The 72,089-nt window shown below is 39.2% G+C and overlaps 1 protein-coding gene across 2 annotated transcripts; it reads left to right on the forward strand.

Moving 5' to 3' along the window:
• Nucleotides 1-5,706: 5,706 nt before the first annotated feature.
• LOC144580413 (uncharacterized) lies at nucleotides 5,707-52,908 on the forward strand. 2 transcript variants are annotated; one of them, XM_078357043.1, is made up of 5 exons: nucleotides 5,707-5,882; nucleotides 9,780-9,921; nucleotides 14,353-14,420; nucleotides 51,507-51,601; nucleotides 52,707-52,908. In XM_078357043.1, exons 2-5 carry the CDS (start codon nucleotides 9,834-9,836, stop codon nucleotides 52,858-52,860), a joined length of 405 nt encoding a protein of 134 aa, XP_078213169.1. In that variant the 5' UTR covers nucleotides 5,707-5,882; nucleotides 9,780-9,833; the 3' UTR covers nucleotides 52,861-52,908. The 2 variants fall into 2 exon arrangements, with proteins under 2 accessions (XP_078213169.1, XP_078213168.1); XM_078357042.1 differs by having other exon boundaries at nucleotides 5,707-5,878.
• Nucleotides 52,909-72,089: the final 19,181 nt, after the last annotated feature.

A 72,089-nucleotide genomic window follows, 5' to 3' on the forward strand; every position in this document is an offset into this window, starting at 1 on the left:
CACTCACTATAACCTTTTAACCCTTGAAATATATTTACAATAACTCTTTTGAAGTATTTGCCAATTCCAAGACCTTAAACATTTCGTATTCTGTTTCTGTTCATTCCTTTTATTCTTGATTAGAGGTCATATTTTCCTACAAGTCTGGATCTTTCAATATTGTATGTTAAACATTTGGGGTGGTATGTTGTAGAGGTTCTGGGTTATGTTAGCATCTGTTAATTGGTTAATTAGTTTTGTTCTGAAAGACAAATTACTGGCAGCTTCTTTTGAACATGTCAAGCATGGTTGTATTTTTATTAGGGTCAATCTGTTTGGGTTTTGACTTTAGCCATTGAGTGTGGCATTATCCTTACTCCAAAATTGTGTCTTTTTGGAAGTTTCAGCTAAATGCATGAAGGGCTTTTGAATTCTTTCTTCTCTGACTGAACTGGGTCTCAAATGTCTCCCAATACTCTATGACTTGATACCATCATTTGACATTCCATCCCATAGCTGTCACTCTCTGCTAGGTCATGCAGAGTTCTCCCTGTTCATGTATAGCTTAACCTTGAAGTCAAGGCTCAGGGTAAACTACTAATGTAGACTCATGGTGACCTTCCCCCAACCCTTGCACAACTCCCTTTTCTCAGGTACCTTGTCCTGCAAGTCCCAGACACTTCAGCTGCCTTAATACGCATGTCTCTCCCTCAGCTCAGTATGCCTACTGCAGTTGAACTTTTCTTCCTACGCTAGCAGTAGGGAAAATGCCCCCATTCTGAGGACTGTGTCATTTAAGAAGCTCACTTCAAGAGTTTTTCTTCTCTCAAGTTCTGTCTATTATTTAATACCTGCGAACAGTGCATTGTATATTTTGCCCAGTTTCATACTTGCCTACTGCAGAAAGACAAGTCTGATAACAGTTATGCTACCATGGCCAAAAACAGAATCTCTTAACATTTTAAAAAATATAACCACTTTTCTGTATCTCCAAGCTACCATTATTTTTCATTTTTATTGTATAAGCTACTAATTGGTGTATCAGTATTTACTGTTTCCTATTCACTATCTCTCACTCTAGGTAGAAGTCAGAGTGCTATTTATTGAATGCAAGTCTGATTATGCCACCCCATTGCTTAAAACTCTTAGATGCTTCACAGTACTTATAGACTAAAAGTAAAATTTATCAAATGATCTGCATAGTTGTGTTTGAATGCACCATTTCCTGCATCCTCTTAAACAAAGATCACTGTTGATTTCTCTCTGCCCTAGCCTTATCAGATTTGCATATCCAGGGATTTTGCACATTCTAGTCTTTCTCCCTGGAACTCTGTTTTCTTAATGGATTCCTTCAGACTTAATTCAAGGATCACTTTCTAGAAAAGTCTTCCCTGATGTCCTTGACAAAGTCAGATTCTACTAAGATGAGCTTCTGTAGCACCACAAACTTTGATAGGACTTATCATTGCTGCAATTTTACATGGATTTCTATATTTATTTGACTGATTGCTCTCTTACCCACTAAGATGTAAGCTCTATTAGGGAAAGGATCTTACTTGCTATTGCTCCCAGTGCTTGGTGAATGCAAGCACAGAACGAATACTTGCTGAATGAAAGGATTCCTGCAGTGGATCCCTGAACTCTTTGGAAATATATTTACATGTAATTAATACAATTTCTGAACTATAAGGATAAAACAAACAAAAATTGGATTCAATTGAGAGAATTTAGTGAACACTACATAAACAGCTTATGTGGGGTGATAAAGCTCCTTGGCTATGTCTGTGCAAAGTTACACTATACAATCAATGAAAATACAAAATCTCAATTAACTATTTATATATTAGAAACAGCCATATGGTATTCTGTTTTATTTTTCATTCCCTGAATATCTATGGATTTAAGTCAGAAAATATGCAATATAATTTCTGAATCCAGAAATCAAAACAGCCATAATTCATTGGAATAATTTTATTTGATGAAGTATTTTTATGCTTTCCTTAAAAAAATGAGAATGGCCCATTTTTAAAGGCTCCAACTCCTGAAGAATAATCTGGCCTAGTAAAAACAGATACATTTTATTTGCTTGGTATAGATAAGCAACTGTTATTTAGTATCCTGTAAGAATTTAAGCTAGATTTCATATAAAAACATTTTTAAGAAGTGGTGGCCTGTGCTTGTAGTTCTAGCTGCTCAGGAGGCTGTGGCGGGAGGATTGCTTGAGACCAGTAGTTTGAGCCTGTAGTGAGCTATGATCAGGCCATTGCACTCCAGCCTGAGCAACAGAGTGAAGCTCTGCCTCTCTTTGTGTGTGTGTGTATGTGCGTGGGTGCACATATATATGTGTGTATATATATATGTGAAACTGACTAAACTACCGTATTTACCACAATGACGTTGTATTACAAATTATATTGCGTTACAAGAAAGTATACACTTCATGAGACCACACAGATCATCTTTTTCTGAGTCTTACCTTTATTTTGCTTCAAATAGTGCTAAAAATGCAGTCAACTGTAGCATAAAAATTTGTTACTGATATTTTAATTGTAATCTCATTTATATCACAAGACTTGTCTATTAGTCTTTACTGTTGGAATATCCCAGCTATGGAGAATCTTAGGTTTTTAGATTAAAAAATAAAGGAATTTCTCAGCTACATTGTAAATCACTTGAATAAAAAGAACATTCTTCATATATTCACTACATAATTATATGCATATGTATATACTTATATGCATGTGTGTATGTGTGATGTATACCTTATTAACTAGCATGAGCATGTAGTAGAGTGTCAAGTAAATTTGTTGATTGAATGTTGAGGAAAAGCACAGACTCAATATTTTAAGTGTGAACTGCCCATAAAGCAACCAAGACTCTCTTATAACCAAAATAAGATTGGCAGTTATGTGAAGACCTCTGTTGTGGTTTTTGGTATGATTGTCCCTGTAATTATATAACAATAAACAAAGTCAGTTTTTCCTATTGCACTCTCACAGCACAGAACACTTCTTTGACTCAGATGTGTGGGTTTCTTTTCCCTTCACACACCAAGCAATTCAGCAGCTGATTTTTTTAGTGGACACCAGCTAGGTGTCCTCTAATTTAATCCAGTGCTGATGCTGTCTACCTGGAGATAGTATTAGACCTCACAGGTAGAAGGAGCAACCCTACAAAATTGTTCTCCACTTCAGACACCAGTTGTAAGTTTCAAGTTGTGGCCCATGCTTCTGACTCACTGCTATTAATTGTCCCATGATCCCCTCTTTGGTTTCGATTAGTTTGCTAAAGCAGCTCCCCAAACTAAGGGTAACAATTATCTACATTTACTCATTTATTAGAAAGGATATGACAAAGGATACAGATGAACAGCTAAAGAGATGCCGAAAGCCAGGTATGGGAAGGGGAATGGAGCTTCCATGTCCTGTCTCAGGTGCTCCACCCTCAGGAACTTCCCTGTGATCAGCTATCTGGAAGACCCCAGAACTCAGTCCTTTCAGGTTTCTAGGGAAGCTTCATCACCTGGGCATGATTGATTAAGTCACTGGCCATTGGTTTTCCAACCCAACCTTCAGTACTTCTTCCCTCCTCAGAGGTTGGTGGGTGGGATTAAATCACGTGGTTAGTTCCGTTGGCAATTAGTCCCCATTCTGAGGCTATTTTGGTGTCCCCAGACACTAGTCATCTCATTAGCATAGAAAAGACATTTATCACTCTGGAGATTCCAAGGATTTTCTTTAGTTCTGTTAAATAGGAAGTAAAAAGCTACAGTATTCGTGCACTAAATAACATATTTCAGTGTAAGTGAGATTCTGAGCAATTTGTGTAATGCAAACTCTTTCTACCATAAACTAGAAGAGATTGGGGCAGGAGTAGGGAAGGAAAAGGATACAGTAAGAATGAAGGGTGGTATCTTTGTCCATTATTGCTGCTATAACAAAATACCATAGACTGAGTGGCTTATAAACAAGTGACTTTCTGAAGCTTGGAAAGTACAAGATCAAGGTGCCAGCAGATTCCATATCTGGTGAGTGCAGGTTTCTGGTTCATTGATTTCACCTTCTTACTGTGTCCTCACATAGTAGAAGGGGCAAGACAGTCCTCTAGGGTCTCTTGTATAAGGCCATTGGTCCCATTCACGAAGGCTCAACTCTTAGGACCAAATCACTTCCCAAAGGCTCCTCCTCCTAATACCATTACATTGGTGATTAGGTTTCTACATATGGATTTTGGAGGAATAAAAACTTTCAGACCATAGCAGTGTGGAAACGAGGGAAAAAGTATTTTTTTGTTGTTGTTGTGTTCTGTTTTAGCAGAAGTTAGAACCTAGGCACAATACATAAATTCCCTAACTTAATTTTGAAGTCAACTTGATCAAGTAGCTATTGTTACCTTCTGTTTTGAAGACAGGTATAGAAAGAGTAAGTACTATGTCAATTATGAAGAGCTGATAAGGCCAACTTGGAACCCAGGACAAACTTGAAAGAAATCCTGAGATCTTTCCACTATAATTTTAGGAAGATAAGTCTGATTCTTTATTCTAAAATGTCTATAGTTTAATATTTTACCTATGGCATTAGCCATCAAAAGGACACTTCAAATTTCCTAAGTAGGATAATAGTATCCTAAATCTAATAAGATGTGACACAAGATCTAGAAAAAGATGACTCTCTGCTAACTAGGCTGGTAAGATGTTTTCTGTGACAGGCTCAAAAAAAGGACATTCTTGCTCTTTCTCTTAACAGTGTCTGAAGGGGGTCAGCTTCCACCTGGAGGACATGCTGGTGATGAAGGGAACTTGGTGCAAATGATGTGCAGCCTCCTCTGCTCTTGTGGACTTGCCATCTCCCTACTCCCAGAGGGCTCCAGGCTGCCACAGGGACAATCCCAGCTGTCCCCTCTTGTAATCTGCATTTAATTCAAGGTTGGTTTTCTCACATTTATAAAATGCTGCTACGGCTACAAATCAGGCAGACAGTTGTTTTCTAAGCATAGTAAACTGTAAAGTTCATATATACATATGGTTCTGTGCATATATATAAGGTGCATCTATATATACATATAAATTATACATATATAATTTAACTTCAATCTTTATAATTATAATCTTTATCAGTTCATCTTGAAAGATGGAGATCTCTTCTTACAAATATATCTTAGTTACCTGTGTAATATGTGTTTCCTCTCAAGGTTTAGAATCAGGCAGTATTTACCCAATTGGTAGGATTAAAGTAGGTGAAAAAAGTTCTGGGATTTTGTGAACCAGCTGAAAGGTCCTAAGCATGTCACTTCAGTTCTCAGTGTTGTGCCTTTTTCTCTCCCTTAGTTCTGTGAGAGGTAGGAAGTGGTGCCCAGCAGCTTCTTCCCTCCGGCCTCCGACAGCTTGGCAGATGGGAGCATTACAGCTTTTTCACTCCACAGTTCGTCAAGTTCCTGGTTCTTTTTTCACAATCAAGAGGAATGAGGTACATGGAAACTGGAGAGTCAGTAAGGCAGAGTAGAATTTTATTGAGTGACAGAAGGAAAGCTTTCAGTTGCAAAAGGGAACCCGAAAGTGGGTTTCCGTCTATGAGGCTGAGTCCAGGGTTTTTATGAGCTTAGAATGGGTGAATGTGTGCTGATTGGTCCATGAATGCACTTGAATAAGGCACCATTTGATTGGCTAAAAGGGACCATTCCAAAGGAAACAATTGAGAGAGAGTGGGTGAGACAGGAATGGGACTTCTCACTCCCGTCATGGACTCAATCCAGAACTGGCAGCTCAGTTTTCAGGCTTCAGACTGTCCTTGACCTGAAGGTTAAGTTTCACTGGGAAGTCATCCTTGTCTGCCTAGGAACTTGTCTGTCTCCTGTCACTATCACTGGTAGCTTCATCAGGAAAATGCAATTTGATATATGTGTAGGTAACTACTGGGACTTCCTTTGTCCATCCATTTCTATCCTGAGTAAACTCACTGTTAATTGAATATAAATACGTTTTGATATAATCCTAGTAAATCACAATTAAGAAAATAAATATTCCAGTAAAGTCATATAATACAATCTTAAGCCAAATATATGTGCGTGTTTATGTATATGCTTATACACCTGAACATATATACACACACATATTTTGTCAATTATGTATACATGTATAAATTATTTGTTGTTTTGGCTGAAATTCATCATCATTCCCCCACTTTCATTGTATTCAGAAGATTTCTCACCTGGGTTGTGTTCGCAGTTAATGTTGTCTACCTCAGCTCAGTTCCCATGTAGTCTGGAAGTTGCTCATTCTACCCACAGGAGTTGTTTCTTTCAGCCATGGTTTTACAATATAAGACAACCCCCATTACTTCAATTGCTTCAGTCAGAGCAAATTTATTGACATAGATTTGGTCAATGAGGAAAATTGGTTTTGGGAGTAGGCAAAGGATGGGTAAACTGGGGAGGTTTCTGAGGGAGATGTGCTTCAGGACTTCACCAGGCACGTAGAGGAAACTGACCTGAAAACAGAAGAAAATGGATAAAGCAGATTCACAGAGAGGAGAAGCAATACAGATGAAGGATGCGTATTGAAGGTAGCCAGTAACTACTTCCCACCTGTTTCAAAGGCCATCTACATCTGTGCCCTCAGATTCTGCAAAAGACTCATATTCTTATAATCAATTCCATTTTTGCTTAAGTTGGTTTCAGAAGGGTTCTGTTATTTGCAATCAAGCAGTACAAACCAATGTGACCTCCATCTAGCCATATGTGCCCCCAAACCACCAAATGTGTTTAATTTTCTGTCTGCATAGTAAGTACTGTAATCTGCACAACTTAGATCTAATGTACATTCTTTTTGGTCAATATGTACAGCTGCTAAAAGAGTCTTTCAAGGTAACGTGCATTTATAAATCTCTCCCTTCCATTTTCTCCATTAGCTACTGAATTATTACTTTGCAGCAAAACTCTTGGAATGAATTGTGTATACTTGTTGTCTCCAATTAATGTCCTCCATTCTCTATTATACCTACTTGGATCCACTTCTATTCCATGTCTGTAAAGTGCTTTTGTCTTGGTCACTAACGAAGTCCATTGGAAAGTTTGTGGTTGGTGTCGTGTTTTCTTTTACTTGGCCTGGCAGCATTTCACAATGGATCATTTCCTCTTTCACAGATTTTTATGACAGCTTTCAGAACAGCACACTCTTCTAGCTTTTCTCCTACCTCACTCGTCATTCCTCATTCTTCTTTGCTAGTTTCTGCTCTTCTCCCAGTTTCCTTATTGTTAAAGTGGTCCAGGCTCAGTCCTTGGCCTTCTTTTCTTCTTAATCTATCATTGATCTCTTCTAGTCTTATGATGTTAAATACATTTTTATACCAACAACTCCCAAATTTATGTCTCCAGCCACACCTGTCTCCCAACCTCTAAACTTAATTAGTTACTTGATATTTTCAAGTGGATATCTCACTGATAGCCTCAACTCAACATATCCAAAATTGACCATCTGATGTATCCTGCATTACCTGTAATTACACCATCACTGCTGATAACAATTCCATCTTTCTAGTTTCTCAGGTCAAATATCCTGTAGTCATCCTTATTGACAAATATAAATGTGTTTTTTTCACTATGAAGTTTCTCAGCTTGGCTTCTAACTATGTAAAGAATCTGACCCCTTCTTGACACCTCCATCATACCATGGTCTGAACTCCCATCGTTCCTGCCAGGAGGCCTGCAGTGCTTCATAGCTGGTCCTCCTGCCTCCTTCAGTTGAATCTCAAAAAAGAAACTAGAATGTTTCTGTTAAAGTGTACATCAGATGATGTGACACTCGTGCTCAAAACTCTCCTACAGTTCCCTATTTCAACTCAGAGTGAAAGCTACAGTCCACAGAATGGTCGACAAGGTCCTGCTTGATCTAGACCTTTCTCTCCTCTGACTACATCTCTCACTCTGCACGAGTTCACTCTCACTTCAGGACATTTGTGCTGACTGCTTCCTCTTCCTGACCTACCCACCTCCCAGATATCTGCATGGCCAAATCCCTCATGTCCTTCACGTATTTTCTCAAATTCCCTATTCTCAGTGAGATTCTGTTTCTTTCCACTATCTAACATATTATAAATGTACAAATCCATTACACTTATTACTTATTGTTTCCCCCCATGAGAATGTAAGCTCCACAAGGACAGGGACCTTGGTTTCATTTACTGATATAGTCCAATGGCCTAAAACAGTGCCCAGAAAATTGGTGGAAATCAATACATTTATTGTTGAATGTATGAGGATCATGCCTGATGCATCATGAATTCAAGTAACGTTCCCTTAGTCCAACAGATAGTAAATTGAAAAGTTGGGATCCCATTGATATTTGGTTAACATCATGCTTGGAGTAATTTATACAATTCCTAGGGGGAAAAGTACATTAAATAATTTGTTCTTTATCTATTAAACTGCACATAAACTAGTGGAAATAATTCCAATTCTGCTTATTTATGAATTGCCAAGTTTTGTTATAAAAAAAATAATCGTGTGTCAGTACATCACAACTTTGATGTTGGTTCCAGTAATTATATGTTCTCTTTCCATTTGGCACAAACAAACAGAAACAAAACTAAATATAGACAAAAACAAAAGTGTTCAAATGTTGTATATCGGCTTACTTCGGTGTTTCTGGTCTGTATCTGACTTGCAGGCATGGTGGAGTGGCAAGAGGAGGCAATAAGGAGGAAAACGTCTTTGCTCCTAAAACCCATTTAAAGAGTAATACAAGTTAACAAGTTTATTTAAATTTTCTTATATTTTAGAGTCAGGGTTACATGTGCAGGCTTTGGGCTTCACCTGAATTCATCACGCAAATAGTAAGCATAGAACACAGTACGTAGTTTTTCAACCCTTGCCCGCTCTCTCCCCTCTCTAGTAGTCCCCATTATCTATTGTTCCCATGTTTTATGTCCATGTATGCTCAATGTTTAGCTCTCTTATAAGCGAGAACATGCAGTATTTGGCTTTCTGTTTCTGTGTTAATTAAGTTAGGATAATGGCCTTCAGCTGCATCTGTGTTGCTGCAAAGGACATGATTTTGTTCTTTTTTATGGCTGTGTAGTATTCCGTGAATTTTCTTTCTTTCACATTTTCTTCATCTAATCCTCAGTTGATGGGCACCTAGGTTGAATCTATGTCTCTGCTTTTGTGAATAGTGCTGTGACAAGCATAGGAGTGGGCAGGCATCTTTTGGTAAAACAACGTATTTTCCTTTGGATATATACCCAGTAATGGGATTGCTGAGTCAAATGGTAATTTTATGCTTAGATCATTGAGAAATCTCCAAGCTGCTTTTCACAGGGGTTGAATTAATTTACAATTCCACCAACAATGTATATATTGCCTTTTCTTCCCAATGGGGTTTTTGTTGTTGTTTTTTGAGACAGGGTCTTGCTCTGTCACCCAGGCTGGAGTGCAGTGGTGCAGTTACAGTCACTGCAGCTTCAGCTTCCAGGGATCAAGAGATCTTCCCACTTCAGCCTCCCAAGGAGCTGAGACCACAGGCATGCACCACCATGCCTAGCTAATTCATTTTATATTTGTAGAGAAAGGAGTCTCCCTACGTTGCCCAGCCCTGGTCTTGAACTCCTGGGCTCAAGTGATTCTCCTGCCTCTGTCCCCCAAAGTCCTGGGATTATTAGCATGAGCTACTGCACCTGGCCAAGTGTCTTTCTTTTTTTTTTTTAAAGCAGATATCTTTAGAGTGAGTTTTTCACTTCATTCCCATTATATATGTGTGTCTTTAACCAAGTTTATTTTTTCTTAACCCATGCTAAAATTTCCTTCAGGTTCAGGAAGAAAGTATTGGAGAATGGTGCACTCTCTAAAGGGCTGCCTGGTGAATGTTCTGGAGAAAGGGCATTATCCAGCTGGGAGGAAATGGCAGAAGTCATGAAATAGAAGAAAGGCAGAAGAAAATGGAGATTGGAGGTAACAAAACCAAATTCCCTTGGGTTAATGTTTTTCCCAGGACTCTGTTGTCACCAATACTGACGCTGTAGCAGATGTTGGGGCTTGCCTTCAGCGCTTCTCAGCTTTAGAAAATTTCAGAGGTCATTTCCTCGCAGTCTCTGTTAGCAGGTCTGTTCTTTTTCTGTCCTGTGAAATTCGTACAACACACTTGCACAAGCGCACTGTAGCCTTGAACTCCCATGCTGATTTTAAATTTTTGTTTTTTTGGTAAAGATGGGGTCTTGCTATGTACCCAGTCTGGTCTCAAACTCCTGGGCTGAAGCAATCCTTCTGCCTTGGCCTCCCAAAGCGTTGAGATTACAGGCATGAGCCACTGTGCCAGGCCCCAGCTGTTCTTTTGACTAAACAAGTTAGAACTTACCAGGGGCAGGAGGAGTCCTGGTTTCTAACCTGTCTCTGCTTTCTGTAGCCCCTATTGTGTCTCCAAGTTCCAGCCCCCTCTTCAAAACTGGCAAGTAGAAGGGTGGTTGGTTCAGATAATCTCTCCTGTACTTTTGATCTCAAAAAGTCACAATTTAGTAATTCACAGCAGTCCCAAACTTGCCTTATAGTAACTGACCCACATATGCTCATACAGGACCATCAAATGCATACAGCAGTCACCTGATTCCATGTTGGAAGAATGTAACTGCTTCAGTTCCCACAGCCAAGTAATATGTCGATTAAAGAATTGAAAGGCATAATTCCCTCACTTATTCATCAGTTAAGAAATATTGCTGGGCACGGTTCGGTAGCTCTCGCCTATCATCTGAGCACTTTGAAAAGCTGGGACAGGCAAACAACCTGAGGTCGGGAGTTCGAGACCAGCCTGACCAACATGGAGAAACCCGTCTTTACTAAAAATACAAAATTAGCCAGTAGTTTCTAGGTTTCATGATTTCATGAAAATGTGTAAAATAAAATTTAAAATGGGACAGACACAGACTTGTCAGTTTTTGTTTTTCCTGCTTAAGGGCATAACTTTTCCCATTTATGTAACTTTAATTTCAAAAAGAAAGGAGAGTTTAACTGAATTAATTTAAGCCCAGCCCTGATAGGCACCAAAGATTTGATTGTGGATGTTTAGTACCTTTTCCATGATACTTTTTTTTTCATTTATTTTTTCCTGTAATACAGCTCTCAAGGTTTTCCTTTTAAAAAAAATTATTATTATGGAGATGGAGTCTCACTATGTTGCCCAGGCTGGTCTTGAACTCCTGGCCTCAAGCAATCCTCTCACCTTGGCCTCCCAAAGTGCTGGGATTACAGGCATGAGCCACTGTACCCTACTCTAGGACACTGCTTTATCCTGGTAGATGGCCTAACACCTAAGTATCCAACCAGCAACCAGGAGCTCCTCTCACAGGAAACTTGTTAATGCTGGCAGATGCCCTTATGGTTCCTCCCTGATCTGTGTCCAGTTTATTCCTACCCAACAGCCACTCTCTAGGAAAGCTCTGCCCAGGAAGAGGGTTAGGTTCAGGTATGTCAGCTGAGTGAGACACAGGAGGTGGCACAACAAAACACATGAAATAACAGAAGCAATTTTTATTACCTACAAATCCAGAGAGGAGAGGGTAGCATGCCTCACAGGCCCAGTGGGAAATGGGGAGTTGTCTGGGACATGAGTTCTTGCTCAACCAGTGGAGGAGGAGAAAAGAGACAGAGTGAAGCACTTGTGGGTTTAGGGCATCACCCACGCAGGTTTCCCTTGGGAAGTTTCAATGGGTGGGATTACAGCAGGCAGGCATGAGCTCTGCAGAATCCTGCTGCGATTGAGAGGGGCAGTTCATGGGGGTGGAGGGAGTCAGTGGGGAAATCGAGTAGGGGTGGATCTAGCAGCCTCATAGGGAGGCGGTCACTAGGAAGCAATTGTATAACGCAGGCATCTGGATCCGCCACATTCAGGAACCACGGGGAGAACAGGAAACTGTGTCAAGGGTGACTAAATCTTGCTTCCGGTATGAGAAAGTTCAACATATATTCAAAATAGTTGCTGAGGCAACATAAATTTATGAAAATTCACTACAAGATGAATAGAGAAACAAAATGTGACATATCCATATAATGAACAATGGAAAGGAACGAACCACACACACATGCAGCACTATGGACGAATTTTAAAGTTGCTATGCTGAATGAATGGCACAAGACACAATGTGTATATGCTGCGTGATTCTATGTGTATAATATTCCTACAAATTGCAAGCTAATATTTAGTGACAGAAAATTGACCCATGATTGCCCAAGGCTGTGGAAGAAAGGATAGACTTTGAGTGAGCACAGGGAATCTTTTGGGGGTGAAGAAAATAATCATTTTATTGATTGTGGTTTTGGTTTCAGGGTTAAATACAAATGTCAAAGCTCATTTAGTTGCACACTTAATGTAAATTTAAAATACAGTTAATAGCACATACATTATCCCTTCATGAAGTTGGTAAAAAATTGCCATGAGTTCAAAATAAACCCAAACAAGCCGGGTGCAGTGGCTCGTGCCTGTAATCCTAGCATTTTGGGAAGCCAAGGTGGGGAGATCACCTGAGGTCAGGAGTTTGAGACCAGCCTGGCCAACATGGTGAAACCCCGTCTCTACTAAGAATACAAAAATTAGATGGATGTGACCATGCATACCTGTTAATCCCAGCTACTCAGGAGGCTGAGGCAGAAGAATTGCTGGAACCCAGGAGGCAGAGACTGCAGTGAGCTGAGATAGCACCACTGCACTCCAGCCTGGGCAACAGAGTGAAACTCCATCTTAAAAAATAAAATAAAATAAACCCAAACTATTGACAATTCAACAAAGTGAAGCAATTCGCTTGGGTGTCCCTCACTTCCTGAGGTTAAGGAAAGAACTTATAATGTTTAAACTAAAACATTACAGACACATAGACTGCTGTCAAGCATATTGCTAGTGTCTTTAGCAAGCATGAAATCACAATGCATGGTAACTCTTTGAGCTTTGCCAAGCGGATGTAGACGGATGTCCAGGAGTTTGAAAGCTCAGAGGAGGCTAGCATGATTTCAGTCCACCTTGCTGTGTTACCAGACCACTAAAGCTCTCAAGAGCTGTGGAAACAAAATCGTTTTGATATTTTCCACTGTAATATAGCTACAAAATGAGCATTCCTTTTAAAGCACTGAAGTATTTTTTTTACAAACACTTACACACCCTGCCATAAAATTCCAGCGTTCTTGGGCCGGGTGCGGTGGCTCACGCCTGTAATCCCAGCACTTTGGGAGGCCGAGGCGGGTGGATCACAAGGTCAAGAGATTGAGACCATCCTGGTCAACATGGTGAAACCCCGTCTCTACTAAAAATACAAAAAATTAGCTGGGCATGGTGGCGCGTGCCTGTAATTCCAGCTACTCGGGAGGCTGAGGCAGGAGAATCGCCTGAGCCCAGGAGGCGGAGGTTGCGGTGAGCCGAGATTGCGCCATTGCGCTCCAGCCTGGGTAACAAGAGCGAAACTCTGTCTCAAAAAAAAAAAAAAAAAAAAAAAATTCCAGCGTTCTTTAGATTGTTAATGAAACCCTAGCATAATCAATAGACCTCACTATTTTCTTCACTTTCCTGTTTGCCACATCTGCCTATTTCTATAACCATGCTGTAATTTCAAGAAACATGTGTGAACTACGTTTTACAGTAGGATACATTGTCCAAAAGGTCCCTGGCTAGCATCGTATAGGCGGCAGAGGTCCATCAGACTGCTACGTTGGCAGATGGCAGCTTTCTGGAAACCTGGTGACATATGGTCTGCATGCACAGTGGTGAGGCATGCTTGTCACCCTGTGGCTGGATTGCTGCAACAGCCACAGTTCTCCCCGCCTCTGGTTCATCTTGCACAGAGCACTGTTCATTATCTCTCAGCCCTGTTCAGAAATAACACTGCAACAGACTAACATTTATGGTGCATTGCCTACTGGGCACCACGGCACTGGTTGCTTTTGCATATGTTATCTCATTCAGTTTTACAATGCACTCATGAGGTGCTCAGGCATCTATGGTGACTTCTTGTTACTAATCAGATCACATTCAAACTCTTTAGATGAAAATTAAGGGATTCAGGCAATATGCACCTTAGATAGTCAACGTGTCCCTCATTCCTGCTCATGCTGTGTTTGTTAGGACAGTCCTCCCATCTCTGTGCTCCATCTTTCTTTCCTTGCCGCACACCTTTCTTATTCTTTTTTATCTACTCAGGTTTTTAACTTCCTGCAGGACCACCCCCAGTTCACCTCCTCCAGGAAGCCATTCTTAACCTGAGGCCTTGCCAGTTACAAAGTGGTCTTTTCCTCCCATTATGATCCATCTAGTCTGTGCCTTGTTGGTATAGACATGTTTGTGTATTGATTTGAAATAAACAGTTGCTTAGTTTTTAAATTATTTAATATATATATTTAATTTCCTAGGGTGGCTTTTGTGGCCTTATATACTGAAATTGATCATTGAACTGAGTTGCCTGCCTGCAAGAGAAAACGTGAGTGACTTTGCACCTACATTTGGGTTAGGAGTGTGATTCAATTAGACTCTAATCTTCTCCGGAACACTTCTTGTGTGGTGTTGGCTAATGTAGGAGGAGACTCAGGAAAGCTGCTGCTCTTGCCCCAGAACTTCTTTTCTCAATCATAGTAAAAAGAGAATAGTCCTTCTCCCTCATTGATACCGTGAGAGTAACAGTGCGCTTCAGACACTTGAGTCTGTCAGAACACACCAATACAATGTCAAGCCAACAATCTGAATGAGTATTTATTTATTCAATGAAATAAGTCAGTGCCTCATGTCCTCTTAGTCACGTAATCAGAGACTTTCTTGGTCAACAAGATATTTACTCTCTTGAAATACAATGCCCTGTATCTGGGAGAATATTCTGAGAAAGAAGCCAGAGAGAATATCTTGGACTTACAACCCCAAACTTCAATTACTTTGAACCAATGGCCATCAGATATTTTCACCTTTCTTTTTATGACCATTTTAAATTACAGTTTCTGTATTTCAGTTCTACTAAATATGAATGAAGCAGGTGAAGTGTGGCCCAGTTGGAACATTATAGTGTTTGGGGCTGGTTACTATCTTTAGCAGAGATGCTGGAATTCATTCTCATCTCATTTGCTGAGCGCTCTATCATTAAAGTGTCATTGAGAACTGACACCACTTAATTTTAGCAGCTTTCAATTCTCGTTTGCAGCAAGAATAGCTTTAAATGGAGAGGAGTGCAAATTACAGAGAGAGGGATATTTTTACACCACACTCAGCATTTTATCAAACAAAGCAGCCTCCTGGGGAATAGAGGACGATACATTATAAAACCAAACTCTCCTCTGATGCTGCTAAATGGGTATTTAATCTTCAGATTGCAGGCATCCACTCTGATGAGGCTGTCATGAATATACTGGCAGAGACATTATCTGAGCTGTTGTGCTTTCCTACTCCTCAAAATATCCTTGGTTTTTATTTCGGGTGTGGTCAAAATGAGAAAAAAAAAAGAAGAAAGAAAGAAAAAGAAAAAAGCTTCAGAGCTCAGCTGTCCCCTGCAGGCCAGCGCAGAACCTTTACCTCTTTGAAAATTACAGAGCTCTGGAGATTTTTCCCCTATTAATTGCATAATTGCTTTTCCTGCCAAAGTAATTTGAACCCTTGGGGGTTAAGAAAATCACTTACTGTGAAATAGTGGCAATTTTTAACCCATTCAGCTGGAGTTTCTTTGCCTAATTAAATGTAAAACGGCTGTTTGCTGCCCACTGTGTGTGCTTCTGATGCTGCTCAAACTGCTTTGCCTTGGTAGTCTCTGAGCATTTAAACCTTAATGGAATTATTACACTTAGTTTCTGTGTGTCCTGGAGACTTGTATCATTATTTTGTGCAGCAGAAAACTTCATTTAATCATTGACTGATCTCTAATATTTGTGTCTATCTTTCTGAAAAAAAATCAAGCCATCATTAGTATAGAGAATGTTTTGGCTGCTGGGAAAATATCTTGTCATATGCTGACTTTGAGAGCAGCTCAAAGGGTTTTCATCAAAATCCAAGTCATCATCCCATGGTGTAAAAACTTGGGCCCAGAGGCTTCATGACTTTTCCATGGTCACACCTGAAGTCAGCTCTGGGGTTTTCAAATTATCCCTGCATTTCTGCCTCTTCTCTTGCTTTAGCAGAAGTCACATTCTTACATCATTAACCACTTATAAGAAGTAATCTAACCCAAGGGTTTATGGTTCTAACTACTAGATGTAATTTGGTGTTTTGAAAGGAAGGAAACTGACCTATAGCAAAGAGACTTAAATATCCATTCTCTACTTAGGAGAACACGTTTTGTTGCCTTGTAATATCTGAGCATAAATAGTGCAGGAAGAAGGGCCTGGCTGGGCTGTGCACTATAAACCAATACAAAAGTAACCTCAATTTATAGTCTTTTTCTTTAAAATATTAACTTTATACATGGCCTAAGTTCTAATTTTCACAATTTGTTCTGTGCTTTCTCTCTTTTCCCTTTATATTTTATCTTAATTTTTTTCCTTTTCCATTTCTAATGCTATTGCTCCATATACTTGACCTCTGGAATATTTAGGTGGCATTGAGTTGGCAAAGTTTAAAAGTTCTTATTAAAGTAAAACTAAACTCTTTGACAAGCTTAGTTATCAACTGAAAAATAAAGGCATTGTACAATCAGAGTACATATTTATTTCCCCAAAGGAATCAGGTTCTTGGTAATAAGCTTTCCACGGGGGTGGCTGGTGGCAAAGGCTAAGGGTGCAGGGAAGAAGAGGTAGGGAGAGCTATATTTTGGGGTGGAGCTTCTTCTTGAGCTGTGTGACTAACCCTGCATGAGATAAATGAGGCTGAAAAAGAAGACATGACGTGTCAGGGAGTTCTGGAAAGAAGGGACAAAGCTGGAATAAGATACAGCTCAGGCATTCTGCTATCATTTTATCCATCCCCGTAATGCACCATCCATTGGACGTGAAGTCCTAAATACATATGTCTTTTATGTTATTTTAAATGATTAAATCACAGCATTAGCAATTGCAAGTGTTGTATGTAGGTGTGCGTTTAAAGTTTTTAACAATCCACATACTGTTGTCCTTTACGCTGATTTCTGCTGCAGATGAATTCTCAGCATCTAGTCATTATTCACCCTGCCTGGGAGGGTGGTGACCTTCTTTAGAGCACTAACCTAATCATTCATCCAGGTTGAGTGGCCCTCTAGACCACCATGCTCTTGTCATCATGGAGACCTAAAGTAAGTAGGTCTACCTTTCCATCTACATTTGCCAAATAGCCCTGATTCGGAGGGTTAAGCCCCTGGCCTTGTTTCTAAATCCCACACAAGCCACCACTAAGAAAAAGCAAAACTAGAATTTGAGCATAGTCAGGTAAATGGAGTTTGGTTGTGGGTGCTGATGCAAGAACACACAGAAGTAAGATACGTCAGTGCAAGTATGGGCAATACTGACAGTTGGGTTTGGCTCTAGCTTGGGGCACTGGAAAGTAATTTGAGACTAGATTTTAGAAGACCTCACATACTGGGTTAAGAAATTAATTCTTACTTTTTAGGTAACGGGGAGCCTTTTAAGCTTTTGGAATGTGACATGGTCAGAGCTCTGTGGTAGCAAGCACTGTCCAAGATGAATTAGACATAGGGAGACCAGAGGCAGAGTCACAGACATTGCAGAAGCTCTGCCAAAAGGTAACGACGTTTTAAAATCTGCTTTCGGAAGTGAGAACAGGTATAAGAAACCAATTGTCAAAGACATTGTAGAGATAGAATTGATAGAATTTATTCTGAGGTACAAGGAGAGAAAAATTGAGGAAAGTGACACGATACTATCTAACACTGATGTTTCAAGTTTGTTTTACCACCAGGAAGGTGATGCATTTCATAAAATTAGGAAACACGGGAGGCTTAGACAAGTGGTTACTGGCTCTCATCCACCAAGAGTCTGAAATGTCTTTGTGAGGGTAAGGTAGTGACGTCCAATTGGTAGTTGAAAATACAGGCTAAAATGGAAAGCGAATTCCGTTTCATCTGCATAAATAAATCAAGACATTGAATGTGGCTATCAAGGGAGAGAGAATAAAGATAAAATATCAGAGTTTGACTCAGATCTTTAGGAAACACTACGTTAGAGTGTTGCCCCACCCCCCCAATAAATCAGTAAATTAGATAGTAAAGGAATATAGAGGTAAGTGAAAAGCAGAATATGGAGCATGATGAGAGTCAAGGAAGGAGAGACTTTATTTCTAGATGAAGTTTCACTTTTGTTGTTCAGGCTGGAGTGCAATGGTACGATTTCAGCTCACTGCAGTCTCCGCCTTCTGGGTTCAAGCAATTCTGCCTCAGACTCCCAAGTAGCTGGGATTATAGGGATGTGTAATCACACCCAGCTAATTTTTGTATTTTTAGTAGAGACAGGTCTCGAACTCCTGACCTCAGATGATCTACCCTCCTCGGCCTCCCAGAGTGCCGGGATTACAGGGTGTGAGCTATTGTGCTCGGCTCTGAGTGACTTCTTGAGCAGAAGTATTAGACTTATTTAAAAAACTGATCTTTAGAGGTTTAACAAGTTTAGGAAAGTTGCTCACAAAGAAACTTCCAGCAAGAGTACCAAAAGCAGTTTGGCCATGAAAGGAAGGGGAAATGGGAATTTGAACAGCAGTCAGAATGAAAGAAGGGTTTTATTTGAGTAAGAAGTCCTGAGTGTGCTTTCATAATGGGGCTAATGATCTAACCACAGAGAAGAGAGAGGAGGACAACGTTTGGAGCAAGGCCTTGGAACAGGGGATGGAAACTAATGCATGAGTAAGGGTGGTTACCTGGGAGAGGAACCAAGGATCCATTGATCTCAGGGACTGGCAGGAAAGAGGAGGAGAATGGGAGAAATGAAAAAGAAACGTTTAACTGAAAGAGATGGAAAACAAGGCAGCTCATGTCAAAGGTTATCAATACAATATGGAACTAAGTTACATAGAGAGAGAAAGTGAACTGAGGATAGGCATCCTAAAGTATACTCGAGTAGGTGCTGCAGAAAATCTGGTTTATTATCATTTTAACAAGCATTTGCATAATGCTAACTATGTACCAAGTGCTGTTATAAAAGTAGTTTAAACAGTCATGAATCACTCAACAATGGGATAGGTTTTGAGAAATGCATAGTTAGTTGATTTCATTGTCTGAACATCATAGACTGTGCTTACGCAAAGCTACGTGATATAGCTTACTACACACCGAGGACCACCATTGTACATATGCTCTGTCATGAACTGAAACGTCATTATGCAGCATATGACTGTATTCGTTTATTAAATATTTTAAAGAATCCTAAGGATTATTAGTACCTCCATTTTACAGATGGGAAAACTGATGTACATGGAGGCTAAGAAACTTGTCCAAGGTCACACAGCTAGAAAGCAGCAGAGTCACCATCCCCCAAGCAGTCCTGTTGGAACAGCTTTCTCTGCGACATGAACTCTTTCCTGATAGTCCTGGTAGTGGCCCTTTGGGTGTAAACAAAGGCAATGGCCAGTAACCCCAATGACACAGGTGAACCATAGTACCTCATTAGGAATAGAATGAATTGGTCTGTTGTAGAACTGTTTATCATGATCTGCAGCCCAAAGACCAACAATTAAAGTTTTAATTTTAATTTACTTAGAATGACACTCAATAACAAATAACATCAAAACAAGTCAAGAGAGAGCCCATGGAAGGAAACAAGAGGGTTTATATTTCAGTACATTTAATGTCACCTTTAATGCTCTGCATTTTTATGCATATTTTGCACTGAGCCCTGCAAATTACGTAGCTGACAACGGAGCTACAGCAGAAATGTAGTTGCAGAGGAAATGAGCAGTGAGTTTTCCAAGGGCCTCGGTGAGCGTGTCCACTAGAATCTCCAAAGGAGCTTTTAAAAAAACACTGTGCACTGGGACCTATCCCAAAGCAATAGTATTTAAAAACTGAAGGTGAAGTTCAGGAATGTTTTAAAAAAGCTCTCCAGGTGATTGTAACAGGTAGCCAAGTTTGAAAACCCACCAGACTTGGCAAATCCAGATGGAGGACAAAAGAGGAAGACAACGGTTCCCGTAAGCGTTTCCTTCCCGTAATGAGGACAGACAAAGATGAATAGGTAGAATGGGAGGACAGGAAAGGATGAGGCCTCTATAGTCCCAGATTTGGGAGCAGACAAACTGTGGAGGAAAAGAAAGCATGAGAGAAAGTTGCAGTTAACCAGGTACGTTCTTAATTGTTATAGGCCAGTTCCTTCCAGAAGTAGCTGTGCAATAATAGAAACCCCTTGTCACTGTTTCTAGAAAGAGTTTGAACATCTGTCCTAAAAATGATCACATCCCTGCAAAAACAGATTAATACGTCTATAAGCAAAAGCAGCTTGTGGACAAAGTGCATACAATCTGCACTGCAGGACGAAGTCTAGGCTTCTCGAATGATCTGTAAGGAAAGAGCAAACTTTTGTGGATTTGTTTGTTTTAATTTCCCACCTGTTATGCTCTGATATTTTTGTAAGATGGAATAAAAAGTGAATTGCTAGGAAATGAATTAGACACCCCAAGTCCCTATAAAACACAAGTCCAAATGTTTTTATTTTTCAATAAAAATTGAAAATAGACTAGATTCAGCAGACATAAAATTATTGTCAAATTGCTATAATCTTTCTAAGTGCTCTCAATTGGTATATCTTAACATTTCATCATGAAACACTTAGAGATCAGCTTCAGTTCATAGACTACACATGAATACTCACAGTCATTCTTCCTCCACTTAGAAATGTTCATGTTTTACACCATCTCTGTGACTCTCTCTGCAAACCTACAACCAGGGTTAGTTACACAATTTGCAGGGCTCAGTGCAAAATAAAAATTCAGGGCCCCCTTTTCACAAAGCAGAGAGAAAAGTGATGTTGAAGCCACTGAAGCATAAAACTTGTTCTTGTCTTCCATGGTCTCTCCCTTGACTTGTCGTGACGCTATTTATTTGCTATTACATGTCATTCTAAGGAAAGAAAAATAAAAATTTTTGATTATCAGCATCAATTTAACCATTCATCCTTACGTTGTGCAATACCAACTTTACATTCAAATATAAAACATCTAATCATATGTAGAATCACCAAAATTACATATTTTATATTTCACAGCTCAAACATACATGTCTTTTCTTCTTACTTTGCACAAAACAAACAAAACTGTTTTTATGTCACTTTTTTATGCAAATATATTGTTATCACTTTCTATCCTACCTTTGGCTTAGTGGTGATAGGTAAAGAAGCACTAAACTAAAAATAAAGGAATTATGGGTTGCCTTGTCATTCCCTTTTCCTCCACGTCATTGTTTTCACCGTAAGTAGAGTATAAAGAAGTAACTCAGGTAAGGGTATGATAGAGTTCGCTAGTCGTTAATATTTCTTAGGATGTTATTGCCTTCTGTGTTTGAAGCATTTCTGGCTCAGATGGAAACCAGAAGGAAACCTCTCATGGCTGTCAGCTTCCTTGCTTACTCAGTCGCAGATGTAACACGCTGATCTTGTATTTGCTTTAAATTTCTACACATCATGGGTCCACTGTAATTCTGTGCTCACCGGGCACTGCAAACAGTATACGTAAATGAGGTGTCACGAAACAGCGGACACACATATTGTGTGTACCTCCTCTGCTTAGGCTCATGCTCCCTTGTCCCATCACACTTCACCTACAAAACACACAATGCCAGCAGCAGAGCATACACCAAGCTCAGGGCTCTTATGAGCATGAGACCCTTGCATGGCTTTGTGGGTCACACTCCCATAGCATTTTGTCAAGAGCTTTCTTACAGAACAATATCAGGGGTTCTGTTCTGTGTGGTTCAACTCTGAACATCGTTTTTGAGAGTTTCAATCATGTCATCTTGATCCCTCTTTCAGCTTGATCTTGTACCTTGTCTTCTTCTGGCAGGTCCTTCATGCCTCTGCCATGGTAAGCTTTCTATACAAAAATTTCATTACACTACTCTTTGTCTTAAAATTCTTTCAGAGTTCCAGTTGCCTTAAGGACAGAGTTAAATCTTTTAACTAAGATGCTATAGACTTTCTTGATCTGGCCCATTCCCTTTTCTATAGCCTCATCAACAACCATGCTTCTATATATATGCAATTTATAATCCAGGCAGAGTCCCTTCCATGGACCTTCCTGCCACCTTGAACATGTGGTTTCTTCTGCCTCAGAAACCTTTTCTCATTTTTCTGGTCTCCTCCACTACCCCATGGCATGTCCTCTGGATAACACGTACTGAGTCATCGAGATTCAGTTTTTGTAGCATATTATCTTGAGTCTTTTCTAATATCCAGGCTGGTTTGGAAATCTTCCTTCATACTTCTCTGTACTCACCAATGTGTGCATTGTATTAGTCTGTTCTCACACTGCTAATAAAGACATACCTGAGACTGAGTAATTTATAAAGGAAAAAGGTTTAGTGGGCTCATGGTTCCAAATGGCTGGGAAGGCCTCACAATCATGGCAGAAGACGAAGGCAGAGCAAAGACATGTCTTACATGGCAGCAGGCGAGAGGGCATGTGCAGGGGAACTTCCCTTTATGAAACCATCAGATCTCATGAGACTTATTCACTATCATGAGAACAGCATGGGAAAAATGTGCCCCCATAGTTCAATTACCTCCCATAGGGTCCCTCCCATGACACATGGGGATTATTACAATTCAAGGTGAGATTTGGGTGGGGACACAGAGCCAAACCATGTCAGCCATAGTCCAGGATTTGCTTGCGATGGTTAAGACCTCTCCAAAAGTAGAGGCTGTGTATCCCCAGGGTCCTTCATCAAACTTGACACATGGGAGATGCTTAAGACATCATCCATGTGTTAGGATGTGGCCTTATGTTGCTTGAGACAAACATTTGGTTAAATGTTTCTTTAACCAAATAAATGAACAATCGGTATTCTGTACTGATTTGAGCTATGTTTACATCCTCCCTTGGGACATATTTCAGTGTTAGGGAGGAAATCTTATTTCTCTATATTCTAACTTAAAAGAGTTTCCACAGTTATGTGTGCAAGGGATATGTGTGTTTATGTAATTCCTAGAGCTGAGTTTTCACCTTTATTGGTCAGTATATGTTTTCATCTTCAACTTTTTTATCCTTGCCAAAATGCTCCTGTGGGTTTCTAAGAGATGCCTTATTTGAGATCCTGGAGAAGGCACTGCAGTGTAATGGGAAAAAGTGTTAAAGTGTTGGGTTTCAGTCTCAGCTCAGCCTCTTAACAGTTATGTGACTTTGGAGAAGCTCTTTAGTATCTTTGAATATCAGTTTTTCTCATCTTCAAAGAAAGATTAAGGATTGTTGGAAAGCATAACGTATACATACAGAACCTTCTTTCCCAGAGCTCATGCGTAATACTCATGAGTAGCTGTAATTATAATGCTGTGAAATTTCTCATTCCTAAGTGTATAGCTCAGAGTCTGAAATAAGAACTGAAATCAATTCAAAATAATGCACAACATCCTAGAATGTTAGATTGGGAAAGGATTCAGGATTATAAACTTGATACTTTCTAGATGAGGAGACCGGGTCTCAGAGAGATCAGTGACTTACTTGCCTGAGGTTTCAAAGCTAATGAGGATCAGTCTTGGGACTCAAGTCTTAATGTTCTGATTCTAATAGCCATTTAAAAAATTCCCGGTGACAGCCAACTCTGTGTGGAAGGCTGGTTACTGAGAAGGCTGGTCAGTCTGTGACCCTGGCTTCTGTCCATTACATTCCAGGGGCCAGTGCTCTCTTTCCTTACTGCTCATGTTGGATATTATGTGTATTGATCTAATCAAAGATATGTAGCAATGAAAGTGAAAATACATTAGGGAGAGGAAAATAAAGAAGTGCTTCATGGCCAGACAGTAAACATCCAATATATTCTTCTTCTATATTTTGAACTGAAGACCTTCTGTGTGTGTGTGTGTGTGAGAGAGAGAGAGAGAGAGAGAGAGAGACCATAAAGAGGACTTCAGTGGCAATACAGCTGGGTCTGCACTCCTTTTCCTTCTACTCCTGCAGTGCTGAGCTTCCTTGGGTTTTCTTGGATGCTTCTTGCTACTTTGCCACTCATCAGGGCCACAGTGGAACTCTCTCACTTGACATCTCAACATGAAATTATTTACAGTGAGCTGATCCTCATTGAGTCCAGGCTGCACTGACAGAGAAGAAACTGACCGTCTGTGAGGAAATACTGTTGAGAGGACACATGGCAATGAGTCTAGAATGTAGGCTACTATGATATGTGGCTTTGGAATATGGAATTAAAATGCACAGATCTCAAATTCTATTTTATTCTAGAGGTTGGGATCAAGCAGTTATAGTAGTATTCCCTAAGAATTTGCATAGGTCTTTATTTTTTTCCTTCAATAACTTAACAGAATTCCACTTGGATAATATTTGTTGTTTCCTAATTTTAGTATTTTATTTTGCATGATAAGGGAGACTTTCTTTTGGGTTTTTTTCTCCAAACAAGTACCTGAACTCTCACAGTATGTTATTTATACAAATATGTTTATTATCATACAGGCATAGATTAATCTGCTATTCTTAAAAACTTGTTAACTCTCCCGCTAATGGACATAGAATCCTTTGAATTACCCTTTGAAACTACTTTTGCTATAAGTTGCATGGATTTGTAATGATCCATATACCTGACTCATACAATCTCCTGCTAAAAGGATGTTTGTTTCCAAGGAGGCCCTGTGAAGTTAAAGGTGGAGTCTAAAATCATGGGAGGAAATTAGAAAGTAGGACTTTGAATGGCAGCCTGAAGACCACTGTTTTAAGTAACTAATTGATTGAGCTAAAATGTCTACTATGGTACTATGTCTACACTGGACTATGAATATGCCACCAAATCTTTATACTGTTTTTCTTTTTTCTCAATTTGTATTTTATTTTGGGGGTGGGGTACATGTGCAAGTTTGTTACCTGGGCATATTGCATGATGCTGAAGTTTGGGGTATGAATGATCCCATTACCCAAGTACTGACCATAGTTCCCAACACTTAGTTTTTCAGTTCTTCATCTACTGGGTGGAAGTACAGGTGTAGTTTTCCTCTCCTCTTTCTTATATTTGACATTTGTGACCCCTTCCTCCTTTACCAACCACTGAAAAGGAAATATCCACTGCCATTGCCTCTTCCTCCGTCTTTTAATTTTTTAAAAACTTCTTTATTTTTATTTTTTCAGAGATGAAGTTTCGCTCTGTTGCCCAGGCTGGAGTGCAGTGGCATGATCATAGCTCACTGCAGCCTCAGACTCCTGGACTCATGCAGTCCTCCCACCTCAGCCTCTCAGCCAGATGGGACTACATGCATATGCCACCAAACCTGGCTAATTTTTTAATTTTTAATTTTGAAGAGACAGGAGTTTTACTATGTTTCCCAAACTGATCTCCAACTCCTGGCCTCAAATGATCCTTCTGCCTTGGCCTCCCAATATGCTGGGATTATAGGCTTGAGACACTGTACCTAGCCTTTTTTTTTAAAGTATATTTTTGTTCAATTGATTTTCCTTGAGAGGTCTTGTTATTTCTTTAACTAATCTTTAGCTCCTAATATCCTTCAATTTTTATTCCATTTTGTAGAGTCATCTTTGTATTTATATCTTTTCTTGTCAGTTGTCCGAAGAGTAATCTTTTTTTCATTAATAATTTAGGTGATAAATACCTACTGTTTCATTTAAGCAGAATAAATAGAGTGTATTCTCTGAATACTTTTACTCGTGATGTTTAAAGAATAGATATGCATCTTTAAAGCTTTAAAAACTGTTATTTTTATTTTAAGGTAAAGAACAGATGGTGTAGGGGTCTGGGACATTATTACATTCATGCCTCCGCTTTCAGTACTATTAGTATGATAAAAAAATATAAGGGAACAGAGATCTCTATCTACCACTCTCTTTACTCTCTAGAGCATCTGTATGACCATAATATGACATTTTAGCTAATAAGCTAGAACTAATTCATTCAAATGAGTGGTACCCACTTCCAAGTTGTCACCTTGGGAAAATACACATAAATTCCATTAATGCAGCCTTGTCCAAACAGCATTTTATAACTCCCTTTTTGAAATAACCTTGAGAACCTGAGAATGTCCTGATTAGTGGCAAATTGATATACTTTTTTCGAGGATGTGTTTGTTTTTTGGAATTAGCCAAATGTCATGTAGAAGTAAAATTGGATGGATAATTTAATAGTTAATGGTATAATATCATCAATGATCTAAAAAGAAATGTGACTCTAAATCAATGGCACTGATTCTCAAGGCATTTCATATAGAGTCATAGGAATTTTTTTTAGCAGTGACCGTGCCATTAGAGTAAGTGGGTCATCAACTAAGGTGACTACTTTGAAGGCTGTTACCTATTTGATAGAAAGCCTCTGGCATGTTTGTTAAATTAAAAATGTGACTTAGACTCACAATTTATAAAACTTCCTTCTTCTTTGTAAAGTCCTGTATTATCTAGCATTAGGTCAAAAGGATCCTTCATTTGGCCAGGACCAAGGCAACAGTCTCAGCAGGATCAATAACTAGACTCCACCCTTCTTTCAACTTCATAGCGTGTGATCTTGACTTTCTTTGGCTCTGTGGTTTGCAGGAGTCTGTTTTCTAAATCTTTCATTGTGATGTTTTCCCCTCGAGTTTCTTTATTTCCTGTATTTTTATTTTTCCAAACAAGTAGAAAGGATGAAACTGAAGACAGAGAGCCCAATTGAGACAGCTGAGGCAGGGCAGTTTGTCCTGTTGAAAAATAGTTCACTACAAATGAAATTGCTCTTTTTAAGTATATATGAGATATATATTTTTTTCTTTGCAAATGGAAGCTTTGTCAGTCTAATTAAATTTCTGATACAAATAAATTATAAATTTATAAGATTATAAATAAATTATAAACATCTTACCAATCTTTTTAGATAAAATACACAATTTTCCTAAATATGTTAACATTAGCCTTCTCCCTTGGAGCCACCTGATTTGTGTGACAAACACAGTTTGACATGGTACAAAAGAATTCAGCACTCTGACTGAATTACCACAAATCTTTAATTAAAGGTGTCTACATTTTGAGGATGTTACTGAGGCTTATTTACTAAATACTGTTAACCCACAACTTTGATGTTCATTGAAAAACTTACCACGTCTGGTATCAACCTCATTTCATCTTAATTTTAAACACCTGGGTATTATAACCCGACCCTTGAAATGACGAATATATCTTTATATTTTGTTTCAAGTTTGCCACCATTTTTCATTCATCTTTCTATATTTTCTCATATGCCTCATCTAAGACGTTTGCTTTAAGTGGCTGGCCCAGGCATTTTCGATATGGTATTTGCTGAAAACTTGCCTAGATTCAAGGTGCAACATCCTCTAAAAAATGGAGAAAAAAACTCTTAGTCTTTGACTCCTTTAGAGTATAAATAACTGCAGGAGAGAAGTATCACAAGACACAATTGCATGTGGAAAGTGTATTTGAATCATTGGGATAAGATAGATTTCATTAATAAGACACACAGTCAAAACTGGCATTACATAAACAGAAATAGAATTCCACTTTCCATGCAAACTTTGTTGTATAACCTAGTTGTGTGTCTCACATTTTCAAAATTCTGACGTCGTCTATTTCTGAAGAAAACCATGAGTTCTGCCTTTCTGTGGAAAGCATTTATCTTCCCCCTTTGGGTTGTTCGTGATTTGGTTAAGTCATGCATAGCTTGAAAAGCTCACATTTTTGCTTCACTTTAGATAATATTTCTGGATGTTTGGATTAGGATGTCAAAACTCCCTTTGTTCCATTTTCCAAGTTCTAGTTTTAATTCCTTTATCATGCTGCAGTTCGTGATTATTAGATTTCCCTTGGACCTTTATTCAAAAGGTAATACATCAAATACACAATGTGCCAAGCCTCTCTGCATACTGAAAACAAATACGTGCTCTGGTGTTTGGAACAAGATATAATACGTACATACACAAACATATTTGAAATCTAAATGTCTCCTTCAGGGCTTCCTTTAAAGGAAGTCAGAGAGTAGATCATGGTGGGGATAGAGATGGGGCGGGGGCAGATAAGGAGGAGAAAACTGAACTTTCCAAGATCAGTACTTAACATAAAAATTTCATCACAATCTTTATCATCTTGCTGTGGTTGCAGAAAAGGCCTAGGCTCCCTCCACCTTTCACTTCCTAAAGTCGCCTATTTTACCTTCAAATCTGATGAAGTGTCAAAGTCATTTACCAGTAATGAGTTCTGCTGCAAATTTTATTTTGCTTGGAATTTAATTAATGGGCCAAAGACTTTCCATTGTGATTTGAGCAAATGAATAATAAATCAAGAAAGGAGATTTGTCAAGGAAGGAACATCTGTTTCTTACAAGCGTTACAACATGACTACAGCTTGGCTGTGCATTACCAGCACAAAGACAGTAGGAGTCCTCTCCGGTGGAGCTCTCTTCATTTATTGCTCCACTGAAGGTGAACAGAGAGCACTCTAATGGGCCTCTGGTGTTAATAAAAGCTTTGCGCTTCTCCAGTTTGGCTGTAGCCTCTTCCTTTAGGGTGCTACTGTCCTTAGTACATGGTTTGTTGAGCCACGTCAGGATTCTGCAGTGTCAGTACTTTATTGGATGATTAATAAGGGAAAGACAAATTCATAAGCAGAAACAATATGAAATTACCATCATATTAGTGTTCACTGTCATGCTTTTTATTTTGGGGGGTTTGTAAATGAGATTGTGATTGAAGTTAAGTACTTTGACTTGCACTGTCAAAAAGCAAAAATAGGTCACCCGACCTGTTGGGCTTTGTCTAGTTAACCAGTAACAGACTATCTATAGTAGTGTGACTTTTGTGGTAGTGCCGGAGCATGCATTTGACGGTTAAAAGGAGGAGAAGAATTAGTCTATCCACCAAGGGCTGCACTGGTTGGGGAAAAAGAGAGACACGATAGTGCTTTCTCTGCTATTTATTGCTGGAACACACTTTGCTCCTATACACAAAGGAGGTTTAAGGGCCCACTAGGTAGGAATAAATCGCCTTATGAAAATTTGCGCTGCACAGTTCGTGATGACCCTTGTGTAATGTTTATAATGTATGCAGAACAGTAATGGGCGCTAATGTCATGCAGAAATAACACCAGGTCCTACGTGTTACCCTTTTTTAAAAACCTTTTTTTGAAGGCTGGTAAGATGATAAGAAGAATTTCCAATTTTATGATTTTTTAGTATGTCTCTGGAATACACCTTAGAGGAATGTTTCCCTGATGAACTGAATATTTCCCATCATTAGAGTAACGTGCAGCCCCCCAAACAGTTCTTTCCAGCATCCTGCACAACGTCGCTCTGTTCGATATGGCATCCTTCATGCAATTTCTGTCTGAAATAGCTCTATAGAGTGAAAGTAAAAAATAGATCTATCAGCTGCGGGAGAGAAAGACAACATGAAAACAGAGAAAGGGGTTATTTTGGACGGGATTTAGTAAGTACTGAGTCAACATGATGGGCTGGGATTGCTCCCATTTTTCAATGTCTGGGAATCAAGAAAATAAATCTGTCTCGAAAATCCGCATACTGAAAACCCTATTAACAATTTCCCCCACTCATTCCTTTTAAACAAAAAGTAACAAAAAATGTTAATTCTTCCCAGGAAAGTGTTGCCAGATGAAATAAAAAACACTTTGTTAAATTTGAATAAATAACTGATTTTTTTTTAGTGTATGTCCCATATATTGCATGAGACATCCTTGTACTAAAAAATAGTCATTATCTATCTGAAATTCAAATTTAACCAGGCAATCTGTATTTTATGTGCTAAATCTGGCTACCTTACTCCAGGGACATTTCACATTATAAATATCAAAATTTCAAATGACCAACACATTATCTTCTGATTGCAGTGACTTAAAACATTGTTAGGACTTGTTTGATTGTTAAGATTTAGAAAATCATTATTGAATTTGAATAAATAATTTTGAGATACATTTGAAATAGCCAAATATCTATTATATAATTTAGAGATTAATATAAATTACATATTAAAGTAAATTATATAATACTGTTATATAAGTTACTTTAGAGATTCATATATGAGTTATATATCATATATGTAAAATCATATATTCTATATTATAGATATGAATCTCTAAAGTAAGTTGTATAACTGATATTTGACAGTGCTTTGTTCACTCTCACACTTCATGCCAGTCTTATTCAAATTCTTTCCTTACATCTTTGATATCAGTGTGTTTATCACCACTGAGCCTCATTTGTTATCAGAGTTTACAGTGGCTTTCCTTGCACTTTCTACTTAGCTGTTTGAGATATAACACCTTTACATTTATATATGGTGTGGCACTAAAAATATTATCCCAAGCCATGATACCTATTCATATTATTATTATTATTATTATTATTTTGAGACAGAGTTTCGCTCTTGTTACCCAGGCTGGAGTGCAATGGTGCGATCTCGGCTCACCGCAACCTCTGCCTCCTGGGTTCAGGCAATTCTCCTGCCTCAGCCTCCTGAGGAGCTGGGATTACAGGCACGCGCCACCATGCCCAGCTAACTTTTTGTATTTTTAGTAGAGACGGGGATGGTCTCGAGTCATGTTGACCAGGATGGTCTCGATCTCTTGACCTCGTGACCTACCCGCCTTGGCCTCCCAAAGTGCTGGGATTACAGGCTTGAGCCACCGCACCCGGCCATATTATATTTGATAGCTTTTGGTTTTCCATTCATCGTAAAGGCACATTTGAGTTCTTCACAGCATCACTATTCATGTTGTTTTAAAGTAATCTTTAAAAGATAAGATTAAGCCGGGCGCGGTGGCTCGCGCCTGTAATCCCAACCCTTTGGGAGGCTGAGGCGGGTGGATCACGAGGTCAAGAGGTCGAGACCATCCTGGTCAACACGGTGAAACCCCGTCTCTACTGAAAATACAAAAATTAGCTGGGCATGGTGGCATGCACCTGTAGTCCCAGCTACTCGGGAGGCTGAGGCAAGAGAATTGCCTGAACCCAGGAGGCGGAGGTTGCGGTGAGCTGAGATAGCACCATTGCACTCCAGCCTGGGTAACAAGAGCGAAACTCTGCCTCAAAAAAAAAAAGAAAAAAAGAAAGAAAGAAAAAATAAATAAATAAAAAAAAGATAAGATTATAATGGCAGCCAATACTTGTAATTGTACTCTCAGAATAAGTACTAACCTGTGTTTTATATCTTAATATTTGTTTTTTCTTAAGCCATTCCTATCAACAATATCAACTGGTGATTTAGGGCTGTTCAATTTTTTTTCCCCAAATGAGATGTTACTTTTGAAAATGAAGAAGTTGAGAGTGAACCCTTTGGATATAAGAAAGTTATAAGGTGACCCCACTCTTTTCTCAGGAATAATATTTGGAACATCTCTTGCCTTATAATTGGGCATGTGATAGAACCGTGCCTATCACAAGAACTTGCCCATGAATTTTGCAATCCGAAGTTATCAAGGTCGCTTCTGTAATTAATTGACAGTCCTTTTGCACCTCATAGATATGGCTCTGCCCTTTTTTTTTCCTGAGTCACAAGAAACAAGAAAGACCTTCTTATTTGAAGGTATATGTAGTGGGACCTAAAAAATTGGGACTTCTTCCAGGCATGGTCAGGAACAAAACAATTAATCAAGGTAAAGGGAACAGAGTTATAAGCACATTGTACTTGCATGATTCCATCTTTTTTAATTGTCTAGGTAAATTACATATTCAAGTGTGGGTAAGAGTTCTTGTATTTTATTTCATGTTTGAACATTTGATATTAATTAAATGATCAAGCTCATGTGGTATATTAGTCACGTAATTCTGGACATTAATCTTTGGTTTAATGTAATTAAACTGTGTGTGTCTGCACACCATGAACATGCAGATAGATGTATATAATATGTATTGATACAAACATACAGAATAGCAAAGTGAAATATCACTTATGGCATGGCTTTTTTAAAAGGCATCACAAGGGAAATTTACTTATCAAATGTAACGCTGGCTTTAGTTTAATATTCCTAAGGCTAAAGTGAATTTATTGGACTACTTTTTAAAAGTAATTCAAGATTCTTTAATTCCCAAGTAACTGGCAACTCTCAGGGCTATACAATATAAAGTTGCAGAAGCAGGTATCATACTCTATAGAAAATAGCTGTCCCAAAAATGCATGTTGAATGAATTCACTGAGAAGTTAAAAGAAAAAAAAGACTAAAATGATTTATTGTTTCCACAAACACTTCCCCATCCATCCCCAAATTGATTATGTAGCAATATAGTGAAGGTAGCTGTTTCGTGTCAATATACTCACACAGTCACCAAAGTTGATCAATTCTCCTCAGTCAGTCTTATCTTATTTCTATCTCAGTCTGCCCATGTGAACCTACCCTTAAAATCAGTCTAGACTTTCCATCTTTGAAAATGGAGGGCTTAAATACCATAATTGATGATGTCATTTTCAATGTGATGCCACTGAAACAGCTCACTCATAAAACGCCTCATTTCTATTTAGTCTTTGCCACGGGATGGTCCCCTAGAGGGACATATCAGAGTCACCTGAGAGACTTTTTCCAACCTCCTCCCTTCACCTAGAGCCGAACAGTTTCCTCCCCCCTTGAGAATTATTCTAACTGATGGGGTGTGTTGTAACCCTCAGGTGGGTTGGGGTAGAAAATAATATTAAAGTAACCAATCAAATGAAAAGCTAAACATCTGGCCAATTATTCACTATTTTCCATCATGCTGACGTAGATGTTACGTGAGCAGACATTCAGATAACAGAATATTTTCCCAAATCCATTATTTGTCATCATGTAAATGCTGTCATAGGTTCAATAGATTTTGTGGGAAAAGATAGATAAAATTAGCAGTCCTCAAATAGCATAAAGGGCATTGTTCAGAATGTTCACGTATAAGTTAGGGTCTTCACATGTAGAAATATTTTTTCAAGAAAGAAGAAAGTAGAAAGGGAAACTGAGGAAGAGAGAAAATAAATTTGTGAAAATGTTAAGCTTGGTGAATAAAAGTAAAGGGTAAGGTATATGCAACTCCATTGTATTATTTATTATTCCTTTAACTCTTCTGTAACTTTGTAATGCTCCAAAATAAAAAGTTGACAATGATATACAATAGAATCAAACAGAATAGAAGGATTAGAAATAAAGTTAACCAAAGAAATGTAAGAGTAGTAAACTGAAAACCGTAAGACATTGTTGAAAGGAATTAAAGATCCAAATAAGTGGACTAATATTCTATGCTTCCAATTGAAAGACTTACTATTGTTACTATTATAAACAATACTCTCAAATTGATTTACACATTCCATGCAATGCCTGTCAATAATTTAAAATTTGCAAGAGTCCCAGAATAGCCAAAATGATCTTGAAAAGGAAGAACAAAGTTGGAGGACTCACACTTCCTGAATTTAAACTTATGTAAACCTACAGTGATAAAGACAGTGTGGTGCTTGCAAAAGAATAGAAATATAGATCAATGGAATAAAACCACAGGTCCAGAAATTAACCCATACATCTATGGTCAACTGGTTTTCAATAAGGATGCCACAATCACTCAATGGGAAAGAACAGTCTTCATCAAATTGTGCTGGGACAACGGGATATTCATTGGCAAAACAATAAACTTGAATCCCTACTTCATATCATATGCAAAAATTAACTCTAAATGTGTCAAAAACTTAAATGTAAGCTAAAACTATAAAGCTCAGAAGAAAACATGAGTATAAATCTTCATGACCTTGGAATAGGCAACTGTTTCTTAGATATGACACCAAAAGCATAAGCAATCAAAGAAAAAGTATATATATTGGACTTCCTCAAGAATGAAAATGATTGTGCATCAACAGACAATACCAAAAAAGTGAAAAACATCCTACAGAATGGGAGAAAATATTTGTAAATCATATACCTAATAAAGTTTTTGTATACAGAATATATAAAGATTTCTTACAACCCAACAACAAAAAGACAAACAGGCAATTTAAAAATGGACCACAGATTTAAACAGATATTTCTCCAAAGAAGAGACATAAATGGCCAATGAGCATATGAAAAGATGCTTAGCATTGTTAGTCATTAGGGAAATGTACGTTAATGTCACAGTGAGATACCCAAATGGCCAATGAGCATATGAAAAGGTACTTAACATTGTTAGCCGTTAGGGAAATGTAGGTTAATGTCACAATGAGATACCACTTCATACCCACAGGATGGCTAAAATCTTTTTTAAAAAAAGGAAAATAAGAAGTGTTGGTGAGGATGTGAAAAAATTGGAACCCACATGCATTGCTAGTGGGAATGTAAAATAGTAAAGATGCCATAATAAATAGTCTGGTAGTTTCTTAAAAACTAAAACATAGACTTCGCACAGGACTCAGTAATTTCATTCCTAGGCAAATATCCAAGAAAAGTGAAAACATATAAAAACTTGTCCACAAATTGTTGATAACAGCATTATTCAAAATGGCTGTGAAGTGGACACAACCCAAATGTTCCTCAGACGATGAGTGGAGAAACAAATTGTGGTGCGTCCCTGTGATGGAACGTTGTGTGGCCATAAATGTGGAGAAACAAATTGTGGTGCGTCCCTGTGATGGAACGTTGTGTGGCCATAAATGTGGAGAAACAAATTGTGGTGCGTCCCTGTGATGGAACGTTGTGTGGCCATAAATGTGGAGAAACAAATTGTGGTGCGTCCCTGTGATGGAACGTTGTGTGGCCATAAATGTGGAGAAACAAATTGTGGTGCGTCCCTGTGATGGAACGTTGTGTGGCCATAAATGTGGAGAAACAAATTGTGGTGCGTCCCTGTGATGGAACGTTGTGTGGCCATAAATGTGGAGAAACAAATTGTGGTGCGTCCCTGTGATGGAATGTTGTGTGGCCATAAATGTGAGTAAAATACTGATTTATGTTACAATATGTATGAATCTTGAAAATATACGAAGATATATGAATCTTGAAAATATAAGTGAAAGAAGCTAAACCCAAAAGGTCATTTACTGTATGATTTCATTTATATAAAATGTCCATGATGGGCAGATCTATAGAGACAGAAAGTAGATGCGTACTTTCCAAATGCTAGGAGTGGTATGAGGGTGGGGAGTGACTGCTAATAGGTATGGGGTTTCTTTTGGGGATGATAAATGTGTTCCAAAATTACATTAGATTGAAGAGATGGCTGTGCAACCCTAGAGTATACTAAAAACTACTTCAGAGTAGAAATGAAACTTCAGAAACTTTAAAAAGTGGAGAGGCTGGGTGTAGTGGCTCATGCCTGCAATCCCAGCACCTTGGGAGGCTTAGGTAGGTGGATCGCTTCAGCCCAGAAGTTTGAGAACATCCTAAGAAACGTGGCAAAACCCCATCTCCACAAAACGAAAAAATACACAACTTAGCCAGACATGGTGGCACGCACTTGTGGTCCCAGATACTTGAGAGGCTGTGGTGTGAGGATCGCTGGAGCCTGGGAGGTTAAGCTGAGATTGCACCACTGCATTTCTGACTGGGTGACAGAGTGACACCCTGTCTCAGGAAAGAAGAAAGAAAGAAAGAAAGAAAAGAAAGAAGGAAAGAGAGAAAGAGAAACAGAAAGAGAGAGAAAGAAAGAGAAAAGCCTGAAACAGTAATGCAAAGCATAATGACACAGATAATGACAAAATAGGAGGGCAGTCACAGAGAATGAAGAATGAATACTCCTACTAAGTATTAGAAATATACATCTTTCTAGAAATCAGGATCCTGTAATGTGCCTTGACTGATATCGCTTATTAAGCCTGTGAAATCAGTGAAGGAGCAACAACTCTTTCTTATTCACTGCTTTATCCACCTTATCCTAACACAGGTATGGTACATAATAGGTACTCAACAAACATTTGTAAAATTAACAAATTAGTTATATTCCAGAGGGACAAAACAGAAGATAAAACTAATTGTGCGACCCCGCGTAGCCCCTCTGCCCGACACTCAATCCCAAATAACAGCTCGAGAGTTGAAGGCTGAGTTCAGGTTTATTGGGATTAGCAGGCAGGCCAGAGAGGAAGGAGGCTGGGGCTGGCTGCAACTGGGCAGCTGAAGTAGAAAGGCTTTATAGGAAAAGGAACAAAGGGCTGACACAGAGCTGATGAGGTCATCGTGGAGGCTTGAGGTGGACTGATTGTCTCCAGGTGACTGAATGTAATTACTGGGCAGAGTAGGGTGGGCCATGCGGGTCCTTTCTGTAGAGGTCAGGCAAAGTTCAGACAGGTGGGAGGTTTAAGGGTTGAGTGCATTGGTAGAATGCAGGGAAGTCTACGGGTAGGGTCCGGGCAGGGTGACTCACTGGGGTTGTTTTTTGGGAAGGAAGTCTGGGGGTAGGGTGCGGGTAGTGAGTTTCTACCTAACATTCCCGACTCCTTAAAAAGGAAAAGGGGCGACGGAGTCGTTCTGACTACTTCCTGCTGGACAGGGGTGAAGTGGGGGTTCCTTTAAGGAGTTTGGGAAGTTGGCAGGGGATGATAAGTGCAGTTGGAATGGCTAAGAACTGGTTGTAGTATTATTTGGTTGACTGTGACCCGAGTGAGTTCTTGGAAACGGCGTTGTAGAAACTGAAAGAAACAAGGAGCGATAAGTAAGAAAAGACATATGAGTATCAGAGGCACTACTAAAGGGGATAGGAGAGAGTACATGGACGATGACCACCATGTGGTGGCTTTAGTGGTAAACTGATGACTTTGTAGCTCTGTCTTGATTTTCTGAAGGTCTTTGATGCGGGTTTCTACTGTTCCGGATTCATTGACATAGTAGCAACATTCTTCCTGTAGGAAGATGCAGGTTCCTCCTTGTCCAGCTGTCAGCAGGTCTAGGGCTCGTCGGTTTTGCAGGGCTACCTGGGCTACTGAAGTGACCTGTCGTTGGAGAGAGGCTAGAGAGGCAGCAGAGTCATCAATTGCTGCTTGTAGCTGCAAGGAAAGGCGAGTTATAGCTTGATCATTATTAACTAAAGCTCCTGTTCCTAGGCCCATAGCGGCAGCTGATCCCGCGAGGGAGAGCCCGATTACTATGGGAAGGAAAACAGCTCGTCGTTGACGGTGGGGGCTGGAGTAGGTATGGGTGGTAGTAGTGTGTTTCATAAGAAATTCAGCTGGTGAATAGACAGTGAGGCGTGGGACTAAGGTGACAGGGAGGCAGCGGGAATACTCTTTTAGGTCGGATAAGGTTAGAAGTTTGGAGAGGGTGCCATTGCACCAAAAGTAGAAACCGTGGGGAGCTGTTAGATTAGTTGAGAGTTGAAGGGTTTTGTTGCAAGTAGGGTCTAGGTTCTGTAAAGAATAGCATATTGGAAAGGAGGAAGTATTGAAATAGAAGAGTGGAACGTCTGGGATGGGAGGAGGGCATTGGCTTGTTTCAGTAGTTTGATTTGCAAAAAACATGGTTGGGACTGCGACTAAAGGAGTTTGCCCAAGAGTAGCACACAAGAGGCAGGAGGTTAAGTCGGTGAGTCTAGTCTGATTAGCAAGCTTTAGGCCTTCTCTCATAAGGGTTAGCCATGAAAAGGGGGCTAACTTAGTTATTAAAGTGGTTTCTTGTATTTGGATTGTGTTGTGTATTTCTGGTGAGGTAAGGACGTATGCCCGCCAGATGTACAGGTGTGAGGACGGGTAACTGTCAGTGCTAGTTTCATAGACTGAGGCCTTTTGGGGCTGCAGCCACCTTTGGCTTCTTGGATCAGGAATAGTTAGAGTGAATTGGGTTTCTGTAGTGGGGTTACCTTCTGAGTCGAATTTGGTGGTCCTTTCAATGAGAGAAGGGAAATGGCTCTTCTGCTCGCCTTCATTGAAAGTAGAGTCATACTTACAGGACTTCCACACATCCCATACAAGAGTGCCATGTGGAGACTTTACATTGACCTGGTTGTTTGTAGTTAAAGCACAGCAATGGGTGAGTACTGTGGACGTTATTGAAGGCGGAGAAATTAAGTTGGATGGGGAACCTGCACCCGGTGGCAGGGCAGTCGGTAGTAGTCAGCAGGCGGTTATGGGAATAAGGAGGGGTTTCACAAATTCCAGTGTTTTTGGTGTAATTTTCAGTAAGAAAAAATCTCCAGACATACTGTGGGTTAGCTAGGGATAAGTCAGGTCTTAAAAAGCTTAAGTGATAGAGGACCAGTAGGAACACACTCCCAGCGGGGACTGGCAGAGCCATTAGGATATTTTTTGACTCTGGAGAGATGAACCCAAGAGGGAATCTGAGCGACTTTGATGGCCGTGGGGGTGGCTAAAATGACGGTGTAGGGCCCTTCCCACCGAGGTGAGAGGGGTTTTGGAGTGAGAGATTTAATGAAAACAGAGTCACCGGGAGCCACTTTTCCTAGAGTGGGCGAGATTTCTGAGGTCTGGGGTATTGAAGCGTTGGCGTGTTCCCTGAGAAGATGTCTGAGGAGAGTAAAATAGGGAAGGTAGGTGTTTAGGGGGGAACTTTCCGGAGGAGTTGGAGTGGATAGCAGGAAGGGTCGCCCGTACAGGAGCTCGAATGGGCTAAGCTGTGAGGCTCCTCGGGGGCGGGCTCGCAATCGGGTGAGGGCCAACGGTAGTAAAGAGACCCACGACTGCTTGAGCTCGAGAGAGAGTTTGGTAAGTTGATCTTTGATTAGTCCATTAGCCCGTTCTACTTTACCCGACGACTGGGGGTGGTAGGCCGCATGTAGTCTCCACTGAATTCCTAGGGAAGTACAGACAGCATTAGTAACTTTGGAGACAAAGGCCGGGCCGTTGTCTGACTGTATAGTGGCTGGCAGCCCGAACCGAGGGATGATGTCTCGGATGAGATGGGCGGCAACGGTGTCGGCAGACTCGGAGGTGGTAGGAAAAGCTTCAATCCAGCCTGAAAAAGTATCAACAATGGTTAACAGGAACCGAAATTTTTTATGTCTTGGCATGTGAGTAAAATCAATTTGCCAATCTTGTCCTGGTAAGGAACCACGCAGCTGGTGGAGCCGTTGGCGGAGGTGACGGGCTCCTTGGGGGTTGGTTTTTGCACAGGTGAGGCACTGAGCGTGGACCTGGTGAATAAGGGAAGAAAGTCCTTCTGGGTGCAATATGGGTAAGAGGAAGTGGAGCAGGGCTTTTGGCCCGATATGTAGGGAATCGTGGATGTCTTTTATGATGGCAGTCTTTTGTGCTTGAGGTAGTATCAGAAGGTTGTGATTGAAGGCCCATCCGTCCCTGAAGGTTACTCCAGGGTTTTGCTGTAAAAGTTTGAGCTCAGAGTCGGAGTACTGGGGTTTGTAGCTGTGTGACAGGAAGTAGATTTCTTTTGGGGGTGGGCAGGTTCGCGCCGTCTCCCTGGCTGTCCTGTCTGCAAAAGCATTACCTAGGGCTACTAAGGATTTAGAGGTTTGGTGTCCTCGACAGTGAATGATGGCAACTTGTTTTGGAAGCTGGATGGCTGAAATAAGATCAGCTATAAGCTTTCCATTAATTACTGGGGTGCCCTTGGTGGTTAAAAATCCTCTCTCTTTCCAGATCATACAATGGGAGTGTGCAATAAGGAAAGCGTATTTTGAATCAGTGTATATATTGACAGTTTTGTCTCTGGCCCACCTGAGAGCTCGGGTGAGGGCGACTAATTCAGCCTGTTGTGAGGTGGTTCCCAAAGGGAGGGAATGTGTTTCAATGACGTCTGAAGGAGTTACTATTGCATATCCAGCAATACGGGGTTTCCCTGGGCGTAGGAAGGAACTTCCATCTACAAAAAGTGTTGCTTCGGCCTGGATGGGGGTGGAGTGTAGGTCAGGCCGCGGAGATTGAGTTTCAATGATAACCTCGAGGCATCGGTGATTCTGTGTTGGAATGGTTGGCAAAGGGAAAAGGGTAGCTGGGTTAAGAGCGGAACAGTGGGAGAGAGAAATGTCTGGATTCTCCAGGAACAGAAGGTGCAGGAGCTGTATTTTAGATGGCCCAAGGTGAGGTAAAGCCTGACTAGACACGAGTTCCTGCAATCTGTGGGGGGAGAATACTGTGAGTGGTTGCTGGAGGTTAATTTTAAGGGCTTCCGTTGTAAGGGTGGCGGCTGCTGCTAAGGCTCGAAGGCAAGGAGGCCAACCCTTTTCCGTGGGACTGAGTTGTTTGGAAAGGTAGGCTGGTGGAAGGAGGGTGTTGTTAACTGGTTGAGTTAGGACTCCAACTGCAATGTGGGCCTTTTCATCGGTATACAAGTGAAAAGGAAGATTAGGATTGGGTAGGGCAAGAGAGGTGGAAGCACATAGCGTTTGTAGGAGTGTGTGGAAGGCTCGAGTCACTGTTCCCTGTGAGGTAAGTGGGCCTTCAGGAGTATCTGCAGCGGCTTGGTAGAGTGGCTTGGCCAGAAGGGCAAAGTTGGGTACCCAGTGCCGAAAAAATCCCACTACTCCCAGAAAGGAGAGTATTTCAGTAGCAGACTGAGGAGGTTGGAGGGCTTTTAGAGCCTGCAGTCGGTCAGGGATAATGGATTTCTTCCCCGGGGAAAGCTGCAGGCCTAAGTAAATGACTGATGAGGTAACGAGTTGGGCCTTTTTTCTTGAAACTCTATACCCCTTGTCTCCTAAAAAGTTGAGTAGTACTGTAGTAGCTCGGGTGCACTCTTCCTGGCTGGGGGAACAGACGAGTAGGTCATCAACATACTGAAGAACAACAGATGGGGCTAAGTGGCAGCTTAGAAGGTCTGTTGCCAGAGCCTGACCGAACAGGTGAGGGCTATCCCTGAAGCCTTGGGGTAGGACTGTCCAGGTGAGCTGACAGGAGTTGTCAGTAAGGGGGTCTTCCCAGGTAAAGGCGAAGATAAAATAGGAATCTGGGTGTAAGGGAATGGTGAAAAAGGCATCTTTGAGGTCAAGGACTGAGAAGAAGGTAGTGTTGGAGGGGATTCTGGAGAGTAGGGTGTATGGGTTTGGAACTACTGGATGTATGGGGATTACAGCAGCATTGATTAATCGGAGATCTTGGACTAGGCGGTATTCTCCTGAGGGTTTTCGGACTGGAAGGATGGGAGTGTTACACGGGGAATTGGTAGGTACTAGGAGACCACAACATTTTAGTTTTTCAATGATAGGGCGGAGCCCTAGGCGGTGTTTCTTCGAGATAGGAAACTGGGGTCGACAAAGAAATTGGGGGGATTGGTCCTGGAGCTGAATTTTAACTGGCTGATGGTGTGTAGCCACTACAGGTATATCTGTTTCCCATACCTTAGGATGTACTTTTGGGAGGTGAATGTCTGGGGAGACACAGTCTGAGTCAGAGCTAAAGTGGTGGGCAACTAATAGGAGGTGTGGAGGAGAGGAAGGGAAAGTGATGTGGGCTTTGAGTTTGGTAAGAATGTCTCGTCCTAGTAGAGGTACGGGACAAGAAGGGATAATAAGGAAAGAGTGGCTGAATGGGACAGAGTTATATATACAAGTGAGCGGTGGGGTTTGTCGTGGCGCGTGGGCGACCCCGTCGACTCCCACAACAGAGACCTGGGAAGGTATAGTTTGTCCTGGAAAGGAGGGAAGCACAGAGTAGGTAGCCCCCGTATCGAGCAAAAAGGAAATGCTTTGTCCCGCTACCTGAAGCAATACCCTAGGCTCGGCAAGGGTCACTGGGGTCGACGAGCCTGGGCCTCCCTAATCGTCCAGCAGTCCTAAAAGCTCAGGGTATAGGTCCTTTCGGCTTGAAGGAACGGGGTATAGGTGGTCAGAAGAGCCGGGCTCCTGAGTGGAGACGTCAAGAGCTTGACTTTCTGGGGAGGGACCCCTTGGCTCAGTTCCTCGGCTCGTGTTGACCGGGGCCCTGGATCCCTGGGGACACTCCGACTTCCAGTGACCACTGAGCTGACAAATAGGACAGGGTCTGGCGGGTGGTCGTGGCTGTGGACAACGGGCGGCCCAGTGTCCTTCCTTGCCGCACTTATAACATGCCCCTGGAGGAGGCTTGGGGCCACTTTTCGATCCCCTGGCTCCAGCCGGCCGTAGGGCTGCCACTAAGGCCTGGGTCTGAGCCGCTGCTAAGGCCTGGGCTTGCATTGCAACTTTTTGCTTCAAACAAGTTTGGCGGGCAACCTCAGCTGCATCTTCCCTGGCATTAAAGACTTTAAAGGCCATTTTCACCAAGTCTTGAATGGGAGTCTCTGGGCCGTCCTCGGCCTTTTTAAGTTTTTTCCGAATGTCAGGGGCAGATTGGGAAATGAAGTGGGAAGCTAAGATGGTAGCCCCGTTTTGGGAAGCTGGGTCTAGTCGGGTATAGCGGACAAGGGCTTCTTGAAGGCGGTTAAGAAAAAGAGCGGGGTTCTTATCTGGCTTTTGTGTGATCTCACGTAACTTATCATAGTTAACTACCTTGTTGGATACAGTCTCTAACCCACGTAATAAGTATTGAAGCATGCGGTCTCGGGCTGGGATATCAGAGCCGGCACTATCCTGATACACCTATTGGGGATCTGTGGTGGGGATGACTGCCGTTCCTACTGGGACTTGGTTTGGATTTATGGCATGATCCCTATCTGCTTGATGTCTGGCTGCCGCTAGGACGCGCTCGTACTCCTCGGCAGAAAGGGTAGATGTACAGATGATGCGAATGTCTTGCCAAGTGAGACTATAGGCTTGGGTGAGATACTGAAATTCCCTAATGTAAGTGGAAGGATCAGCTGAAAAGGACCCTAGGCGGCGTTCTATTTGAGCGAGGTCTTGGAGAGAAAAAGGGACATGGACTCTAACAAGGCCTTCCGCTCCGGCCACTTCCCGTAGTGGCGCTACTACCGGGGGGAGGGTCGGTGTTTTGGCACGAGTGTGAGCTGCCACGGGAGAGGAGGAGGGAAGACTGTTTGGGGGAGCAGAAGGTGTAGGTGGTGAAGGGGAGGCAGGCTCAGTAGGGGAAGGCATAGAAGGGAGGGGGTTAGACGGGTTAAGGACTTCTGGAGTGGAAACAAAAGGGGAAGACAGATGGTCAGGCATTTCTTCTTGTAGAGTATAGGGAGGGGGTTTGGTTGAAGAGGTAGGGGTCTGCGGTGGAGGAGTTCGGGCTAAAAGAACTTGGTGAGTGGAGCAAGAGGAACAGAGGTCAGGGTGGGAACGCAAATCCCAAAAAGCCTGAACATAAGGCACTTCTTTATCTTTGCCAGTTCGGCGGCAGAAGCTATCTAAGTCGCGGAGCACGTTAAAATCGAAAGTGCCGGTGGGAGGCCAATGCGACTTATTGTCGAGCTGATATTGGGGCCAGGCTACTTGGGAGAGAAAAACCAGCTTTTTCCGTTTAAGAGTTTGAGAGTAGCCTAGGTGGTCAAAATTGAGTAACAGACAGCCTAACGGAGAGTTTTTTGGAATTTTGGACTCCGTATTTCCCATGGCGTGTGCAGCGAAGGATTCCTGTCCTACTAGCCAGGGGTAGTCTCGGAACAGGATCCGAGCTCGGAACAGTATCCGAGTGGGCTGGGGTAGTGTGGAAGGAGGCGTCCCTGCCGCCCACTAGCTACTCCAGAGGAGAGCGGATAGGAAGGACCAGAAAAGGCGTCCCCCGTCTGATCGTTCCTATTTAGTGATTCGGACTGGGTGGTCAGAGAAGGCGTCCCTTGTCTGCCGACCCAAGGCTCCTGGAGCCTGGCGGGGAGGTCTAACGGGCCGGCCAGATGCCGAAAGACCTCTGGTGCGGGGGCTGAGGAGAGGGTTCCCTGTCACACACGCCACGGAAGGGAGAAGGCAAGAAAAGGGCTTACCTTATCCGGAGTGCTGAGGTCAAATCGAAGGGGGTCTGGCGAGGTCGCTGGAGGGAGGGGGTCGCCAGGGAGGCTGACGACCCTCACTCCCGGGTTTCGGCACCAAATGTGCGACCCCGCGTAGCCCCTCTGCCCGACACTCAATCCCAAATAACAGCTCGAGAGTTGAAGGCTGAGTTCAGGTTTATTGGGATTAGCGGGCAGGCCAGAGAGGAAGGAGGCTGGGACTGGCTGCAACTGGGCAGCTGAAGTAGAAAGGCTTTATAGGAAAAGGAACAAAGGGCTGACACAGAGCTGATGAGGTCATCGTGGAGGCTTGAGGTGGACTGATTGTCTCCAGGTGACTGAATGTAATTACTGGGCAGAGTAGGGTGGGCCATGCGGGTCCTTTCTGTAGAGGTCAGGCAAAGTTCAGACAGGCGGGAGGTTTAAGGGTTGAGTGCATTGGTAGAATGCAGGGAAGTCTACGGGTAGGGTCCGGGCAGGGTGACTCACTGGGGTTGTTTTTTGGGAAGGAAGTCTGGGGGTAGGGTGCGGGTAGTGAGTTTCTACCTAACACTAATCACAGTTATAATAGAAAACAATTCCAAGCTCACTACATACCAACCTAAAATTTGAAGGGATGTCTAAAATCTAAGTAATTTTGATCCAAAGAGACCCATATACTAGGAAAAGTATTGAGTTTTAAGAAAACTAAAATAATAATTATAAGCATCCAAATAGGAAAGCTAGGTTTCCACAAAGAAACTGGCCTCAGTCTTCCCTTCTACCACACTCAATGACAAAAGATGATAGGGAGAGAGATTGCCACTTAAGAATTAAATACGGGCCGGGCGCGGTGGCTCACGCCTGTAATCCCAGCACTTTGGGAGGCCGAGGCGGGTGGATCATGAGGTCAAGAGATCGAGACCATCCTGGTCAACATGGTGAAACCCCGTCTCTACTAAAAATACAAAAAATTAGCTGGGCATGGTGGCGTGTGGCTGTAATCCCAGCTACTCCGGAGGCTGAGGCAGGAGAATTGACTGAACCCAGGAGGCGGAGGTTGTGGTGAGCCGAGATCGCGCCATTGCACTCCAGCCTGGGTAACAAGAGTGAAACTCCGTCTCAAAAAAAAAAAAAGAATTAAATACGAAGGTAAGTTATCATTCATGTGTTAAGCCAAAAAGACTCTCAGCCTTAGAATGGCTCAAAAAATGCCACTTTTATACTTTGCCTAAGAAGAAATATGATAAACTCAAGCAAAATGAAAAATATTAAAGTGTCAGAATGGTATAACATAAATGAATGGTGATAAGTTAAACAGAGCTAATGCATTATTATAATAAACAATAAGTAGAGGCTTGGTGCAGGTCATGGGAGGATCACTTGAGCCAGGCGTTCAAGACCAGCCTGGACAGCATAGTGAGATCCTGTCTCTAAAAAAAAAAAATGTCAAAAATCACCAGGGTGTGCTGGCACACTTCTGTAGTCCAGCTATTTGGGAGGCTAAGGTGGAAGGAGTGCTTGAGCTTAGGAGGTTTTGTCTTCAATGAGCTATGATGACACCACTGCACTCCAGCCTGGGCAACAGAGCAAGACTCTGTCTTAAAAAAAAAAAAATAAGAAGAAAACAAAACAAAAAAACCTCAACAATTGTAAGAATGGTTAACAAATTTAACACAAATACCCAAAAATATTTACTAAGAGAGACAATACGAGGCTAGAATGTTTCTGAATCTTTTTCATGTTATGGCAGAGAAAATTCTGTTTCTACAACACACTGGCATAAACCGATGAGCCTGCCAGCAGCCTCAGGCCCCACTGGGTAGCTCTGTTAGCTGAGGTAGCCAACGTCCGGGCACACCTGTGGCCAGTGTACCCATTGCACATAGATTTAGATTTGGCTCTCAGTGAGTTGGAAAACCAATGGAGAGTTTTTAATAGCAAGTAAATAGTAGGAGAAAAAAATAATAGAACAAATCTAAATAAAAAGTATGCTTTGAATTTGACTAAAATACATTTTACATAATTGGCGTATACCCATTCATAAGAATGTTAGTATATTATCTAGGTGGTAGTGGGTTTTTTTTTTCATACTTTTCCTTATTTTCCAAATAGTCTACAAAGTGTTTTTTCATAATCTTCAAAATAGCACACATTTTTCTTAATCCCCAAAATAAAGCCCAATAAGGGTTTAAAAAACCACAAAATATCAACAGACAGATTAATGAAACAGAATAGCCTTAAATATGGATGTGTGATACTAATTCTAGTATGTATGTGTGAGTACAAATAAAAACATGTAAACATATAAATAAAAGAAATAAGACTCCAAGTATGAGCTGGATGTGATGGCAGGTGCTGATAATTCAGCTACTTAGGAGGATACAGTGAGAAGATATCTTAATTCTTTGAGCCCAGGAGTTTTGAGATTAGGCTGGTCAGCCTAGTGAGGCCCCAGCTGAAAAAAGAAAAAAGGAAAGAAAAAGAATCCAAATACATAACTACCTTAATAGACATGGTGTTTGCAATGTTATATATCCATTAATTTAACAAGGGGTATTATAATAATTATTATTTTATCTGTAATATCATTAGTCATTATAATTTCCAAATGTACCTTTTTTTTTTGTCCTCCTCCTCCTATCCCGCCCGCCTTTTTTTTTTTTTTGAGATGGAGCCTTGCTCTGTTGCCCAGGCTGGAGTGCAACAGTGCAGTCTTGGCTCACCGGAACCTCTGCCTCCCGGGTTCAAATGATTCTCCTGCCTCAGCCTCCCAGGTAGCTGGGATTACAGGCACCTGCCACCCCACCCAGCTAATTTTTTGTATTTTTAGTAGAGACAGGGTTTTGCCATGTTAGCCAGACTGGTCTCAAACTCCTGGCCTCAAGTGATCCGCCCACTTGGCCTCCTAAAGTGCTGGGATTATAGGCGTGAGCCACACCGCGCTTGGCCGTATCTTAACTTGTTTGTTTTGTTTTGTTTTTATTGCTGTATTGCCCAGGCTGGGCTTGAACTCCTAGGCTTAAGCAATCCTCCTGCCTCAGCTTCCCCTGCTTTAAGCATTTCAGTTTTTCTTGGCATTTGCTTTCATAATTATATCTGAAAGTCATCCCCCAACCTTCCCCACTTCCCAGGCAGCTAGTCCATGGAACTAAATATCTTAGTGTTGAACTCCTTAGCTGCTCATTTAATGTATTTTCCTTAGAAAAACTACTACTATCTTTCTGCTTCTCCTTGTCCTAGTGGGTGCATCTTCTGCCTCATTCTGTCCTAATTTACTATTTAATTTGCTCAACTTTAATTTTTGTTATTCTCTGAGCACGAAGAGAAAAAGCATCTCTGTAGTTTTGAGAATTCTATAGAACTAATGTCTGGCTGCACCAATGAGAGAGTTAGACATTTTTGAACCACCCCTGCTTGTGTCTCTCCTCTTTTACATTTTGAAGGGTAATTGAACTAGCAGCCATAACAGACAAACCCTGACATCTTGGTGGTTGAACATACTAAAAGTTGTATGTTACAGTCTCGTACTGCATTTCCTCATTTCTTAGCCACACCATCTGAGGCTTGTGGCCCCAAAGTTACTGAGGAAAGGAAAGAGAGAGCTGAGACTCAACAAAATGGTTTCAGAGTGAGGCCTGGAAGTGACTTATGGAACATCTGTCCACACTTCATTAGCCAAAATTTAGCCCACAGCAACTTAACTGCATGGCAAGCTGGGAGATGTAGTTTTGCTGCATATCCTACACGACACCTGACTGTCAGCTTCTTGTGATGCTGTTTCCACATTTTCTTTCTTTCGGCCTAACAAAATATTGAATGCATGTCAAAATGATTTTTTAATTAGTAGTATAGGCCATGGTGGCTCAAATATTTGCTGTGATTATGAACAATAATCCAGCTCTCTTGATTTCATACTCTAATACATTAGACAACATGTAAAGAACAAAAAGTTTATATTTTATATATATTTAAAATATATATATATTTGCTTTTGCAAACCTATATAATTATTGGTACTTTGGGACTTATTGGAAAATATTGCTAACTGGTTATGTTAAATTTCCTAACCCAGCATTTGGGGTGAAAAGGCCACGGGCCTTCTATTCAGTGGCTGGACCAGACTCTGGTATGCAAAAGGAACTCAATAAATGTTTGCAGATTATGTGAATCCACTTTGTCATCTACCTTGGGAAGGTAGTAGTTGACTTAGAAAGAAAGAAGCTTTGGATTCCGGGTGTCTTCAGTGCCATTCATTCTCTTGAACACTGGGGCAGAATATAACTTTAAATGTATCTATTTTGTGTCTCTTCCCTTTCTCTTTCCTTTTTTTCTCCAAGCCCAAATGTAGGTGTGATGAGATAAAGGGCAGTAAGTAGTTTAGTCGAAAAAGGGGAGGTTTGGAGGAAAGAATAAAGAGGGCACCTACACATTCACATCACTAAATTGATAAATTATAGACTCCAAGCTGAGAGTTGAGCTATTTTTTATGTACTACAAGAAGTAGAAGCAATGTCAATTTCACATTTTACTAGTATCTGAGATGGTGAAACACTGCTCTTCTGTTTTTAGTTGATACCAAGTTGACTATGTTCTATTCCTTAGAAGTCAGGCTGTTTTCTTATTTTTATTGCCTTGTAGCAGTAAGAGAACAATTCGTCAAAGACAGCAGAACAATTCGTCAAAGACAGCAGAACAATTTATTGGCTGGGCACAGTGCTCATGCCTGTAATCCCAGCACTTTGCGGGGCGGAGCTCTCCTTGAACCCAGGAGTTCGAGACCAGCCTGGGTAACATAGTGGGACCCTGTCTCTGAAAAATATTTTAAAATTAGCTAGGTGTGGTGGCACACACTTATGGTCCCAGCTACTTGAGAGGCTGAGGTGGGAAGATTGCTTGAGCCTGGAAGGTCAAGGCTGCAGTAAACTGTGATCATGACACTGCACTCCAGCTCACGTGACTCTGTCTCAAAAAAAGCAAACAAGAAAAACAGAACAATATATTCACATTTTCAATGTCTTCTTCCTAATTGCAAATACACATTTCACATATATGCAGACTGGAAGCCATCAATAGTTTCACTGGTAAACCCAAACATTCCCAATGCGAGGTTTCATAGAAAACATCAAAACCACGCTGTTCCACTCTGGGTTCCCAGCCAAAATTAATTAGGGCCTCATCAAGAGGAGCACTCACCTTGACTTTCAATGAGCCATAGATAAATAATGAACTAAGTTTCAGTTGACAATGCTTAAAGGAAAAGAAGGTTTGATACTTGGTTTGGGGACAGCCACCTGCAGTGTGTCTCTGTAGTTATTTTTTTTCCCTTTTAATATCTCTCTGTGAAGCTTCATCATTGCACTCTGACAAGTCAAAAGAGAACATGGGCCAAAAACGTAACTATGTTTAGATAAAGACGAGTTTGAGGTTGGAGGTTGCAGGTTGCATTTTTGCCTTTGAGAATAGTGTTATATAAGACAATCAATCTATTATAGCAAACGATTCCTAGAGGCCACTGTGGGAAACAAGCACTGGGCAGAATGAGCTATGGGTTTGGATCATTTGGCACTGGGATTGTCATCACGGAATCATCGTTTTTCCTCTGACCTCCAGATGCCAGTTCTCATTTCCCTATTATATGCATTTCATTGTTCTTCGTGCATGGACTTGGATTTGAACTTAGAACGGCTCCTGTTGAGATACCTTTTGATTATAGTGCAAAACGTTTATTCAGGCAAAGAAGTCTTTACTGCAGTTTTCATACTTCACAAAACTGAGCTAAAACATCCCTGTTTGGATGAGAACTTAAACAGTGGGCAAGAAACATTGATTCTCCAGGCCAAGACCATGCAAGATAGATATTCTTGATGTGAGTGAGAAGTTTGTGGGTTTGGAGTTATTATTTCAACCATATCCTATTTGGAAGAGGATAACAATGCCCAACAGATCTTTTGTTTAGTGCTTCTTATATATAGTAAAATATTGTAATTTAACAGCTTGCTGGGGGAACAAGAATTTGTTCCAGTTCCTGATTTAAATGTTTATGCTAATTGCTATTTATTGGCCCAGATGCAAATGATAGGTTGGCCAAAGTGAAATTTTATGACGAGCAAACTCCCCCCTTTTGTGCAAATTGAAAAAGTGAAACAAGAGGAGGATGAAATGAGCCGAAGATGGTCTTAATGGCTGCTTTTTAATGGGGAAGATAAAATTAAGACTGATTTACGTGGCCAACTCCCCTGTTTTCTCTTATCAGCTCATTTGGCAGGAAAAATGGAAAAGTAATTGTTCCTCTTTCAATGTGGGCCTCAAACCATTATTTATTGGCTGAAATTAATCGCTGTTTATCCTTCATTCACGTGGAAACCGCTCTATCAGCATTATGAACCCCAGCAACTCAACTAGTCCCTTGCAATTTTGTCGACAGCAAGCTTGGATCCTGATGAGGCGTGCCTTAATTTTCTGGGCTGTGGGAGTTAATGAAGACTCCTTTCTGAGGTGGACATATTTGTATTTCTACAACATTAATAACAAGGACCCACACTTTCTCTTTGGCAGCAAATAAACTTTTTTTTTAAAAAAAAGAGAGGAAAAATTATTGAAAGACAGTGCTTGGGGAAAAAACAGAAATAGGATCATGAAACCAATTTGTTTTTACTTCAAGCACATCTAAAACATGAGGAGATGTGTAGATACTCAAGGGCCACACGTGGACCACAGTGCTTCTGGGAATGCCCTGCAAATTGGAAAAGGATAATGGAGATACTGCAAAGCCACGCATTCATGAAGAATCACTTCTTAGTTCTTTTTTGCTTCCACTTTGCCTCTTCTCAACCCTGCTTGATGCATGTAATTGACAGCCTGTGGTTTTTCTGGGGCAGAGATTTCTGGATTGCTTCCTGCTCATCCTCAGGGGACCATCTGGAACTGACAGTCTGTCCTCCAGACTCATAGCTTCCTCTTTCCAATCAACCAGTCAATCATCAAGCATTTGCGCACACCTTATGTGCCCAACAGGCCTCCTTTGCTGTGGGAGAAGCACTCAGAGCTAGAGTGCCCTCCGCATTCAACAGAAGCACAGTTAAGTGTGAGGCTCAGGTTAAATTTCAGGAGCGTTTATTCGGGGGAGGTAAGCAGGTTGTAACTGCAGGTTTTTCAGAGACATGTCCAGTCTTTCTGTGAGTTTCTTTAGATCCCATCTCTGGCATTTTCCTGCCCAAATCCAACCTTTCTACCCTTGCCTGACTGACTCTAAGGCTTTTGATCTAAAGAGTATGTGAGTAAATGTTTTCGTGAGTCCACAATTACTGTAGTCAAAACTGAAATTATGTGCTTTACCACATAGTAGCTTAACAGATGCCTTGAGCATAGATTCACACTTGAAATTTTTTTATTTAGCTTTTTTTCAGAATGAAAAACATATTTTCTTCAACTTTTTAATGATTTTTTCTTTAGTTAACCTTTTAATGATGTGTGATGTTGTATCTTATTTTTAAAGTTATTGTTCATTCTTTTATCCAACAAGTATTTAAATGACCAGATATTGTTATGTCGCACGTTAATAGGCATCTAAGGATAGAGCAGTGAACCAAAGACACAAAGTCCCTGCCTCCATGGAGCCTATATTCCAGTGGACTGCTAATAAGATGATAAGTTCCTACGTTCTTAAAGTCTCTGTGTTCCTAATTCTGAATAGCCAGATGCTAGTCCATTTATATGTAACATGGTTTACTTGACAGTACACAAATCTTCTATTTTAAATAATACAGTGATGAACATCTTTTATGCATGTTTTCTTCATGTCTGATCATTTCCTCAGGCTCTCCAGAATTGCTGTGGTGTGCTTTCAAGTTCCCAGCCTAGCCGCACTCCAGAATCACACCATCCCCGGCCTAATGAATCAGCATCTCCAAGGTAAGTTCCTTGCATATGTATTTCTGATTCTTAGCCAAAGTTTGGAATATTATCTTATTATGATTCTACATGGTCACTTTGATTCTGCTTTTAATTGCATATTTATTATATTTATATTATATATAATATTTATAATTTCAAGTTTCTCTGGTTTTTAGTAATTATTTACTGTAATAAAACCATTATTGAATAGCTGGTTGGTTGGTATGATTCCTATGGGGCAGGGCTCAGTCTTTATTATTCTGCCATAATTCATATTTTAAATGAAATGCTACCCAAAGAATGAAATACACTTTGCTAGTGAAAAGAGAAAAAATAATGATTTGTGTTTATTGTAACAGTTCCTAACCTTCCTTAAGAAGAGTTCTCTCAAGTTGTATTGCAAAATTGATTTTATAATCAGTAGTATAGATTTTTATGTACTGATGCTCTGTTTCACCTATTTCTGTTGACTCTCCATTAGAACTTTACTGTCTTTAAAAAATAAATTAAAAAAATCAATCTTGCTAATTCATATTATGTTTAAAAATACTATTTCTAGGTAAAATTCCCTCTAGTTGACTAAAAAACACAAGGAAACTCAAGATTTTGGTCGGGGCTGGGGTGGTAATAAGTTTGCATAAGGGTGGAGAGGTTTGTATGCTTGGTGAGAGGTCTAGAGATATTTGGAATCCAGTACCTTAGAAATCTTTCTTTTTTTAAAAAAAATTGTACTATGACTTTTATAATGAGATGCCTTTGTATTAAAAAAAGCAGAGATAAAATAATCATTTGGTTTAGATATTTTAAAGTATGACTGTCATTCAAAATTTGAAGAGCCATACAGCAATTAGTCACTAAATTCAGTTTCAAGCCTCCTAGAAGCCAAGGCAAAAAAGGAAAATCTATACTTCATATTGGTCTAGTGAAGTATATAAAATCATTCAGAAAAACAACCTTTCCTTTGGGAGGTTTTTAAAGATATAATCAAAAAACTTGAAAATATGATGGATGTACGTTCTGAAGATCAGAATTATTCAAAACCCTTTCAAGACTTTCTATTCCTTTCTGCCTCTTGCTCTTAATTGCTTCTCTTGTTTTGTCTTTATCATTTGGCATTCTGTAGATTGGCAAAAGTGCTGCTATCAAGGACAAGTCGAATGGCTCCTGTGTGGCTGCTTCCCTGGCTCTTGAGCTATGCAGTGTTAATACAAGTGGGGAAGGCGCAACAGAAGACAGCTGTGTTTAACTTCACGTCAACTTTGTTAGCTTTTTTCTAATTACATTACCAAATTCCATTACACAAGGGTCAGGAATTAACATTTTTAACATCAACGATTTATATTATTTTTATGATTTAAATTATTAAAATGACTTAAGTTGTTCTTAGTCACTTGTTATTATTCTCATTTGTGTTCATTGCTATGGGATCATTTTAGTAATTTACAGTTGACCCCTTAATACAGCTGTATGAATTATTGAATATTCTTTACCTTTCTGCTACAGTATTTTCTAGAGAAACTTCTGATAGTGAATACACCCTGATATTAGCGTTCACAGAAGATAAAAATATTTGTGCTTTTTTTTTGTCTTTTCAGTTGTTTTATTACAAAATATAGACTTTCTTTTGGTAGTTATATTCAACAATTAGAATGGTAGAAAGTAGAAAGGAATATTCCCTACTTCTCAATTTCGGTTTTCAAAGAAATTTTGTTTGAAGGTTTATTATTTTAGTCTTTCAAAAATATTTATGGATGGCTGAGCATACAAATATTTATATTTGTTTTTTTAAAAAAGGAGCATTAGTGTTTCAGGAAAAAAAAGCAACATTTATTTACCAGTAACAATTTAAAATTGTTATTTACTTAACATATACTTATGTATCACTTGCTTTGTTCTGTGTTCAAGTTCCATATACTCACATTGCTCTAAGTGTGTTAAAAGCCATTAGCTATTGGGGGGTGTGGTGGCTCACGCCTGTAATCCCAGCACTTTGGGAGGCCGAGGCTGGTGGATCACCAGGTCAGGAGTTCGAGACCAGCCTCACCAATATGGTGAAACCTGTCTCTACTAATAGAAAAATTAGTTGGGTGTGGTAGGGTGCACCAGTAATCCTAGCTACTCAGGAGGCTGAGGCAGGACAATTGCTTAAACCTGGAAGGTGGAGGTTGCACTCCAGCCTGGGCGACAGAGCAAGACTCCATCTAAAAAAAGAAAAAATTATTAGTTATTGTAAAACTCCTATAAAACTAAGACACAGAGGTTTAGTCATTTGCCTTAGGTAACACAGGAAGTGGTAGAGTCAGAATTCAAATCTAGACAGCCCAGCCTCTAAGACTTCTATCTACCAGGCTCTTGATTCCGACAACATCCCTTATCAACAAAAGAAAAACAAAATTTATCTTTGGAATTTTTCAGACATAATAAATAACATTTTTGTAGTTGAAATCTTTATAAATCCTCCATTAATGTGTGCAGTTTTCAGAGCTACCATTTTCTCTTCCTCCTTCTAGGTTTGTCAGATAAAATAGAAGATACCAGGCCAGGTGAGGTAGCTCAGACCTATAATCCCAGCACTTGGTAAGCAAAGGTGGGTGAATCACTTGAAGTCAGGAGTTAGACCAGCCTGGCCAACATGGTGAAATCCCATCTCTACTAAAAATACAAAAATTAGCCAGTCGTGGTGGTGTGCACCTGTAATCCCAGCTACTCAGGAGGCTGTGGCACAAAAAACACTTGAACCTGAGAGGCAGAGGTTGCAGTGAGCCGAGATTACACCACTGCAATCCAGCCTGGGTGACAGAGCAATCTCTATCTGAAAAGAAAAAAATAATACACACACACACACACACACACACACACACACTTATGTGTGCTTATATATACTAAATGTTTATATATGTGTGTGTATATATACTAAATGTTTATATACTAAAAGTATAGATGTATGATAAAAGTATATCATATATGTGTGTGTGTATATATATACTTTTTAAAGTATATATATACACACACACATATATGATATCTAGTTAAATTTGAATTTCTTATAAACAAATACCTTTTCAGTATAAGCATGTCCCAAATATTGCACTTTTAACCGGCATCCTATATTTTTCTCTGCTAAATTTGACAGCCTTATTTCCTTCCCCTTGTCTTGGAGCTTCTCGAAGTTAACACCTTTACTTTCTCACCAGCATTCTCTCTGTAACAAGGCTCTGTTAATCCTGCTTTCTCAAAGCAGTCCATGGCCTTGTCTCAGTTCCCGTATGCTCAGAACTCTTGGCCACCTTGTATAATTTTGATGGTATAACTATATAACTTAACATCAAAATTAGATACTTTTATCCTGAGACTGTAGATGAAACAAATTGTCTAAGGAAAATCAAGACTTAAGGTGGAACTAAATGTTGAGCACCTCATCCTTCTTAAAAGTTATTTTTTTCCTGATTCTAATGTATGCTGGCTACCCTGTTTTTTGCACTTTTAACCCATTACACATTCAGATTCTCTTTACTGGCTTTGTTTTTTCTTTACTTCTTACATATCAAATGCAGGTATTATATTTGTGATTTTCTCCCAGATTTATATGTCTAGATCTGAATGCTTCCTCAAATATATTTCCAACTATCTTATAGTCACATTTCTGTTATGTCTCCCAGACTTCGCAAGTTGCATATAGATACAGAATTATAATGTATAGCATTTGTGTAACGCTTACTTATACCTTGCATATACTGAGGTTTTTATTTTCACAACTCTATTATTATACCTATTTTACAGAAGCTGAGGCACAAAGAGGCTTAAGATAAACTTCCAAGGTCACAAAGACAGCTAATGGATTTGCCAAGATTTGTCCCTTCAGTACTGGAGAGCTTCCCAGGAGCTTTCCATCTGCTGGGTCCAGGTGCCACTTTTCAGAGTCAGACAGATCTTCCATATTCTGCTTTCTTTCCTGCACCAAGTCACAGAACCTCAGCCAGAACTTCCTTCTCCTTATGCGAGCCGCCACCACTACATAGCTCCACTCCGACCCCTTTCCCCACCCCCAACCCAGCCTGGATGGTGAAGGAGGCACAATTTCTCCTGCGATGCTCTTCCATGTTCTCCAGTACAAACAAGCATAAACATAATCTGGGGGAGGGAGGAAGGACAAATTATAATAAGAGATTACAAAAATAAACACTCAGGGAAATACAGTTATTCAGAGTGTTAACTCTCATGATCTGCCCTATAATTTTTACATGTCTTTTGATAGAGTAACTAACTAGAAGTTAGTAGAAATTAGCGCTTTTGTGTTTTTGAGATGGGGTCTTGCTCTATCACCTAGGTTGCACTGCAGTGTTACAATCAGGGTTTACTGCAGCCTTGACCTCTCTGGCTCAAGCTATCCTCCCGCCTCAGCCTCCCGAGTAGCTGAGACTACAGATATGCACCACCGTGCCTGACTAATTTTTAAATTTTCTGTAGAGACGGTCTCAGAGATAGTCTTATCATGTTATGCAGGCTGGTCTCAAACTCCTAGGCTCAAGTGACCGTCATGCCTTGGCCTCAGTGGTCAGATTACAGGTATGAGCCACTGCGCACAGTCTGAATTATAAATTGTAAATGGATGATTTACAAAAGAGCACAAGGCAATTTTTGGAGGTAATGGATGTATTTAACACTTTGGTTATGGTGATGGTGATGGGTGCATGCATATGTCTTAACTCATAAAGATGCGTACCTTAAATGTGTGCCATTTTTTATATCAATCATACCTCAGTAAAACAAACAAAAAAAATGGGTGAATTGTCCCTCACTAAACCTGCCCTAAAAAGTAAAAGAACACAGTCTTCGTGATCCTGATCTAAGTCTCTCACATTCTCTATAATTCAGTGTCTGCCCTTTTTTCCTGAAAGCAGCTGTGTTGTTGATGTTTATTCATGTTACTTGAATGGATCACTATTTGTTTATTTTAAAGTGATGACTGAGCATCTAATCTGTGCCAGGCCATGTTCTAGATATGAAGGAAGAGTGTAGCGATGAACTGCAGAGTGTTCAGGAAGTTGACATTTCATATGGAAGACATAAGCTAAATAAGTAAGCAAAGGAAACATGAGTGTTCCCTGCCTGTGGGGGGAGGAAGGGCTCTGCTACCACCTGCAGAGGCTCCTCTCCAGTGCATTCTCCTTCTAAGAGTCATTTTCTTCGTCTCTGACATGGGAATCATTTTTGTTTCGCTTGCCACACAGGATTTTCTAAAAGAATCAAGTAAAATAAGTTCTGTGAAAAGTCCTCAAACTGTAAGAAATACGAAATTTAACATTTAAAGAAGGTTTGTGTATATTCAAAGAAAAGAAATCTTATGTTTAAATGGAAAATGTACACAGACACATGAAATATCCATGAATCTGGGGAAGAGTTTCCTCAGTCACATTCCTCTAACACTTGTGTCCATTTTTAGTACAGTAACGATGCTTAGGATTGTGTAACTGAATATTTCATCAGAACAATCAAGGTTACCCTTCAAAGCAGTGATAGAATTATCTTCTCCTAACTAAATATAGGTACCTTAACAAACAGAAGGGCTTCCCCATGAGCCAAATGAAATGGCCTTTATATCTGAGATACTCGCTTACTTAGAAAATAAAAAAGGAAACAATTTGCTAAATTTGCAGCTTTTCCTTCCTAGAACTATGAGTTAAAATACTTGTGGGGAAAGATTTTTCACATGATGTATATTTAGAAAAAAGAAAAAGAATTAAGTAAAAGGTAAATTTGTATTGGTGAAAGGAGAAGGTTTGCATAGAGTTTTACAGTCTATCTCTTGGGTATATTTAATCTTCTGAAGTTTAAAAACAATTACCTGTACCTACCTTTTCTCTTTCTTGATTCCTTTATTTAACCTTTGAATTTAGTAAAAAATGGTCTCTATTTTATTACAGTTATAAAGATTAAAGCTGACCTTTACATTTTCCTTTTTTAAATTTAAAACTTTGGTCACTTTTTTTTTTAATAAAGATGGTTATATAAAATTGATCCACCAACAAATGGTGTAGGAATTTCAGGGTCTTATTGAGATTAGTCTCTATTAATTATAGGGTACATTAATTATACTCTAAATGATAATTAGCCTATTCTCTAATCTATTGCTTATTTTCACATTGGTTTCATACTTGGCTTCCTGCAACTGAGTATTTATTTAAGATAGAAATTTTGTTTTAAAACTAACTTTAGTAGTAAAATTTCCTACATTGCTCAGATATTTTGAAAGAGCTTTACGAGTTGCAAAAATATGACAAAGCAATAGGGTAGTGACAGTATTCGTCTTAGTTTGCTCAGTAAGCTATAATAAAATAGCTGGGTGTTTTATAAAAAACGGAAATTTATCTCTTACAGTTCTGGAGGTAAGGAAGTTGAAGGACAAGGAACCAGCAGATTTAGTGCCTGGTGAAGATCATGTTCCTAGAACATCATCTTTTTGCTATGACTTTGCCGGGTGGACGTGGGGAGGGGACTCTCCTAATTTCATTCATGAGGGCAGAATGGACTTAGCCCTATCTCCTAATGTCCTTACTTGTGGGGTTAGAAGTTCAACATTTGAGTTTGGGGAGGAAACAGACATTGAGACTATAGCAGTATTATTATATATTCAGTTTGTTACTTGCTAATTTTGCTCCAAGCAGCTTCCTCACTATCAAATCACTAGCTGTGCATCCATTGTTGTTCCTCCCTGTCTCCTATCTGACTTCTCTTCTTTGAAATTCTCTTCCACTTTCCATCTTACCTCTTTGTTGCCACTTTGTCTGGATCTCTGACTCCTCTTTTTTTCTGATTTAGAAATGTGGATGGTCTCAATTATATCTATGGCTTGTCTCTGTTTTTTTTTTTTTTTTCACCTATATCTTTTTCTTTAGTGATCTCTTTTATTTCCTAGCATGATTTCTTAAATTATTTCATTTTACATTCTTGTCATTTATCAGTTCAAGAAACTGTAAGCCAACATTGATATGTACGTAAACACTACATTTATAATCTGTAGTCCCATCTTCTCTTCAAACTCTGATTTCACACTTTCACTTGAGATCTCCTTTTGGAAAGGCTGAAATGTTCAATCTTATTTTCTCAAACCTAACCCATAATCTTTCTCCTCCAACTTGGCTAATTTTTTGGTTAATGTATTCTATTTCTAGTTCACTTGGTACTCAGGTGTTATATTGGACTCTTTCCTTCCTTTTTCTTACTCTATATCCAGTCAATCTTCAACTCCTGTGTATTCTGCTGCTAAAAGGCCAGTTTAATCTAGAAACTCTTGCTAACACCTGGCTGGACTAGTTGCAGTAGTCCGCTAATTGACATGCTCTTTGTAAAATCCAGTTTTTTTCTATTGGCATTATCTTGTTCATGATCCATCTTCTACTTGCTTTCTGGACTTCTTTCTTATTCATTTTCTATGGTACAGCCAAACATCATTATTCATCTTTTCTTAAAACATCCCAAACTTTGTGTGTCTTTGTTCATCCACTTCCTTTTTGCTTTCATGTGACCACCACCCCTTTACTCTGTTGAAATACCATCCATCTTCAAGGTCCGAGTCGAATACTACCACCTCCATGGAGATCATTGATTTCTTGATCTCATGATTTCTCTTCACTCAGAATTCCCACAGAAATTTGTTTTGTAAATTTTCAAGACTTTCATTCCATATAGCCCGATGTTATGGCTATGTATGCCTATCATGTCCCTCACTCCTCTTGGGGGACGAGTCTTATATATTCCTATAGCCCTCTCACTATACTTAGCTCAGTGCCTTGCATGTGGTAGGCATCTGATGCACAAATGCTTGCGTGACTGAGCCACTTGGCCATATAACTGAGTCTTGATATTGTGCTTCTCTTAAAACGTTCATCTCCAGGCCAATTTCAGTGAACCATTCCACAGGATTTTCAGTACCATTCCTTTCTAAAGATGAAAGGGCAAGCACTCTGTAATAGTGCTCAATATTTTCTTAGACCATGTACATTGAGGTCAGAAAAGGAAACGCTCTCTAGAGAGTTTTCAAATGTCCTTGGAGAGTGTAAAATTAATATAGGTATCTTCTGGCTTTTTAAAATTGTCTTCTGATATATGAAAAATGCCTATGTGGATTAAAAATTCATCATTCAGTGGGTACTAATGGGAGCAAGACCTGTGAAGGTAAAGCTCCTGAGACAGAACAATGCAAAGCTGCAAGTGCCTTCATTGCAAAATGCTTTGCCACCTTAAGACCCGAAGCAAATAAACTTCAGTGAGAACACTTACATAAAGACACATTCACCCATTATCTCTCTTCTCTACAAGGACAAGAAATGAATCTCAGGGTTTCTCTTGGAGCCTGATGGCTGTTTTCATCCTGAAGTGATTATTCACTTACTTGTTAAATATTGCTCCATTTTAGAATATTAAAATAATATATTTCTGGCTTTCCAAGTGATGCATCTAATTTAGAGAAAATCAGCTGTTATTGAAAAACTCCATAGAAAAGAGAGGCATGTACAAACCTTGGGAACTGCGAAATATCACATGGGAACAAGAATTATGCTAATATACAACTTACAAGAGAAAAGGAGCAAAACTGAGGCAGCAGCTGCTCTCAAACAATGATATTCAGATGAACGACACAGAAGTATGTTTAACTTTTACAATTGATGACTATCTCAGGTTCCTAGTCTTTCATGGATAGACTAGATGTAAGAGTAGAAGTTAAACTACCTAGATTTTTTGCACATAAAGCCTCAAGTTGCTTAGCACCTCAAAGACCTGCTGCCAGATATTTTAACTCTCACTACAATCTGATTCCTAAGGTAAAATTCTGAGAACAATGAATTCTTTATCTTGTACATTTATTGCTAGAAAATAATTTTACATTTCTGAAGGGCAGTTAGGTAATTCCAGAGTAAAAGTCTTAAAATATGCAATACAGAGTTCTCTTCTGTTTAAAAACAGCTTTATTATAATTCTCATACCATACAATTTACCCATTTAAAGCATATGATTCAAAAGATTTTAGTATGTTTACAGACATGTACAACCATCCCCACAGGCAACTTTAAAAGATTTTCTTTGCCTCAAAATAAAATTTGGTACCCATTAGCTATCATCACCTACCCACCCACCTCCATCTTGCCCTTCAGCCCTAAGCAATCAATAATTTACTTTCTGTCTCAGATTTCCCTGTTCTGGACCTTCTTAGGACTGGAATCATATGATGTGTGAATGTTTTCTGACTGACTTATTTTCCTTCACATAAAGTTTTCAAGGTGTGTCTGTGTTGTAGCATATACCAATACTTTAATTCTTTTTATGATGAAATAATATTCCGTTGTATGGGAATACAGTATTTTAAAATCCAGTTGTCTCTTGATAGTCATTTGTGTTTTTCTACCCTTTGGCTATTATGAATAATGCTGATTTAAACATTCATGAACAAGCTTTTTTGTGGACATATATTTTCATTTCTCTTGGTTATATACCTAAAAGTAGAATTGCTAGGTCATATGGTAATTCTCTGTTTAATCATCTGAAAAACTGCCAGATTGTTTTTCAAAGTACGTGGACCATTTTACATTCCCATCAGTAGTGTAATAGCATTACGCTTTATCCTTATCCTCTTCAACACTTGGTACTGTCTGACTTTTTAATTCTAGTCAGCCTTGTGGGTATGAAGTGATATATCACTGTGATTTTGGTTTGCATTTTTTTAATGACTAAAGATGTTGACCATCTTTTCATGGGTTTATTAGCCATTTGGACCCCATTCTCTGGAGAAATGTCTACTCAGCTCTTTTGTCCATTTAAAAATCGAGTTGTTTTTATGATTGAGTTATAAAAGCTATATATTCTGCATAGCAGACCCTTTTTGGGTACATAATTTGCAAATATATTCTCCCATTCTGTGGATTTTCTTATCTATTTCTTGATGGTGTTCTTCGAAGAACAACAATATTTAATATTGATGGCATTCAATTTAATTTACCTATTTTTTTCTTTTTGCTCATGCTTTTTGTTTCACCTCTAAGAATGCTTTGCCAAATCCAATATTATAAAGATTAAGTCCTATATATTTTTTAAAAAATTCTATAGTTTTAATTTTTTCATTTAGGCCTTTGAACCATTTTGAGTTAATTTCTATACACTATGTGAAGTAGGGATCTAACTTTATCTTTTTATATGTGACTATTGTTATCTCTGCACCATTTGTTAAAAAAAAACAACTATTCTTTCCCTATTGAATGGTGTTAGCACCCTTATTGAAAAATCAATTGACCATAGATGTATGGGTTTATTTCTGTAGTCTCAGTACCATTCCATTGATCTATATGTCCATTCTTCTGCCAATGCCATACTGTTTTGACTACTGTCACTTTATAGTAAGTTTTGAAATCTGAATTCTTCAACCTTTTTTCTTTAGGATTATTTTTGCTATTTTTGGTCACTTGCAATTTCATGTGAATTTTAGTATTAATTGTTAATTTCTACAAAGAAATCAGCAGGGGGCTGAGGTTGATGGCTCACACCTCTAATCCCAGCACTCTGGGATGCTGAGGCAGGTGGATCATGAAGTCAGGAGTTCAAGACCAGCCGGGCCAATATGGTGAAACTCTGTCTCTGCTAAAGATACAAAAATTAGTCAGGCATGGTGGTGGTTCATGTAATCCCAGCTACTTGGGAAGCTGAGGCAGGAGAATGACTTGAACCTTGGAGGCAGAGGTTGCAGTGAGCCAAGATTACACCATTGCACTCTAGCCTGGGTGACAGAGCAAGACTCTGTCTCAAACAAACAAACAAACAAACAAACAAAAAGAAATAAGCTGGGATGCTGGTAAAGATTGTATTGAATCTATGTATCAGTTTGAGGAATATTACTATCTGAACAATGTTGTCTTCTGATCTATTAACCTAGAAGTTTATTCGTTATTTGGTTTCCTTATTTTCAACAATATTTTGTAGGGTTCAGAGTGTAAGTTTTGTACATCTTTTATTCAATTTCATTATAAGTATTTTATTCTTTATAAAGCTATTGTGAGTAGAATTGTTTTCTCAATTTCTTTTTCAGATTGTTTGCTGCGAGTGTATGAATGTAGAATTGGCTTCTGTGTATTGATCTTGTGTCCTGCAACCAACCTTGCTAAACTAATCTATTGATTCTAATAGTTTTTAGTGGATTATTTAGGATTTTCTAAGTACAAGATCATGTAATCTGTGGATAGAGATAGTTTACTTCTTCTATTCCAATCGGTATTCCTTTTATTTCTTTTTCTTGCCTAGTTACCTTAGCTTAAACCTTTAGTACAGATATTGAATAGAAGTGGCAAGATCAAATATTCTCATCTCATTTCTGATCTAAAGGGAGAAAGTATCCAGTCTTTTACCATTAAGTATAATGTTAGCTATGGGGTTTTTTAAAACAGATAATCTTAGCTTGTTGAGAGTTTTTATTACAAAAAAAGTTGGATTTTGTTAAATGTTTTCTCTACGTCTGTTGAGATGATCTTATGGTTTTTGCTTTTCATTCTATTGACATGATGTTTTACATTAATTGATTTTAGGATACTAAATTATACAATGTTTTACATTAACTGACCTCAGGATTTTATTCTTTTGATATGATGTTTTACATTAATTAATTTCAGAATAGTATATTAAATTAGTCTTTCATCCTTGGGAAAAATTCCACTTGATCATGGAACATAAATCTTTTTATATGTTTTGGATATATTGTGGACTTTTCAATGAGTTTCATCTACTCTATAGAGTATGTTTATATTCTTTACAGCATAAGGAGTGCAACAGAAACACAGGCATCACACTAAAGTTTGGCATATTTATCACAGTGCGTTAGTACTATTTGTTGGCTTGACTGCTGACCAATATTGAAAATACTTGGCTTCTTTAAGGATTACTCACTCATCATAAGATAGTTTACTGCATCCTCATCAATCCAAACTCCAAACATACATTTGAGTAAAAAAGCCCAACCATCTCCTTGCTGTTATAAATACTAGGTGCTCTGTATATATTTGTAGACTAATTAATTGATTAGACCACGGGTTCTGAGACATGCAGGAAACTCACATGTGATGTCTGATATCTTGAGCACATTTGTAGGCTGTCCGTACAGAAGAGTATCAGACTACCATCAAGTGGCAGGTTGGCAGAGCCAGCTCAGGAAGTTGGAAGGGGAGCAAGGTAGGCATGTCGTGTTCAGGAAACACAGCTCCAAGGCTCCTGAGTGGTAGTTTTATTGTGAGCTGAAGTGAGAAAGAGGATATAAAAACATGAAACATGATGTTATTTGATGGTAGATGAAACACGATAGATACCTTTCTCCGAGTTCCCACACGGCCTGTGCAGGCCTCAGTCATAACACTTGCTGATTTCCTTGCCAGTCTCCATCACTGGAAAGTCTGCATATCAAAAGTGTTTGGCATAGAAAAAGTGTGCAATAATTGCTTGTTGAATGAGTAGATAGTAAGCTGACTGATCCATCTGGTGGGTGACAATGGCGGTCATAATAGCTTTGGGCAAATAAAGCATAGCAACTCTCAGGGAAAGAGGTGAAGACTTTTTAAAAAGATTTAAAAATAGCAATAGCTACTATAATCAAATAGTAGATTTTGATGTATTTGGCTTTCGCAGAAGTATAATTTAGCCCCTCGATCAGAATTCTTGAACAACATAGACAATGACATTTTATACTCCGAGGGCCAAGCTTCCAAGCTCATATGCTTCTCTCTCTCTCATTTCTAGAAAACAGCAATAATCAACTCTCATCAAATCTGCAAAAAACAGTTTTTCCAAGGTTAAAGAACACACAGAGATCGGGATTAAAGAAAGGATCTTTCTGTCTTCCATTAGTTCACTATATTTTTAGAGCATCTTCAGTTACATTTTCTGGAATTTAAAAAAGTATTATGCTAAGTATAAAAATCGACTGCAAATTGGATTCTAATTTTCAAAACATTAACATATGCATTCCAGAAGCAAAGAAATATAGTCTATCTGTTTTCACTTTTCGGCTTATGATATACCACTAAAAAATCAAATAGCATTTTAAACATGTGTTTAATGTGGTGTGTTTTTTCTGTTATGTCACATCAAGATGACAATGAGGTACTTTAATGATAATACTGATGATCGCAGTACTTTTTTTAAATCTCTCCTGGATACTTAGCCAACAGTGCTTAACTTGTGAGTAAATAGATGTCTGATTATATCTATGCAAACCAATTGCAATTATTCTTGTCCTTCAGATAATAAGGTCTTCCCAGCTTTGTGTAGATTCAAAGGAAATAATTTTGGTCTTTTAAACACAATAACCAGCAGGCAGAAAAGAGAACAACAGCATTTAAATTCCTGTGGAAAATAGTATCTGTGCTACAGGGAGGGGTCCTTACAAGCAGGGAAAGATAGATGTGGCTTCCAATGTACTTTTCTCTGCCTTAAATTCTTGGTTCTCACAGCTCTCTTGGTTTCATAGTTGATTTCATTTAGAAAAACCAATAGATGGGAAGGACTTTTATCTTCTAAATGTACTGCCTAGCTTGAAAACACTGATAAGTACAAGGTGTTTTTCTTACACCCATTGACAGTCTAAAATCTAGTGTAGTAGACACTAAATTTAAGGTATTTGAAAATCTGGTGAAATTTTTAGAGTATCTGACCTCACGCTCACATATTGAATGAAAGAGATGTTCTAGCTAATCTTCTTTAAGGTCCTATTCACTTAATGGAAATGCTTAGCTGCATAATTGCTTTGAGCCTATTGCCATTCCAAATGGAAAATATAATAATCTAATGGTATTGTCTCTATAAGCGAATGAGAATTTCAGGAGTGGCTGTTGGTGCCACCCATGTGATCCAGAGAGGTTAATGCAGTTAAAGTTATTTCACAGTCCATTAAGGAGCTTACGGTGACCTCGCGACCTTTGCGCCAACAACACGGAATCCATTATCATCACAATGGAGGAGCTGTGGGTTCGGCTGACTTGACAATGGGCCCGGGAAATCCCAAGTTAGTACTTAGTTTAAAAAAATGCACTTTTCTTTCTGCTTCTTGGGTATGGCTATTAATATGCCCTCCTATAATTTGTAACATTAACATTGCTGAAGGTACAGAAAAGGACATTGGAATGAAGATGTCAAAACTGCTGACTTAGTTCAGTGCATGATAATATTGGCTATGTATTGAAGTAGTAGGTAGCTAACAGCAAAATCAAGATGAAGAAAGTCAAGGAACTCAGTTAATGATAAATTATCACAGGTTGTGAGATTCATTTAGGCAAATAGCTTTCCTCTATTTTTTAATGTTACCTTCTATCCTGAGATTTAATATATGATTTAGAAAGAAACAAATGCTTTTAAATTAACAATAAGAATGTTAAGAATGTAATTCATCAAAATTACGTTGAGTTACTTTATGAAAATCCAAATTTCAGAGGAATGTGACAGATTGTATTTTTTCAAACACATCTCACTATGGCAAATAATGCCACAAGACAGACATTAATTGTCTTTCTTCTATATGTAACTGGGTGAAAGATACCACTGTCACTTTTTAAATAGATTTAAGGCATGGGGTTAAAAATAAAGATTTTTATGAGAGTACTGGTTAATAGGAAAGTGTTAATTAGCATTGTTGCTCTCCAAGATGAACTTTACTACACAGGAATCTACTAAGAAGAAAATAACAAATATTAAAATTAGATTTTGCAGTACAGGTATTTTCTATCAATAGAAAATAAATACTAGGTCAAATCGTCCTTATGCCAAAAAAATTAAACAAGATCATTTATAGACGTAAAGGTAAAAATTGTAAACACAGGCTGCGAAAGAGCCATTTATATTCCCAGAACCCAAAAAGAAATTATTTTAAAATAATTTAAGGAAGGCATTTAAATGTAATTAAAGAATCTAGCAGAACATTTCAAAGATAGTTACTGCTGGTGGTAGTTAACATATCTCCCTCATTTAAACACAATAAGGTTTCAGCATTTATTATAGTTCCAAGTGCCTGTAAGATAATCACACTGAAGCTGAGATGTCCAGTTAATTTTCAGGAACACACTGTGATGATGGCTTTTTATGGTTTGCTGTCTGAGGAAATAATTTTTTAAAAAGTTTCTCCTACTTCTGATGATTCAGAAGAAAAGAACATGATCAAACAATATTTTCTAAACAGTTCCAGTTGAGACCTGTTTTATTTAAGAAAAAATATTCAAACGATATATTAAATTTAGTGTTTGAATTTGGTGTTAAAATCTACCAGTTAAGATTTAGAATTAAAATAAAAGTACCTTCCTGTAGGTTTACATTAAGTTGAATAAGTATAACTCAGAAATAACATATGTAAAAAGTAGGTATGTAATCATTTATTATTAAAGAAGTTTGCAGAGGCTATGGTTATGAACCATTAAGCCCGCAGTGATGCTGTTTCTAAAAGAGGATTTAACAGTATTTGGCATTTGAATTTTTACATTGTTATTATAATTTTGAAATAATTAAAACCAACCGGGACTTATTTTAAAAAGTCATTGAATTTAATTCTGTAATTCATTATATAACTTACAAAAGAAAAAAAAATAGCCAGATAATATACTTTCATTATTTGCTCTAATTCATTTACCCAAAATGTCTTACAAAATAGTTACAGTAGTTGGAAGATGTATTTTTTATTGATAAACTCTAGAAGATATGCTTTAAATGTTTTTTTCTCAGTGAATATTTGTTTTAATGATTAATTGTCATTGTAATACATTTTCTGTATCTTATAATTTCAGACAAGAACAGCATGAGAAACTGGCAAATAGAAAAGCAACCACTTAAGTGGTTTTAAAAGAGTACATATTTTAAAGGCAAAGAAGTAATACAGAGTAATCATGGGTCAGAATTTTACGTGTGCAAACTATGACAAATTTTGATGAAGTTCTAAACCATAACATATAAAAGTTTCTCCACAATTTGCAATATATAATATTAAATACCACTTAAAATACATTTAGAGATATAATGTACCTGACACCAAAAACGGATGTAACTACTGGACTTGACTTTCTTTCAGGGTTACTGATAAGTATCATTATTATTGCCATCAGCACACATCAGAAACTGAAGGTTTAAGCATTGCACTTGTTTTTCTTAACATTATTGCTGGTTCTGACAGTTCTGTTTTCTGAGGGCTTTGTTTACAAGCGTACCTCTTCTATCAAGAACTCTCTCTTTATAGAAGAATTAATAACAGAAAAGAGAAAAACCCTCAAACTCTGGCAAAATATAAAACATGATTCTTAAAGGAGAAATGTGTAACTCCAAGCTCTAGTGAGACAGAGCAAATTTGCTATGTAAAAATGCCTCTATTTGACTAAAGGGAAAGTTATCGCTCAGAGGCTGGCATAAAGCGTGAAAATGGAAATGATGCTTCCAAAGTGAATCTCAGACTTCAGTAGCCAAAAATAAACTGGTTCTTGGCTGAAAGACATCAGTGCAATTGTGAAATTGATATCCCTCCTTGGCGGAGTCCCAGACAATATGTTGCCTTTCGGGGGCTGATCAACGTGATTGATGTGATCTGTGAAAGCCAGGGGGGCGCTCCCCTTTAATCAAACCCACCGTCCTCGACAGAGAGGCAGCTGTGGACTAACAAGTTCTTCAGGCTTTCTCCCTCCAGGTCTCCTTAGAAATCTGACAGCCCAGAAGGAGAAAAAGGTGGCAAAATAGCTGCAAACCAAACGCCACCCTGGGAAAGAAAAGGAGAGGAAAGAATGAAAAGATCAGCTATTGATTGAGACATAAGATGGCAGCAATTGAACAGTATATTGCCTTTCAAAGAGAAATTCAGACTTCACTTTTAATGCCATAACAAACTTACTAAAGACATGCAGCTAAGGTGTTGTTTAATTTTCCTTCTAAAAAGCTAGATTTTTCTGCTTCCATCCTTAGTGACAATCAGGGTCATAGGATCAACACTCCTGGTTTTTTCTTTTTTTATTTCCCTCTTCAGTTTTCATGTTTGCATCATAGATTTTAGAGTTGGACTAATCTGTCCCCCACAGAAGACATGCAAAAGATAAAGTCCCGTAGAGAAAAATAACCTAAAATTTTTCAGGGAGTAACATTAAGTTTACAGACATGCTGTGGTTATCAGTGTGGAGAATTTTAAACACCAGGTCCCTAATCTTGTAATCACTTAACTTATCACTTGTTCAGACACTTCTCTGTTGCTATAAAGGAAGGCATAGGAATATCAGATTGGAGCTCTTGCATTTCCTATGGTCAGTGTTTCTAAACCTCTAACAAATTGGCACTGTTTGTTTCTTCTATAGCTATCGTGTGACTCAAATTGATTCTAGCTTAAAAGATGAGCACCTGGGTATAATCTATTCTTTCAGGGTTTTCTTTAATGTTGAAAGGCTTTCAAATTGGTTAACCTTAGCACACTTCCCTGCACTGTTGTCCTATTCTCACATAATATTCTGGTGCCAGATTGTCAGCTAATTATGTCACAAGCAATCAACTAACAAAGCACAGCCATTCTCGCCTGGAGAATGAACCTTGTTTCAGAGCTACTCCAAGGAAAAAAATAGGTTCTTTCATTAAAGAAATCTGGAGCAAGAGTTTTATTTAACTCAACGTTCCATTTCAACACTGCTATTTCTGCAATGCTGTGGGGATGTTGATTGCTGGTTATTTCTTAAGCAGCTGCATTGGGGGAACACCCTGGAGCTCTGTGAAGCCCCTGGTTCATCACGAAGTATAAATGGGAAGACGCACAACTATTTGATAAAACTCTATTACGCCAGTTTCTAAAATGAAAACCAAGTCATCTTCCTCCAAAAGGTCATTTTTGGCTTAATCTCTTTGAACAATTACCTCTGGTAAAGACCAGGTATGAAGCAAAAACACAGCAAATTGTTAATGATATGTTTTAATGGAGATGAGATTTAGCATAGACATGAAAACTAAGAGAATACCGAGAAATCACTGACAGTAGAAAGGTGAATTTGTAATAAAAGTGTGGCATTGTTTGGTTATGTTTCTAAGAGTAGATAAAAGTATGTCTAAGTGCCTGACAGACAGCCTGGCATGGCCCTCAATAAAGACTAGTTCTCAAGGTTATGCTCAATGGGGATCACACCTGTAATCCCCAGCGCTTTGGGAGGTTGAGGCGGGCAGAGATCACCTGAGTTCAGGAGTTCAAGACCAGCCTCGTCAACATGGTGAAACCCTTTCTCTACTAGAAATACAAAAATTAGCCAGGCATGGTGGTACATGCCTGTAATCCCAGCTACTCAGGAGGCTGAGACAGGAGAACCACTTGAACCCAAGAGGCAGAGGCTGTAGTGAGCCGAGATTGGGCCACTGCACTCCAGCGTGGGCAATAGAGTGAGACTCCATCTGAGAGAGAGAGAGAGAGAGAGACTAGTTCTTTTTATGTAGGCAAACTTTAAAATTAGTTTCAATTTTTGAACACATGGCCACTTGTAGGTGGAGAGACCAAGCCAAGTGATATAACAATAATCAGCCTGTGTGGATAAAACATTTACTAAGAGTAAATGATTTATGTTAGTACACATCTTTCTTTTCATCTATTAAGGCTTTCCTGGTATTCATTACCTATTAAATAAAATAATCATAATTTAATGATGAACATATTTTAAAATCCTACTGGGAAGGGAAAACTAACACACAAGAAGAAACTGGATAAAATATTACAGTACATAATTAAGTGATATACTTTATAGCATGAATAATGACATGCAACAGGAATTCAAAAAATAGGAAAATTTGCTCATGGCTTCTTCTTGAGGTTCTTAGGTCGTTCCTCAGAGTTACAAAGCCAAGAAGAGCTTTTGGGTTCTTCGTTAACAGCAAATGGGAGAATAATCTCTTGGAATGTTGGCCAGTCCAATACTTTGCTCCGACAATAAAAATGTGAAACTTGGCGGACACAGTGGCTCACACCTATAATCCCGGCACTTTGGGAGACCAAGGCAGGAGGATCACCTGAGATCAAGAGTTCAAGACCAGCCTGGCCAACATGATGAAACCCCACCTCTACTAAAAAATACATATATACACAGACACACACACGTATACATACATATTGTATATATATACACACACACATATATTATATACATACATATATATATATATATTTGCCAGATGTGGTGACAGGAGCCTGTAATCCCAGCTACTTGGGAGGCTAAGGCAGAAGAATCTCTTGAATCTGGGAGGCAGAGGTTGCAGTGAGCCAAGGTCACACCACTGCCTCCAGTCTGGGCAAAAAGAGTGAAACTCTGTCTCAAAATAAATAAATACATAAATAAAAATGTAAAACCTTAAATCCTGATAATTAAGATTAGACTAAAAATTAAGGTTTATTACCAGGACCACTAAGATCCCAGAGACTGAAAGTCTAGCTCCTGTAACTCCAATGGGTACTATTAATACTTGTTATAGGGACACTACTTACTATGCTCATACATTTCTTTAATTGTATTGATTTAAATAGAAAAAAGATTTTTAAGGTGAGACCTTAAAAACTACCAAACTGCTAAGAGTATTAATGAGATATTCATTAAAAATAATGAGAAAGACAAAAAAAATTGTTTGGAATGTATGTAATGCCTTTATTTTTAGTAAGAGATGCTGCATTTTCATTGAATGTAACAGAAAACACCTTCGTCCAAAGGGTTTTTCATTTTATAACAGATGATTCTGGGAAAATAAAATCTTAGCTTGAGAAATGAGTAGATATGCAGGAATGCTGCTGAAAAGGATGCAATTTTCACAGTATTTCACAAGCTGAATCTAATTCAACTCTGCAGCATCTTTTACAAGACCATGTTCTTGAAAGCACAAATAGAAGAAACCAAAGAAATAATTCAGTAACCCTCTCATTATACTGACAATGATCAAAACTTAGTGTCAGGGCCTTTATGTATGGATAAACTAAAATGATAAATAATTCCTAGGAGGGCCACAAATACATAAAAGGTGTTCAAATTAGGCATAAGGCAAAATTTAAGAAGTTGGAGTTTCCTGGCTTGGTGAAGTGATTTGTGATTAATATTCTGGGATATAAGAAGTTATAAGACATTAAAAATGTGATCTATATTTCCAATTTCCACCACCAAGAGAGGAAAAAGAGTGGGTAAGTTTAAAATGCATGAAGGGGATTGAGGTTAGAAATTCTGAAGATGGTCTGGACAGGGAAGATTATACTGAAATTTATAACTTGAAAAAGTCTGAAACTGTTTCCCCTGGAGAATTTTGAAAATAGAAGAGAGACGATGTATTTTGGCTCAGAATGATTTTAATGCCATCCTGTCTAGAGTCAAAGGAAGAGGTGACTAAAAATGTCCTATTCTGGCTTTGAAAACAAGATTATTATGAAGTCAGCCTACATTCTTCCAGCAAAATAATATCAACAGGAAAAAACAATTTGATTTTTGTTGCCAGAAAAGTGGGCTAGATTTAATTTTTC

This window comes from Callithrix jacchus, chromosome 19 (assembly GCF_049354715.1).
Source record: "Callithrix jacchus isolate 240 chromosome 19, calJac240_pri, whole genome shotgun sequence".
Classification (NCBI taxonomy): domain Eukaryota; kingdom Metazoa; phylum Chordata; class Mammalia; order Primates; family Cebidae; genus Callithrix; species Callithrix jacchus.

Bases quoted from the DNA above. Each gene is read 5' to 3' on its own strand.
- LOC144580413 (XM_078357043.1), top strand. From the start codon at position 9,834: ATGTTCTGGAGAAAGGGCATTATCCAGCTGGGAGGAAATGGCAGAAGT. The intron at 9,922-14,352 runs GTAACAAAACCA...TTAATTTCCTAG, and splicing joins GAAGAAAATGGAGATTGGAG to GGTGGCTTTTGTGGCCTTAT. The intron at 51,602-52,706 runs GTAAGTTCCTTG...GGCATTCTGTAG, and splicing joins AATGAATCAGCATCTCCAAG to ATTGGCAAAAGTGCTGCTAT.